At 41.1% G+C, this 72,089-nt stretch overlaps 2 pseudogenes; one reads left to right on the plus strand and one right to left on the minus strand.

The window, feature by feature from the left end:
- The first annotated feature begins 7 nt into the window (after positions 1–7).
- Positions 8–41,021, plus strand: LOC125344520 (annotated as a pseudogene).
- LOC125344519 lies at positions 35,090–36,086 on the minus strand (annotated as a pseudogene).
- Positions 41,022–72,089: the final 31,068 nt, after the last annotated feature.

A 72,089-nucleotide genomic window follows, 5' to 3' on the forward strand; every position in this document is an offset into this window, starting at 1 on the left:
CAACAGCACAGGAAATAGCCATAGTTATACCAACAGTTCCCTCAATGCACTTCAAGCCCTCAGTGAGGGTCATGGGGTCTCATTAGGGTCATCGTTGGCTTCACCGGACCTAAAAAGGGCAATTTGCAAAACTCCCCAGTTAATATGAATCCTCCCCCACTCAGCAAGATGGGAAGCTTGGACTCCAAAGACTGTTTTGGACTTTATGGGGAGCCATCAGAAGGTACAACTGGACAAGCGGAGAACAGCTGCCACCCTGGAGAGCAAAAGGAAACAAGTGATTCCAGCATGCCCCAGGCTGTGAGTGGGGACAGAGCTGAGGGACAGAACCGGTTACATGACAGCAAAGGGCAGACCAAACTCCTGCAACTGCTGACCACCAAGTCTGACCAAATGGAGCCTTCACCCCTGCCCAGCTCTTTGTCAGACACAAACAAGGACCCCACAGGTAGCTTATCTGGGCCTGGCTCCACACATGGGACCTCGCTCAAGGAGAAGCATAAAATTTTGCACAGACTCTTGCAGGACAGCAGTTCCCCTGTGGACTTGGCCAAGCTAACAGCAGAAGCTACAGGCAAAGAGCTGAGCCAGGAGTCCAGTAGCACAGCTCCTGGGTCTGAAGTGACTATTAAACAAGAGCCAGTGAGCCCCAAGAAGAAAGAGAATGCACTACTTCGCTATTTGCTAGATAAAGATGATACTAAAGATATTGGTTTACCCGAAATTACCCCAAAACTTGAGCGACTGGACAGTAAGACAGACCCTGCCAGTAATACAAAACTAATAGCTATGAAAACTGAGAAGGAGGAGATAAGCTTTGAGCCCAGTGACCAGGTAAGTTTTGTGATGTCTTTTCCTCAAGTATATTAATGTTTATCCATCAAAGATTTTCTCCACAGGTACAATTTGAGGCTTTAGGTGATCTGGTGAAAATGAGCCTTTTCCTTTTAGTTCTCACCTTGAAACAGAGTTAACTGGCATTGAAGATGTCAAACCCTCTGCCTAGTAAAAACTGACACCTTTATAGTCAGGTGGACAGCCTTAGCAGCCCATGTAGACTATGTCGTTACCATTCATTTCTTCCATTGTAATACAAAACAGGCGTAGACACAACGAAAAAAGCATGGCTATGCTTCAGTAAAATTTCACATATGGAATACACAGTTTTCATGGACACAGAATACTCTGAATTTTCTTCCTTTCAGTAACTACTAAAAAAGAACTGTTTTCTTAACTCATTAGTCATACAAAAAAAAAAAAAAAGATAGGTGAGCAGGATGAGCAACAGCCTAGCAGTAGATTACTGATCAGAGTTTAAATCAAGGTTCTGCTCCTTTTCTAATAAAGATCATTCTACGTTCTTCAGTCAACACTAGATCCTTGTTATAATACATAAAAGGAAATACATAGAAATGGAGAGGTAAAAAGGTGATGGAGTAGCAGTAATATACAAGTTCAAAACTAATATGAATAGCTTATACTGTCCCTTATGCTTGTCTGAATAATTAATGCCTTGAAAAAATCCAGGGCATCCAAGGGATCCAAGGTGAAGTTCAAAATCATTCTCTTTTTTTAATTGACAAATAAAAACCACATATATTTATGATACATAATACAATGTTTTGAAACATGCCTACCTCATGAATGGCTTAGCTTATTAACAAAATTATGTATTGCCCCATATACTACCAATTTTTGTAGTGCAAATGCTTAAAATCTGCTCTTCCTGATTTTCAAGTGTATAATACATTTGTTATTAGCTATTGCTTCCATGTTATACAGTAGATTTTATATCCTTTCAAACATCTCAAGCCCTCCCCCTTGAAATCATTCTTTTTTGGAAGCAGGCTGTTGGTTTGTTGGGAGGTTGGAGGAGAATGCCAGTACTGGAACTTGAATTCAAGGCCAATGCACTCTCCTTTAACTTTTTTAAGCTCAAAGGCAGCTCCACCATCACTTGAGCCACAGCTCCACTTCCAGATTTTTGCTGGTTAATCAGAAATGCAGTCTTACGGACTTTCCTGCCTAGACTGCCTTTGAACTGTGGCCATCAGATCTCAGCCTCCTGAGTATCAAGGATTATAGATGTGAGTCACCAGCACCCATCTCAAAATTATTCTTGATAGCATTCTTAGATAATAATGGCATCACAGGGGAAAAAAAAAAAAATAGATGGATTCCTATAGCCATAATGGTTTGACATTATGGTTTGAAATTTCCTGGGGAATTGCAGTAATTGCGAATTAGTCATTCCAAACTTCACCCTGGACTATCAACTCTTCTTTAATCCCTAAACATGTCCTGCATGGTGAACCTTTTCTTTGCTCATGATGATTAAGAAGTGAAGAAGCTGCAAAGCCTCCCTATTTAAACAATGGCTCATAACGTTCTTGAAATTTGTTTTGCAACTGGATATATTATGTGTTGCCATCTTAAGGGAAAGAACGGATGGGAGGAGGAAAGCTGCAGAGCTTCATAGTCTTTGCTGGGTCAGAGGCAGACTAGATGCCTGCTGGGAACCAAGGGTAGCCATAAGAACCAAGGAGAGCAAAGCTTATCCTGGCCAGTTCCCCTTCCTTGCAAGTTCCCTTTGTTTCTTTTATTTGATGTTTTGACAACTGCTACCATCCTTGAGGACAGATAAAATTGTTAAAAACTTACATACCCATCACAAGGTCAACTTCCTTAAGATCATTGGTAATTCCTTCCTTAGACTAAGTTAATGCAAGGTTCTTGTAACAGCTATCTGGTAATATAAAGTCATGAGTTTGGGGGTACCAGGGCTTCAGCAGAAAGTTAGTAGCAATGTCTTGACATCTGCCAGTATTTTCACCTTTTGAGGTTTCCTAGATTAGACTATATGGTGACAGGCCAAAGTGACAGACACAGTGATTCAGTTGTCCTGAACATGCTAGAAAATAAGATTGTGGCTCATGAGGTCCACTTTAGCTTGGTATGTAACAAGGGCCCGCCCCTTCCTCCATAAAGAGAATTTGTTTCTGCTTTGGCCTGAGACCCTAGGTACTTAAAGGATCACGGGGATCATGGAAAGGGGCCAGTGCTTGGCATTTCCATATATTATTCCACTACAGTCAAGAAAAGTTTGGTGATGTTACAGGCATAGTTTCTAATCATTATTTAGGAGAAACAGTTTCTAATTAAAATTGTCTCATTTAGGAAACCTCAATCTGAAGATGTAATCAGCACAGGTCTGTTATTTTGGGTAGATCAATAAGCAATGTTCAAAGAGTGTCAAATGGAGACTATTTCAAGAGGAGAAAAAAATTGGAAGAAGAAAGGACATGAGTAGAGGGTGATGGAGAGGATAGTTATAATTAAAATGCTTTACATACATGTATGAAAATATAATTATAAGACCTGTTAAAATTGGTTAAAAAGCATGTCCTTGGAGCACAAGGAAGAGCAATGGAGAAGGTGAACTTGATCGAAGTAAGTTATATGCTCTATGGAAATGTCACAGTGAAACAAATGCAGGTAAATTCATGAACATACAATAAGTCTATTTTTTGTAATGAAATCCAGTTTCTAGTCTCTCCTTCCCTTCACACCCTCTTAAAACTACATAAAAAATGCAAAGCAACAGTAACATCAAAAAACATTGCGACATGAAGTTACTACAGGAAGTGTGTTACCTAAATTTAGATCAGAAAAAGAGGAAAGAAAACAATCATCTTTCACGGTGCCCTCCTTCCCCACTCATCAATATAGAGTAGTTGCATGTTTTATCCCTGCTACATGGAGTTATTGAAGATTTTTCTTTCATTCCAGTGTATACAATAAGTTATATAGTAAGATTAAACAGCCTGAGTTGCAATTAACTGTCCTGTTATTTTTTAACTTAGAAGAAAAGTCATTCATTGTTCAACTTACTACTAACTTACTAAAGATAGGAAGTACTTGGTAGTACCTGTACTATTATATCAAAAATAGCATTTTTTTAAACTGGGTAGAGTATTTAAGCATGATATGTTTCTATGGCATTTCCTAACCAACAGGAACAGAAACAGTGACAGAAAAATTTCCAGTATATTTACTGAGTTAAATCCTGTGCTTATTTATACAATGGTTCATGGTTGACTCCTAACCAAATGAAACTTTTAGATTCTTTCAAATGCTACTAAAAGAGTGAGGCTTTGGAAATTGTCTCTTGGCATTTTTAACTCCTTTAGAAAGGCAGACCACACTTTAATTTCCTGAAAATTTCCCTTCAAGTGTAGTAGACTTGTGTTTTTCTTCCTTACTTTAGATAGTTAGACAGTTGTACTGCAATTATACCTTTTATTTAATGTATTCCGAAAAGATACTTTGTAACTTGTTATAATACTTAACATTATTAAAATGCATGTTTTCTTTATCTACTTTCCCTTGGAGAACAAATTGACTTACACATAAAAAATCATGAAAGTAGAAAAATGAAATCAAGTCTTTTTCATTTTGTAGAACTTTTATAAAAATCTGACTCATTTTCTGCCTGAAATAGTTTAAGCTAAGTACTCAAATTGATGTGGCTAATTTGAGCATTCAAATAGATGCCTAAGCAAAACTTTGAAGTATCTTGGCAAAGCATTTTAAAGGAAGGCATTAATCTTTCTGTCTTGCAAAGAAATTGTGCCTAACAAAGTAGGTAGGGACTAGAAGAACTTGTGATGGGAATTAAAACTTAACAAAAGTATAGAAGAAATTTTATCAGAAACTACAAATTCATCTCTTCCAGAACTTAGATGAATATAGAAAATAGTGCTATAGTCATTAAATTTTATTGTTAACCAGTCTAAAAAGTGTAGATATTCTGAATTTTTATCTCTAAAGAATATTTAAACCTGCAGCTGGGTTTGGTATGACAGGCCTGTAAACATACATTAGTAAATATGTGACAGTGTTAAATGTATATGCCAAAAATTGACAGTTTAAGTAAGAATAGGCATAATTTTGTTTTTAAAAGAGCTAATGCTGAGATTATAGGTCATTTTAGTGTGCTTAAGAGACTCAGGTTTAATATCCATACCATAAGAACAAATAAAATTGATTGATGAAAATAGTGGATTTTTAAACACTTTAATTATTTAAAATAAATTTATTTAAATCACTCAAATATATGTTAACACATGTATGCATAAAAGTTATGCTTATGTATTCACATTTCAAAGGACACTCGTGTGGAACACCACTTATGAATAGCATGTTACATATGTACATTGTTTTAGACACAGAATTCGATTACAATGGAAGTTCTGGGAATCTCCTCATCAGAATTCTTTGACACTGTGATATCATTGTTGTACTGAGGTGGTTTGCAGTATTCTTCTCTTCATGGGAAAGACAGTAAAAATAAAAGATGAAACTATAGACCTAGACTGTGTGTAGTTTATAATATAAAACTTTTTCTTGGGGCTGGGAATATGGCCTAGTGGTAGAGTGCTTGCCATGCATACATGAAGCCCTGGGTTGCATTCCTCAGCACCACATATATAGAAAAGGCAGAAGAAGTGGCGCTGTGACTGAAGTGGTAGAGTGCTGCTAGCCTTGAGCAAAAATAAGCCAGGGATAGTACTCAGGCCCTGAGTTCAAACCCCAGGACTGGCAAAAAAAAAAAAAAAAAAAAAAAAACACCTTTTTATTTTTAGATATTTCAGGGATGGGAACAAATATAACTTTACCTACTAAGAAAAATAACATAATTTACTTATATGCTTGTTTATTGTGCTTGCTTATTTTGGATATTTCTCACTAAAGGCAATCTGCAAAGCTTTTGCAAGAGGTAGTTTATTACTTATTACTGTCTGCTTTCCTCCCTCTGCACCCACTGAACTTTTTTTTTTTTGCCAGTCCTGGGGCTTGAATTCAGGGCCTGAGCACCGTCCCTGAGCTTCTTTTGCTCAAGGCTAGCACTCTACCACTTGAGCCACAGTGCCACTTCTGGCTTTTTCTGTTTATGTGGTCCTGAAGAATCGAACTCAGGGATTCATGCTTGCTAGGCAAGCACTCTATCACTAGACTATGTTCCTAGCCCCCCCGCCCCCACTGAGCTTTTTTTTTACCAGTCCTGGGGCTTGAACTCAGGGCCTGAGCACTGTCCCTGGCTTCTTTTTGCTCAAGGCTAGCACTCTGCCACTTGCCACAGCGCCACTTCTGGCCTTTTCTATATATGTAGTGCTGAGGAATCGAACCCAGGGCTTCATGTATACAAGGCGAGCACTCTTGCCACTAGGCCATATTCCCAGCCTGCCCCCCTCCCAACTGAACTTTAAGATCCTTTTTTTTTTTTTAATTCTCCACACAATACAACATTGTAGAGAAAATTGGCTTCATAGAACAGAAAAATACTTCCCAGCTTATCAGAACCCATTTCTAGTCTCTTATTATTATGAAAAAATTATAGATATTTACATATACATTTGTGGAACATTTTCCTGAAAAAAATCAATGGAAATTGCAGGAATTTCTATAAGAAACTTATTTAGTGGATCATATAGGAAAAAACTTTTCAACTATGTGTTAATATGATTAAGGAAATTAATATTGTTGATTGAGTACCTATAACTATTGCAAAAACTACCCTTGGAGTACAAAATGTTTATATTGACTTAGACATGTATTCCTCAAAACTTGGTAAAGATAGTTTTATGATGAATTCCCTATACATGTACACTTAAGGTATACAAAAGTCAGTTTATGCATTTAGAAAAAAATGTGGTCATAAATGGTTGTTGAAGTAGTATCCCTTTTGCTCACAAGTCAGCTCAGTAAGTTATATATGCCATAGTAGCCTGAGAGTGGCATGAATGATGTGAATTTGCCTGTCTTTAGTTTTCTGTGGCCGTAACAATGTGTAAAAACATAAATATAGGCTTTTAAGTGGAGCATACTCCTACCTGAGCTATCTTGTTTAGAACTGTGGTCAAAGAAGCCAGAATACCTGGAAGAGGTTGAAGTACAAGACCCTCTTAAGGTGCTTTAAGGATTGTTTTACCTATACTTTAGGATACTAACCTTGGAACTTAATCCTTATCTAGATAAAACTATTCCATAGAGATAACTCATTCTTCTGATGGTGATGTATGACAAGAAAGTGGCCTTATAAATTTCTCTAACAGTATGTTAGGAATTCCTTGGAAATGGTTTTCTGATACATTTACTACCAAGCTATCTAAGTAATAAAATGTTGTTTGAGTCAGAACTTTCTAACTTGAACTATATCTAATCAGAAGATATCCTAAAGCAGCTGTTGTGTTTTACGTTTATAATCCTGGCACTTGACAGATTGAGGCAAAGAGTTCAAATCTAGCCAGAGCTCTATCGTGGTATCCTGACTTAAAAAGACAGGCAGGGGGTGGGGGGGCATCCTATATGGAATACTACCTACTACCTATACTATTTTTACTACATATTGCAAACATCTTAGCAAATCCAGCCTGCATGTGGAATGTAGGATTTATGCAGAGGGTGATAAGAGTAAGCCAGTAAGTGGAACTCGTTATTTTATGTATGGCCTCTATTTCATTTGATTTACCAGTGTAGAGAAAGGAACCACACTTTTCTTGACTCATGGTCAAGGTTTCAAAGCCTATTCAGTGACCTTGAAGAAACTGCCTAATTTATATTTTCCTTGCTATTTTCTTCACTGCAAAGTCATCCCAGCATTTAGCTCAGCCACTTTCTTCGGTGATTGAAATATCTAATTTTAAAAACTGGCACATAAATTAGATTCCACTTAAGAGAATATCTATGAAACCAGTTTAGCTTTGTGGAAGAAGAAAAGTCTTAGATATAAAATAGTAGAGATAGATACCTTATCATATTAATATTATTAATTTACATTGAATTTAAAGGGAAAGAGAGAACCCTAAGAAATAGTTGTGGCTTCTATAAATGAAGTTACATTCTGTGTGGGGACCTAATAGCTTTTATCCTGCTTTCCTGTATTTTGTTACCTAAACTAATGATGACTAAGAAAGCCATTGTCATTTGACACTGAGAGCGTAAGCAGAAAGAAAAACTAAAAAGCCACTCACATTGAAAAGGCAATGCTTAACGAGTTCTTGGTTACTTCAGGTTCATTTTGCACCCATCCCCACTCCCACTATCCTGCTTTCATGGAGGAAACATGAAGGAAATGCACACCGGCTATTTGGATCACACTTCATACTACATTTTGTGTTATCACTGTTTCTCAGGGAAACTTAACAAAACCTAGACTTGAACTGTAAGTCATACTCCACTCAAATTGATTGGAAATATGCATGTGCATAATTATTTGAGTGATTGGCATAATAAAGAGTTTATAAATTGCCAGTGAATGAAAATGTAAGAAGAGCTTTCTTCCTACTTTTGCCATCTCTTCTAGATGAGGGAATTCAGGACCAAGATTAAATTACTTCCCCTTTGTCATTTTAACTTTTTTATTATTAATTTATTTATTGTTAAAGTGATGTACAGAGGGGTTACAGTTTCATATGTAAGGCAATGAGTACATTTCTTATCCAACTTGTTACCTCCTCCCACATTTTTCTCCCACCTTTCTCTCCTCCCCAATTCCTCCCCCCTCCCAGTTGTACAGTTGGTTTACAGATATTGTCTTGTAAGTATTGCTGTTGCACTGGTTCACCTTTTCCCCTTTGTCTCTCCATTTTGATGTTCCCCTTCCCTTCCTTCCTAGTTCCTATAAACATACATACAATACCAAGGATACTAAAATCAGTTACAGTGACATTGAAAATAACAACAGTGGTATACCAGTTATTTCCATAACTTGGAGTTCATTTTGCTTAGCATCATCTTATGTACATGGCTATTGAGCTATTGTGATCTTCTGCTAGACTATCCTAGACATGTACTAACTATTACCAGTGAGGGAAACCATAGCGTCTATGTTTATTTAAGTCTGGCTCACTTCACTTACTATGATTTTTTTCCATATCCTTCCATTTCCTTATGAATGGGGCAATGCCGTTCTTTCTGATAGAAGCATAGAATTCCATTGTGTATTTGTACCACAAACTACCAGCACAACTATGTTCATTCAGCACAATTTGCCATCACTGAAATGTGGAACCAACCCAGATGCCCCTCAGTTAATGAATGTCAGTTTAACTTTTTTAAGATGATCAGTCAGCTGTTCAGCCTCACATTTGTGTGCATTTTTTGTTTGTGGTGCCTCAGGTAGGTGTGTAATTGCTAATGGGCCTGGGAACCCACTCCTGGAGTGTGCAAAAATGAACTCTTCTGTTTTTTTCACTACAGCCTGGCAGTGAGCTAGACAACTTGGAGGAGATTTTGGATGATTTACAGAATAGTCAGTTACCACAGCTTTTCCCAGACACGAGGCCTGGCGCCCCTGCTGGATCAGTTGACAAGCAAGCCATCATCAATGACCTCATGCAACTCACAGCTGAAAACAGCCCTGTTACACCCGTTGGAACCCAGAAAACAGCATTGCGAATTTCACAGAGCAGTGAGTATGAGATGTTGCTGGGCTTGCCAAGAAATTCCTATGTCATCACTATTCAATGTTAAAGTCTGGTACAGACAGCTTAGTCACATCAAGGGTTTTGTGATCAATAGCACCATCTACTGTCTCAAGTTTTCCAGAAACTGTTCAGAACATATTAAGGTAAACATGGCTCCCTGATGTTTCCTTGAGGATAGTGTGATCCAGGTTGCACATGCAGCAAGCCTGACCTACTGATGAAGTTCCTCAGCTGATTGTCACAGCTCCCTTCATTTCAGCTACTGCCTTCTACTGGCAGCTTTAAAATGGATTTTAATTAAGACAGAGACAGAAGGATTATAAATTTGAGACCAGCTGTGCTGCAAGACCAAGAAAAACAGTCGCAAAAACTAAAATCAAGATGGAGGAGAGGGAGAGGGGAAAATGCTTCTCAACATATGTTTATATAGAATTTTGTCATATAGTTTCTTTAAGTTTAATTTTATAAAATACATTTTATCATTTATTTAAAACCTTTAAAGGCAGTGATTAAAAACTATTCACTTAGATAAAACCTTGATATTTCCTAATGTCTGACAGTTTTGAATGGGGAGAAAAATGTTTTTCTGTAGCAGGACAGTAATTGATAGAAAGATAACCTCTAGTGTTGGTGGTTTGGCCACCTATAATCCTAACTATGCAAGAGACTGAGATCTGAGTAGTTCAAAGCAGAAAAGTTCGTGAGATTCTAATCTCCATTTAACCAGCAGAAAGCCAGACATGGATGTGTGGCTCAAGCGGTAAGATTTCCATCCTTGAGCAAAAGAGCCAAGTAAGAGTTCAAGTTCCTGAGTTTAAGCCCTGTATGGGGTGTGTGTGTGTGTGTGTGTGTGTGTGTGTGTGTGTGTGTGTGTGTGTGTACATACACGCATATTTTTGGCTGAGGCCTAGTATTTGTTCTCAAACCATCAACCAAGAATTGCTACATATTTTCTCAAATAATTCCTGACCATTCTGAAAAGGGGGGAAGAAAAAAGGTTTTTTTTTTGTTGTTGTCTCTCAAACTTACCTACCTGGGGAGTGGATAATCAAGTATGGATCAGTGACATTACCAAGTCAAAGAAGTGAGAAGTAAAACAGAAACACATTGGATAGTTTCTGCTATGAAGAGACAATGAAGAGCTAGATGGAGGCTCATAACTCTCCTCTACCTGTATCTCCTAATGGAATTCAGAATGTCACGGAATGCATATATAATTTCCATTGGCAGCCTTAGTTCTTCCAAATATTTTCTCTCCCCTCCGGGTTAGGAAGAAATTACTTTTCCTTAGAATTTTTTTACTGTGTTTATATAATCTAGAAAAAATAAAATACCTGATATTTTTAATGAATTGGGTCTGAAAATTAAAATATAAGAGCCATCACCTTACAGATTGTGTATGTGAAATTAGTATGGTGTTTAGTACACAAGAAACTTTTATGAACTAGCTATAAAAATTATTTCCCATCTAAGTTTGTCCAAAATTTAAAGAAGCTATACTTAAAATAATAACTTTCAGATTAATACTGCTTTAGATAACACAGTTTATACTTAAAGATTTTTATCTTCCAATGAGAATATCCTCTTTTAATTCTAATCCTAGCAAAGTCACATTGGGAAATTATACTCTAACGTGGTTTACTGGTATACTGGTGGTTTACGCCGGTAATTCTGGCTACTCAAGAGGTTGAGCTCTGAGTTCAACGCCAGGCCAGGAAGGAATGTTCATGAGAGACTTGCTTCCAATTAACCACTAAAAAAGCTGGAACTAGAGCTGTGGTTCAAATGGTAGAGTCCTGGTCTTGAGCAAAAAAGCTCAGGTACAGCACCCAGGCCTTGATTTCAAACCCCAGTACTAGCACCAAGAAAAGAAAATATATTCTAACCCAGTAGATTAAGGAGGATTGTTAAATTTGAGACTAGCCTGATTGACATAATGAGATGCCATCTTCACACTGTACCCCTCAAAAAAGCAATACTGCTAGGTTTGAATAAAGTATAACATAGCATGGGGAAAAAGCATATTAATGATTTTCTTAAGCAGTTCAATATTAAAACTTAAAATTGGAAAAAATATGTATAAATAATACACATGTGCTTTTTGTTTTTATATTTACAAGATCATCGAGAATTAGAGAAGTGATAAGATCACGTTTTGTTACTGTATATATTTGTGAAACTTGTCTTTTGTGTAGATAGTCGGTCCCTAGTATGCATATCTTTGTTATTTTGCAGGTAACATTTTCCCTAAACAGTACTACTGTTAATACTCTTTTCCTATTATCCTATATTAACTTTCAATTCTCATTTGTTTTCTCCTTAGCTTTTAATAACCCACGACCAGGGCAACTGGGCAGGTTATTGCCAAACCAGAATTTACCACTTGACATCACATTGCAAAGCCCAACTGGTGCTGGACCTTTCCCACCAATCAGAAACAATAGTCCTTACTCAGTGATACCTCAGCCAGGAATGATGGGTAGCCAAGGGATGATGGGAAACCAAGGAAACTTAGGGAACAGTATCACAGGTAAGGGTTAAATGCACTGTTAACCTATTGGTGGGTTATTAACTGAATGATATTTTTATCCACATCAAACTAGTAGAGTTTTGCCAGCAAACTGTTTAGACACTAACAAGTAAAAGTAAAAATAAATAAATAAATTCTGCAGATTCTCAGAGTGAAAGTAGAAACGATTCTAGTAAGTTAACCATTCCATTCTGTGATTGTTACTGTAATGTGGTTTCTGAAGTGATCCTCCAGCCTAGGTTTATTTTACTTCTAATACTCTGGTTAGATGTCTGTAAAATCAGTTGGTGATTACTCGCTTCCACTTATAATCTGTTGATACCCAAAAATCTTTACATCATCAATTTGTGTTTGGAAGAATAAAAGCTTAAAATTGAACAGATCTTTCATACTTCTAAGTGATCAAGTTCTCATTCAGAAAAAAAAATTTAAGGTAAAGAACTTTAGCCAGGTTTGCTAGTACACATCTACAGTCCCCACCACTGAAGAGGCTGAGGCAGAAAGATCACTTGAACTGTAAGGTTAAGGCAAATCCGGGCATCAGAGCAAGATTTGACCTGGAGGAAATAAAGAACCTTAAATAATCATTTCCCTAGCCTAATAATAACTTTCAGACCCAGAGCTTCAGTTCTGAAGTTGCTTCCTAGGAAGCGTCCTGTTGTCTGATTTGGATCTTAACCTACTGTAATTTTCAGGAGTCTGCTAAATTGCCCAGCCCCATTTCTAAGTAATAGTCACTGTGGTGGCAGATGTCATCCTCCCAGAGTGCCTTCTGATCCAGGCCCGAGACCATGGCACAGCACTGGCGGTGGCTGCCATGACCTCCCGCCCTCTCCAACACCTGCTGTGGATATGGGAGGTGACTGGCGTTTCTTCTTAAGACCAGCTCACAATCTGTGCCCTGCTTCCTTTGTCTCAATGGGATGCTCAACACAAAGACATAGAAAGAAATCAGAACTGTAAAAAGAACTTAATCGTTGTGGATATTTTCATTCTTGATATTTTAGTTTAGTCTGTAATCCCTATACGTTGCCATTTACTTAGCTGAATATGAGTTTCATTTAAGGGAAGGTGATGGGCTTTTTGTTTTCTTTTTTTTTTTTTTTTTTTTTAAGCCAGTCCTGGGCCTTGGACTCAGGGCCTGAGCACTGTCCCTGGCTTCTTCTTGCTCAAGGCTAGCACTCTGCCACTTGAGCCACAGCGCCACTTCTGGCCATTTTCTGTATATGTGGTGCTGGGGAATCGAACCCAGGGCCTCATGTATACAAGGCAAGCACTCTTGCCACTAGGCCATATCCCCAGCCCTGTTTTCAATTTTTAGTTAAAACAATTCATGGGAAGCATGAACTGTGCTACCTTAAAAGATTTCATCGGGCTGGGGATATGGCCAGAAGTGGCGCTGTGGCTCAAGTGGCAGAGTGCTTGCCTTGAGCAAGAAGAAGCCAGGGACAGTGCTCAGGCCCTGAGTCCAAGCCCCAGTAATGGCCAAAAAAAAAAAAAAATGATTTCATCAACAGATGTTTACTGATTGCCTTAGATATGTTCCAAGCACTGACTACTTCATTAATTTGTGTATTTATAGAAACGATCATATTTACTTTGCTGTTTTCTTTTTAATTTCTTTATTTAAATAGTTGTACAAAGGGGTTTCAGTTTAACATAGTACATTGCACTTTGCTGATATAATAAATGAAATACTGATTTAAATAGAACATTGATTGAAAAATTTGTCAAAGGAGACCATATTTTATCGAGTGTTTTTTTTTAAATTAACAGAATGCAAACAGTTTTGAGTTGCATAAATCTTACAAAGGAATTGGGTAATATACCTATATTAAAATCTGGTCAGTCCAGAAATTAGTGGTGGCCAGGCTCCCTCAAGTGTTTGCTACAGATGAAAATAGAACTACCCAAGTTATCTATGACTGAATTATGAGTAATCTTCCCTTACACGTTCTAGTATTTCTGTTATCTTGGTTTTATATAGGTAGGTTTTTTTAAAAAATAAAACATATCTATGTAAAGTTCAAACCTTAGAATGGCTTTTAAATATTTATTAATACTGTTCCACATTTTACGTCTAATGTCTCTTTTTATATATATATTTTTTATTATCAAACTGAATTACAGAGAGGTTACAGTTTCATATTGGATACATTTGTGGTACTGTTACCTCATCCCTCATTCCCCCTAATGTCTCTTTTACCTTATAATCCTCAGCACGTTTCTTATTTCACAAGTGAAGTAACATCGTCAATCCATATTCTCGCCACTTGTTAAACATACCCAAGTTTTAGTTGTTCGTCATCTTAAAGTACATGACAGCAGGCCATGAATTTGAAAGCAAAGATTTTTCAACCCCCACAATTAAACATTTCAAAATAAGAGCTTCACTATTGGTGGGTTTCCCCTTCAGAAGTTCAAATCCTGCCTACTCTTGGGCCATTGGCAGCATCCTAGCACCAGGCCAGGACCCTACCTGGCAGTGTTTTGCGCACATTGCTGTCTGTGTGTGGTCACCTAACTGTTAAAATCTCAGGTGTAAACAGATTTTTATAAGTCTGTCCTGATGCAGCCAGATCTGTCCTGTCAGTAATGTAGTGTGCTCTGGGATACTGAATAGTAAAAGTTTCTTTGTCTTGACTGAGGAAGACCTATAGTAAAAAGCAGAAAGGTCCTTTGATTTCTTCATTACTTAGAGGCTATGCTGAGCAAATTTTGAAGTGTACTGAATTCTAATACTCTGAAAAGGTCGTGAAGATTTAGAAGCCTTTTATAGGCTTTATGAAATGTTCTCTGTGATTTGGGTTTGTAATCAGGGTATTGATTATCAGTTTTTACCTTGTTCCTCTTAGCCCCACCTCCCTTTCGGAAAGCAAAGCACTGATGTATGTAGCTGCTAATGTGATTCACTTCCTGAGGAAGGAAGTTGGGGTTATCCACCTGCCACAGCACCTGTCTCTTAAGTACATATAGGAACAATTTTAACAGCTTTTCCAAACTATAGAGAGTGGCAGGCCCATGTTGTGAAAACTTTGTAGTAATTGCCACTTCTTATTTCGTAGCTGAGGGCCCGTGTCTGCAGCAGTAGGGGTGTTAGCTATTGGGCTGTGGCTTACAAAATGATTGTCTTGTAAAGAGTAAGATTATCTGCTGTCTATACTAATATGTTTTCAGCATATGTCTATGTGTTTCTCAGCTTCCTTTGGCTTGCATGCAGGAATGATTGGTAGCAACGCTTCCCGGCCCACCATGCCATCTGGGGAATGGGCACCTCAGAGTTCACCTGTGAGAGTCACTTGTGCTGCTACTGCCAGTGCTATGAACCGGCCAATCCAAGGAGGTATGATTCGGAACCCAACAGCCAGCATCCCCATGAGACCCAACAACCAGCCTGGCCAAAGACAGATGCTTCAGTCTCAGGTCATGAATATAGGTAAGGTAGTGCAGTGCTCCCTGCCTTCTGATTTATTCTTTTTTTTTCTTTCTTTCTTTTTTTTCTTTTTAATTTTTATGATTTATTCTTTCCTAGAGAGAGGCTTTGGCTCTCAAGATTTTTCAGACATACTCCTGGATTACAGTTCAAGTTGTCTTCCCTGTGAAGCAGCCATAAGTGGGATTTTGCTAGAATTAGATGTAGAATCATAAGACTTTCACATTTTCTATATGTATAAGAATGCTAAGTACCTCTGTGTTGTCTCATTTTTATTAATTCACCTAATTTTAACTTTGAGGAGTGGATTAGAATGTCACACAATGTATGCTATATGCATATGATTTTCATTGAATAGTATAGCCAATTTCTAACTGCATGATCATCAGAAACCTCTCAGGAACTCAAATGAGAGTTCCAGGAATGCCACTTGGGCTGCTAAGTCACACCTCTCAGGTCCTCATTGAAGGAACAGGGGCCCATAAACATTGCACATAACATTGGAATTACTGGTGATATTAAAATTAATGGTCTGATATATTTCATAGCACCATTAATGTGAAGTATCCAGCCTAGACAAACACTGAAAATACAGTTTGGTTACCTAGGGCTAAGGATTGGGTGGCAAAGGGGTTCTTTGTTTTGTTTTGTTTTGTGTTAGAATGAAAGTACTCTAAAATTAGTTATAATGATAGTCAAACAACACTGAACATACCAAAACCCCTGAAAGGTGTAGCATGTGAATTATCTCAATAAAGTTGCTATGCTAAAATTAACAGACTGTGCAGCTCCTACTTAAAATTAATTTATCACTGACATATTTACCATCCTGTTATACATTAGCATAATTCAGGTAAGTCAATGTTTATATATTTTTTCATATACTTAGATGCTGTATATACTTAGATAAGTAAGAGCTAAATCATTCACAGAAACATACCAAGCTTATTTTGACAACAGAATTTTCATCTGGTCATCAGGGTTTTTTAAAATCTAGTTACATAATTACTCAGCATAGTTTGGTTTATTGTTTCTGGAAGATAACATTTGTGTTGCCCTTATATATTGAATATACTCAAATTAATTAGTGTTCCCCAAATTTAAATTTGTATTATATAAGAGTTGCATAAAATGTGCTAAAAATAGCCAGATACCTATGCAAAATTAAACAGATGCTTTTAAAAATACTTACCAAAAGACTTTCCTAGGCTTAGTGGTCGAGTACCTGCCTAGCATACATAAAGCCCTGGGTTCAATTCCTCAGTACCATATAAACAGAAAAAGCCAGAAGTGGCACTGTGGCTCAAGTGGTAGAGTGCTAGCCTTGAGCAAAAGAAGCACCTGAGTTCAAGTCTCAGGACTGGCAATTAACAAAAAAGAAAAAGTAAGTTGCCAAAGGTCATAGTAAAAAGTCCCTTGTATCCATAAATTTAATTTATTCTATCTTTACTGAACAGCATGTGCCTTTTCTGTATAGTTGGATTTCTCTGATTTTTAATGAGCTCAAAAAAGACATGAACTTAACAGAAAATTGCTGTTAAAATTGTAGGAGGGAGGTCTTCAGGTAATGATAATATAATTTAAAAGCTTTTATTAGCCAGATGTGGTCACTCATACTCCTGGCACTTGGGACATAGAACTATCACAAATTCTATGTTAGCTGGGCTACATAATGAGGTCCTGCCCCATATTTTAGAAGAAAAAATTCTTTAGCCATAAAGCCCCCAAGAGAACTTCTGAGGATGTCTGAGTTGTCTTGCCCCTATCTCCTCCTTAGCAAAAGTTTAGGCACAGATAGTCTAGAAAAGCACAGCACCCAGTGCCTTTCATAGTATCTTCATCATAATACTCAGATACTGTGTGCCTTGTATGCTTTTCTGTTTTTTCAAGTATCCACTGGAGTTTCCCAGAAGTTCCATGCTGGTGACTGTTAGCACAGCCAATAGTATGGAAGCGAGTATATTAACATTTAGTGAGTTTATTTTTATGACTTTTTAAAATAACTTAGTACTTTTTTCCTGTTTTCCAGCTTCAATTTCCAGTTCAGTAAATTACTGAGAGATACAGTAAGATACAACACACATGGACAGAAACTTTAAAAGTATAGAGGATTCTGTTGTTACTATTAATCTAGTAATTAATCTAGTAATTAATCTAGTATCAGACAGACCAGAATTTTATCTTCTTACTTTCACCTAGATAATGCTTGCTTCTATATTTTCCATTTTCTATATATCAGATATTTCTCTTTCTGTTATATCACAGCAGAAATAGAGACTGTCTTGATTATAAGATGTAAGGTTTGAGGTGGGTTTTTTTCCCCCTTTCCCATTAGGTCCATCTGAGTTAGAGATGAACATGGGCGGAGCTCAGTATAGCCAACAACAAGCTCCTCCGAATCAGACTGCCCCGTGGCCTGAGAGCATCCTGCCTATAGACCAGGCATCTTTCGCCAGCCAGAACAGGTGAGTCCTGCACACCAGGAGAGCCAAAACAGAACAGCACTTGTGAGTTCTATACGTCTCATCATAGTTATGCTTGAAGTGAATTCCTTCTGATTAGTTGGTGCCTGGCAAGTGTTCGTGCATTCAGACTAGGTCATATAAAAGAAAGTCTAAAAGACAGAGCCATGCTTTTTAGACAACCTATAGTTAAATTGGAAAATAAGATCTGTGTGTTTCAAAAGCTCATCCATGTATGATGATGAAAGAAGGTGACAGAAAAAAAATACAATCTTAGAGGCAGAGATGATAGGCCAGTGAATGTCAGTAACAGGGCCAGTAAAATTGGCAAAGTAGCATTGCCAGGCCCCAGAGGTTATAGAAGCAACACAGTGTGTTTAGAGTAATAGGATATCATTGTTTTATATTACCTGTATTTTACCACAATGAAACAATAAAAGACAGAATAATAAGGTTTACTGGTATATTGGTAGTAGATTTATGGAAGATCTTAAATACCAGTTTCTGAAAAATAGAGGGTTTTTTTTCATTAACCTTTTGAAAAAGATTTTGGAAAGGGAAGATAGTATATGATCAAATTTGGTTGAGTTTTTGTTCTCGTTTTCTAATAGCATGCTTGTTTCTTTTCTAATTGTTTTTCACTTTTTTTTTTTCTTGAAGATACTTGGGTTTAAACTCAGGATCACTATCCACACTCAGTACTCAGCCGTTTTTCAAATAGAGCCTCATGGTTTTTGCCTGGGGCTATCCTCAGACCATGGTCCCTCTGCCTTTCTTATGCCTACCACATAGCTGGTTTGACAAGTATTTGCCGTCATGGCCAATTTGTTTATTAACATGGGAATCCTGTTAACTTTTTTCACTGAGTAGTCTCAAACCATGATTTTCTAGACATCCATTACTGTGATCAGCTTTTCATTGATTTTGAAATACCTTTTGGCTTTGCTGCATTCTATAACTTCACTGCAGGTATAGGAATGGAATCATGTATGCATCTTCCTTTGTATTTGATGTACGTTTGAATTTCTCTATAGATTCATGGAGATGTTTTTGTTTTTGTTTTGCTGGTAGTAGGGTTTGAAGTCAAAGCTTTGTGCTTGCTGTGCAGGCATTCTACCACTTCAGCCATGCCGCTAACTGGTTTGGCTTTAGTTACCTTCACTCACTGTGCTCAGGCCAGCCATTCCAAGTAGCTGGAACCACAGGCATGCACCAGTACACACAGAACAACTGGGGATGCTAGCACTGCTGGCTCTAGCCTTGAATGAAAAAGATAAGTAATAGTGCCCCGGCCCTGAATCCAAGCCCAAGTACTGGCACAAAGAAAAAGAAAATACAAGTTTCTACTGAGCAGAGTACAGCAGTTGAGCATGGGAAAAACCTAGGATCCAGCTTTAGCACCAAAAATACACAGAAAGTATATATATATATACTGGGAAATAGACAGACAGACAGATATAGATGTGTGGATGTAGGTACACATTGTTGCAGCTGATGAATAGCTTCTCCTTCCTTACTGCTAAGTGCCTCCTGGGGCATATGTGTGTGTTTCCCATCTTCCCTCCAAGTTTGTCTTCACTAATGGTGTATTTATCTGTTAGATGCCACCTTGGTTATAACTATATTTCTAATTACACAAAAGAAAGAAAATTTATTCTCTCTATTAGTTTTACTAAGTTTACACAAGAAGTCCTGTTCCAGGTTTTTTCCTCATAAGTTATTCTTTTTGTTTGTTCCTTTTGCCAGTCCTGGAACTTGGACTCAGGGCCTGAGCACTGTCCTTGGCTTCTTTTTGCTCAAGGCTAGCACCCTGCCACTTGAGCCACAGCACTGCTTCTGGCTTTTTCTATATATGTGGTGCTGAGGAATCGAACCCAGGGCTTCATATATATGAGGCAAGCACTCTTGCCACTAGGTCATATTCCCAGCCCCTGCTGTAAGTTATTCTTACTCCAGTGTCTCTAACGGAGGCAGTATAATTTATGTTATCCTCAAATATCTAATACCAAGCCATGATGCAGTATATTTTTCTTGATATAAAAGTTGTGCCTCAAACCTATAATCCTAGCCACTCAGAGGCTGAAATCTGAGAATTGAGGTTGCAAGCCAGCCCCAGGCAGACAAATCTGCAAGATTCTTATCTCCAAATAGCCATCAGTTTCAATTTATAAAAACAAAACAAAAAACCTAAAGGGAGACCAAACCCTAGTATTAGCATCAGGAAAAACAGGTGTGTGTGTGTGTGTGTGTGTGTGTGTGTGTGTGTGTGTGTGTGTTTGTGTTCAGCAGACAGCTTCATTCCTTGGCTAACCTATTCACACTTAAGAATGAGTTTGCAGCTGGGCACAGTGGCTCACACTTGTAATCCTAGTTACTCAATGAGGTTGAGACCTGAGGATCATGGTTCAAAACCAGTCTGGGCAGGAAGTGGAGCACTGGCTCAAGTGGTAGAGCACTAGCCTTAAACTAAAGAGCTCAGGGATAGCACCAGGTGCAGAGTTGAAGTCCCATGACAAAGAAAAAAAAAGCATGAAAAAAAGGTCAAGAGCAGTGCTCAGGCACTGAGTTCAAGCCCCAGGACCAGCATTTAAAAAAAAAAGAAAAAGAGTTTGTTTTTCATTAAATGTTTATTTCCCTCAGAGTGTTATATATAGTATCAAAAGCGTATAAAATAGATCATTGGCAAAACACAAGTATCATTTTCTCTTTCAGAATTAAAGTGACTGAAACTTTTGGAAAGTCCCTCTGGGCCTGGGGCCATGGCTCAAGTGATAGAATTATGCCTATCAAATAGTGCATGGCTCTGAATTCAAACCCTAGTACTGCAATAAATAAATACCGTAAAAAATAAATAGCTCCTATAGTTTGTACATTGTTTTAAATTATGGGAGTTTTGCAAGCATTTTTTTTTTAAAACAGGGTCTCTGTATACAACCCAGACTAGCTTGAAACATGTGATCCCCCTGCCCTTACCTCCTGAACACTGGAATTACAAGTGTACACTACCTTGCTCAGCTAAGAGGGGTTTGTTTTGTGTGCCAATCCTGGGGCTTTAACTCAAGGCCTAGGTGCTATCCTGAGCTTTTTTGCTCACGGCTAGTGCTCTGCCACTTGAGACAGAGCTCCACTTCTGGCTTTTTGTATGGTTAGTTAGAGATGAGCATTTCACAGACTTTCCTGCCCAGGCTGGCTTCAAACCACAGTCCATAAATCTCAGCCTCTGAAATATCTAGGATTACAGGCCTGAGCCACTGGTAGTGGTGTTATGATTTTATGGCTTATTATCTTATAAGCGCACTTCTCATATGTGTCTTTGTGATCAACCTTGAGGGTCTTTGATAAATATTTGTAAGTTCTGTGTATGCATGACTAGGAAATTTCCTTAGTCATTTCAGATTTCATCTAGCTACAGCTAAGTTCAAGAAAATAAGTGTAGCCTTCATGCCAGAGAAAGTCTGTTCTTTCCAGATGGACATCATAGCCTCCTGTAGAAAAATCCTGTGAAGTCAGTCAGCGTGCTCCTTCATTGTTCATTAAATAGATGTTCACTTAAGTGGGTAAGCAGATTATTGTACCAGGACTCACACTGACCCATACTTGCACCCCAGCTTTTCGGAGTTTCCTTCAGAATCTCCAGCAGATGCTGGATGTAAATTCGGGTTGGCGGAAAAAACAATCATGCCTCTAGTGCCTACATTTGTGTCTGGCCTATCAGAGGCACTGAATAAAGTGGATATTTAGATGTATTTTTTATTTTAGATTGGCATTTTGTTCTCCATGGCCTGGTGTGGCTGTTTGTTACAGAGACCCTGGAAGCTGACTAGCTTATCCATCAACTCAAGATGAAGTTTGTCTCCTTGTAGGCAGCCATTTGGCAGCTCTCCAGATGATTTGTTGTGTCCGCATCCTGCAGCTGAGTCACCAAGTGATGAGGGAGCCCTCCTGGACCAGCTTTACCTGGCCTTGAGGAACTTCGATGGCCTTGAGGAGATCGATAGAGCTCTGGGAATACCAGAACTGGTCAGCCAGGTAGGCACCAAGATCAGCAAGGTGTCCATACTCTCCGGCAGCCACAAAGGCTACCCTTTCCTTTCTTTGCATGAATCCTCTAGTTGGTTTTACAGTATACTTTTTGTCTCCCAACAGGCTGACCCTGTTTATTCAATCTCCCCTCTATCCTTTTACTCTAAAATAAACTTTTCTCCAGGAAGGAAAAAAATGAGAATAAACTTTCCCTAGGATTTGGGTTATTGGGCAGAAGGGCAGAAACTCAAGCACAGCTCACCTCACATTCACTCTTGCCAGCAGGGAGGGACCTACAGTGAGCAGAGAACTGGAAATACCAGGGTCCTAGCGGCCCCATGACCTAGGCCCTTCACCTACAAGGGAAGCTGGAATGAGCGTTGGCATTCCAGTTACTGTCACGAGTAGGCAGGTATAGGCAGCTGTTGGTGGTAAAGAAATCCTTTACAGATAGTTTAGCAGAAGTTAGACGTAACTGCAACTTATTAATCATTTTCTGTTTTGTTTTGTTTTTTGCTAGTTTGTTTTTTCCTGGGGCTTGGACTCAGGGCCTGAGTGCTGTTCCTGGCTTCTTTTTGCTCAAGGCTAGCACTCTACCATTTGACCCATAGCACCACTTCCGGCTTTTTCTCTATATTTGGTGATGAGGAATCGAACCCAGGGCTTCATGTAGATGAGATGAGCACTTTACCACTAGGCCATAGTACCAGCCCCTTACTAATCATTTTGATCTTTATGTAAATGGGGTCCATAATAACGGGGATATTTAAACAAATTGGGGACTTAAAAAGTTACCCAGTCTTAGCTTATTTTCCTTTCCTTCTCCTGGTAATTAGTTTGTTACTTTTAAAAGCCATTCCTCTGCTTTGAGAGAACTTGGTAGCAATGGCATAAATAACTTACAGTCTCAGAACATGCACAGTGCTGTCTGAAGCTTGCCACACATACCCATGTTATGTGAAACAGCACTTCCTGGTTGGCTGCAGGTTGAGTGACCTGGAAAACCCATCCCGCTCTTGCTACTTCCTCCTCTTGACTCAGCATGAGTCATCTTTATTTATTTTGCTATAAAGTACTATACAAGGTCCAGTATACATCTTAGATGTCTGGCATGTCACTGTGTCTGTGAGGAAGGTTTTATAGACTCCTTTGGATCATTAAAAATAGTCTTGTCATAATTCCCACCCTTTAACAGACTAAGTGGGAGTTCAGACTTGCCAATTCATACTGAAAACAGCATAATGGAAAGGTCTGACCAAAGGTTACATGGGTAACTTGAAGTAAATTAAAAAAGGAAAATGGAGGTTAACTGCTTCCTGTATGGCTAATTGGCTTTGACTTTAGTATCTGTTAGATTTAATATTCTGCACACTTATCCTTGTTTGTCTAAGGAAAATTTTAAAATGTTCTTGGGAGTAGTTGAGCACTGGTGACTCATGCCTATAATCCTAGCTACTGAGGAGGCTGAGATCTAAGGATTGCCATTCAAAGCCAGTTCTGGCAAGAAAGTCTGTGACTCTTATCACCACTTAGCCACCAAAAAGACAGAAGTAGCGCTATGGCTTCAAGGATAGAGCACTAGCTTATTTGAGCAAAAAAGCTCAGGGACAGTGCCTAGGTCCTAATAAGTTCAAGCCCCAAGAGGAGCACACAAACATACACACTGACACACACACACACACTTACCACTTTTAGATGTTATCTGAACCTGATGTCTGTGACTAGCTTTGTCTGTGACTGGGCTGAGTAGAAGCATCCTGTAGTTATGACCCATTTCTCCCCTTCACTTAGGAGTAGTACTACTGATAGTCAGGCTCTTCTTTCCCCTGCTCCTTTCTTTATAAATGGACCTTCCAAACAAATACTATAACACAGAAGAAAATGTGGAGTAAAGCCAATGATACTTTTATGTAAATACATAATACAGGTAAATAGCTTCAAATAAATACTATCATATAGACAGAAATGTGGAGTCCAGTCCAGCTAATGATATTTTTATGTAGTAATAAGTACAGGTAAGTAGCTTCAAATATATGAGCAAGATGCACAATTCACAATAGCCAAAATATGGAAGCAACCCAGATGCCCCACTATAGATGAATACATCTAAAGAATGTAGTGCCTGTACACAATGGAATACTACATAGCAATTAGAAGTGATAAAACATTGGTATTCGCAGGGAAATGGTCAGAGCTTGAACAAATAATGTTGAGCGAGACAAGCCTAGAACACAGAGAACAAAGGCTCATTGTCTCCTTGATATATGACTGTTGGGGGCAGAGGGAAGGACAGTAGAGACCAGGTCTACAAAATAACAAACTTCTTTTCAAATGGTATTTCCACATGTTTGGGTCAGTGACTTTACATTATGTATCCAAAACCAAACAACTACTAAACAAACATGAAAAGGTCTAGGATAGACCTATCAGAGGATCACAGTAGCTCAACAACTATGTACACATGATTATATAAGATGAGGATAAGCAAAAAGAACTCTGAGAGAACAGAGGAGGATTCTATTGTTGTCATTACGTTTAATGGTGAATTTCCTTTGGCGTACCCCACATAGTTACTGTATATGAATTTGGTACACTGGGTATTGTATATATGCTTACCTGAACTAAGGAAGAGAAAGAAAAATAAGGGAGGGTGTAACAAATATGGCAAGAAATGTACTGACTACCTTATTATGTAACTGTACCTCTCTGCACATTACCTTGTCAATAAAATTTAATTAAAATATATATATGAGCAAGAGAAGACACCCTTGTACTTACTGTGCTGGTTTTAGTGGCCTTATTTTTCTGTTTTTGTTTTTGTTTCTTTTGCCAGTCCTGGGGTTTGGACTCAGGACCTGAGCACTGTCCCTGGCTCAAGGCTTGAGCCATAGCGCCACTTCTGGCTTTTTCTATATATGTGATGCTCAGGAATCTAACCCAGGGCTTCATGTATGCAAGGCAAGCACCCTACCACTAAGCCATATTCCAAGCCCTCCCCCTTGTTTATTTTTCATATATGATTTTCTTATTATTGATAAGGTATTATACAGAAGGTTGCCATTTCATAAGTCAAGTAATAAATACATTTCTTTATTGGACAGTGTCACCCCTTTCTTTGCTTTCCCCAAGTCTGCTCCCCAGCCCCCAGCCCTGCCCACATTGTTCATTTACTTACTATTTATTTCTCATTTGGGGCTTTCTCCTCAGAGCCAAGCAGTAGATCCAGAACAGTTCTCAAGTCAGGAGTCCAACCTCATGCTGGAGCAGAAGGCCCCTGTTTTCCCACAGCAGTATGCATCTCAGGCCCAGATGGCGCAGAGCAGCTATACTCCCATGCAAGATGCAAATTTCCACACCATGGGACAGAGGCCTAGTTACGCTGCACTCCGGATGCAGCCCAGACCAGGCCTCAGGCCCACAGGCCTAGTGCAGAACCAGCCAAATCAACTGAGACTACAGCTTCAGCACCGCCTCCAAGCACAGCAGGTTTGTTCTGTGAGATCTTCAGTGTTGGGGTGGTGGTGGGAACCCAGGAAGATTAGTGGTATATACAACAGTATGCTGGTACTGGGTCGGCCAGGGAAGTTACTGGAAAAAGTGGATGTAAAGTAAAATATTTTCTGTTTAAAAAAGATATTGATTCCTATGCGTCTTGTGTTTAGAATCGCCAGCCACTTATGAATCAAATCAGCAATGTTTCAAATGTGAACTTAACTCTGAGGCCTGGGGTACCAACACAGGTAAGAGAGCAATCCAGCCATCTGCTTCACTATGTCCAGTTAGCTTCTGTTGTCATTTCTTCCTCACTCATATGAGTCAGGTTAGGGGCTAGAATGGCCATACAAACCACATCAACATACTGGTTCTACACTGTATGTGTTGATACTGTCAACTTTTTTAATTTCTTCTAGGTATAGCTATTTTTATTGCCGGGTACAGTAGATTCTTAGCATTCAAGTAACTTTATGTAATATGAATACATAAGGTTGCTGCCAGCACTAAGTGAGAGAGTGCTAAGCCATTGCTCTGGGAGGAGCACAGGCTTTGGATCCTGCAAAACTATGGCCACATTGCCCTATTGTGCTTAGTGACCACTTAAACGGTAAAATCACCAATAGAAAGGCATTGCCTCATTCAACCTTATCGGGCAATGTACACATTGGGCATCTGAAATTCTTTGCCAATGTTCTTGGGCCCATGCATGACTATAATGGAGCCATAAGCTCTGATTTCAGGGTTACAATTGAATTTTATTGAGCAAGTATCCTTATAAAAGTCACAAATGACAAAGGTTTAACTATGTCCTCCTAGGACACATAAACAGGTACATCCCTCTTACTAGTACTTTCCCTTCATCCATTCATGTGTGCCTCCTCTCCTTCTTTCTTACTCTTATCCTGTCTGTCTTCTTGTGCTTCTGTTCTTTATACCCCCTAAAGCCTTTCCGAGAGTATCATTTCACCTTTTGGCACAAAGACTTTAACAAGACTCTAAACTACCAGTCTTCTGATGGGCATGATGGCATACTCTATAATCACAGCACCTAAGCGTTGGGAGACAGGAGTTTTGCAACTTTTGAGACTAGGCTACATAACAAGACCTTGTCCCCCCCCCAAAAAAAAACCAAAATCTTCCTGTAAAAAATACTGTGGGGCTTAGTGGTAGAGCGCTTGCCTTGCATGCACAAAGACCTGGGTTTGATTCCTCAGTAACACATAAACCAAAAAGGCCGGAAATGGCTCTGTTGCTTAAGTGAGGTAGAGTGCTGGCCTTGAGCAAAAGAAGCTCAGGGACGGTTCTGAGGCGCTCAGTTTAAGCCCAAAGACTGGCAAAAAGAGAGAGTGGGAAAGAGGGAGGAAGGGAGGGAGGAAGGGAAAGAAGGAAGGAAGGAAGGAAGGAAGGTTGGTTCTTTTGAAATCCTTTAGTTACCTGTGCCCTCACAATATGAGTAAATGGATATTATCAGGACTTCAGAATCATTGTATATATAGAAATTAGCTCATGTACTTAATCAGCAGTTTTTCAATTCTACAGTCTCTCCTTCCTATGGAATTTTATTTTCTAAGTAATTATAGATGAGACAGTGTCATTTGTTTCTTTTTTAATCTGTGTCTACTCCATTGTTTTTCTCTGTGTATTAACCTTGATTTAGGCACCTATTAATGCACAGATGCTGGCCCAGAGACAGAGGGAAATCCTGAACCAGCATCTTCGACAGAGACAAATGCATCAGCAACAGCAGGTTCAGCAACGAACTTTGATGATGAGAGGACAAGGGTTGAATATGACACCAAACATGGTGGCTCCTAGTGGTCTACCAGCAACCATGAGCAATCCCCGGCTTCCCCAGGCAAATGCCCAGCAGTTTCCATTTCCTCCAAACTACGGTACTGGATTCACATCCCCACCACCTTTCACCAGTCCTTTCTCCCCAGTGTCCCCCAGTCATGGGTCACAGCTCCTCTCGCACAGCTCTTTGCATGGCTCCCAGATGAATCTGGCTAACCAGGGAATGATAGGAAACCTGGGAGGACAGTTGGGGCCTGGCAGGAGTCCCCAAGTCCAGCACAGTACCTTCCAGGCTCTCAGCTCAGGTACCTCCTTTTCTCTGAGTGCAGGTCTTACTTTAAGAATGACCGAAGTAAGTGTGTATGTGTAGGGTGTATGTGTCTGTCTGTCAGGCGTGTGAATGTGTATGAGTGTATCTGTTCTTGTCAATGCCTGTGAACACAGTGTACCTATATTTCCATTTATATTTGAATGCCTCTGAGACTGACTCAAACAAATCAATAGATAAAATACAAAATGTTGAACAACATAATAAACTTACATATAATAGCTAATCTAAAGCTTTTGAAAAATTAGATTTTAAGGATTATATTATCAAGAGATAATTCTTGAGAAATACTATATGGAATCCATAATGAGAGACCTCTTAGTTTTCTTCATATTGATTTGTTCTTTAGTGTCAGTCTTAAGAAATATAATGTCATGAATGAACATTAAGATTTGTATACATGTGGCGTTCACTTAATAATTGAATTTTGATAGATGTAAATGCTTACATTAATATTAGTATTCAAAATGTCTTTCCCTAACCATTGTTGGAATTATCTATATCTATATATAGCCAGTAATGACTTTATGTTGCCTAAATTCTAGTCTCCTAATTCTTTAAAGAAACAAAGGTAATGTATAGCATATAATAGTAGTGTATGGGCCTTAATCTTCTATAAAGAATTTAAGTATTAATTACACATGTGAGTTTTACAAATCTTAAACAAAAATGAACTTAATGTACATCTCTGAAATACTCAGAAGATGTTGCCTGCCTTCCCAATTTTCTTTTGGGATTTTTTTTTTTTTTTGGTGCGAGTAACTGGAGCTTATGGAGGGCCTCAAGCACATGGCGCAGGACTCTGCTACTTGAGCCATGCCTCCAGTTCTAGATTTTTGCTGGCTAATTGAGGATAGGAGTCTTGAGAACTTTTCTGCCTCAGCTGAGTCTGTACCTTGGTCCTCAGATCTCAGCTTCCTGAGTAGCTAGAATTGTAGGTGTGAGCCCCCAGCATACAGCCTATTTTTGATGACAGTAAATTCTGCTGAAAGTCCTTCCTTTCCATTTAATATAAATTCCATTTTCTTTGAGAATGAACAAGAAACATACTGTACTTTTTTTACCCTTTATTGCTAACCTTGGGTAGTGCTAACAGTGCCATAGAGTTGAAACAAGCCAAACATGGGTACAATTACTTTTTTTTAATGCTTCCATCATATCATGAAATGACTTAATTTAAATTAAAAACTATTTGTGTGTTGATTTTATTTTTTGGCCATCCTAGGGTTTGAACTCAGCTCCACAGGCACTCTGTGCTTGAATCATATCCCAAGTCCCATATGTTCACTATTGATGTATAGTGGAATATTAATTTAACTCGATCTAATCAATACAGTTGAAGTAACTTAAGGACTGATTATTGGGTTTAAGGAAGGAATACTATTTTCTTTCTGTAACTCTGGCCATGACTCTACAGGACCCTCAAACTGTGGAGGTATGGAGTACGAAAATGTTTTCACAAAGTAGGGAGACCTTTTTTTCTTTGTGCATTTTGATCAGAGCTCAAGATCATTTTCAAAATGTACATAATTAATCAGCATACGATTATGTATTTGAAAGTTTCTTTGTGTAATTTGGAATGCTCTCTTTTTCCCCCCGCTAGTCTCCACAATGAAACTAATGATCTCTGGGTTTCTGTTGTGTTTTTTTAAGGAATAAGTCAGCAACCTGACCCTGGCTTCACTGGGGCCACGACTCCCCAGAGTCCTCTAATGTCACCCAGAATGGCACATACCCAGAGCCCCATGATGCAGCAGTCTCAGGCCAACCCCGCCTATCAGGCCCCCTCAGACATGAATCGATGGGCACAAGGGAACATGAGTGGAAACAGGTAACACCGTCTCGTTATGTCCTTCAGATACAAAGGATAAGGAAACCTTCTATAGATTACCCTCTCGTTTTATCTGCATTTTTAAAAAATATACCTGCTCAAGAAGGGTAATACCAAATGAACTGCTATATAAGTCAGTTTACTCTTCTGAGAAGAAAGTACCAGAGAGTTACAAAAACTGCTTTAGCAAAGCACTTCTCCTTTAGGAGTAAAAGTTGCAATCTAAACAGATGCTCCCACACCCATTTATCATAGAACTGCTGTAGAAGGCAAGTGGCCTAGACATCCCTTATCAGGACCATGATTAAGACAAGCACAAGGTCCCTCTGATGCTACCAGGACAGTGGGTAATATACATGGACTATCTAGTGATGTAGGAGCTAGATAGTTTGACTCCCTTGCAGCCTTCTGGAGCACTACCTCTCCTGTTATAGACCTCACCACCCCCACCATCTGTTGCATGCCCCCTAAATGCCCTCCCCCCCCCAGTTCATTTAACTCACTGTAGATACATCCCTGAGAAATAAGTGCTCAGAGATGGCTGCCTCTGTTTGCTGCCAGCTGCTAACATTTTATTTCATCTTTCTGCTCTGTTCTAGCATGTTTTCACAACAGTCCCCACCACACTTCGGGCAGCAAGCAAACACCAGCATGTACAATAACAATATGAACATCAATGTCTCCATGGCGACCAACACAGGTGGCATGAGCAACATGAACCAGATGACAGGACAGATCAGCATGACCTCAGTGACCTCCGTGCCTACGTCAGGGCTGTCCTCCATGGGTCCCGAGCAGGTGAGCACCAGGGAGAAGTAGCTAGGTGTCTACTAACCGTAGCTATCTGTTTCTGCACTAGCTGTATTTTCACACATTCCTAGTGTCTGCCCTCAACTCCCACTTATGCTTTGAAGGTTTTTTCACCATATTTTTACCTTTGTTTAATGAGGTTAATAGAAATACTTTATTTTATTTTTTTGTCAGTCATGGGGCTTGAACTCTGGGCCGGGGTGCTATCCCTGAGCTCTTTTGCTCAAGGCTAGTGCTCTGCCACTTGAGCCACAGCACCACTTCTGGTTTTCTGGTAGTTAATTGGAGATGTGAGTCTCACAGACTTTCCTACCTGAGCTGGCTTTGAACCATGATCCTCAGATCTCAGCCTCCTGAGTAGCCAGGATTATAGGCATGACCCACAAGCACCTGGCAGAAATAGTTACTAACAGTGAGATAAGTATGGCAGAATCCCTGTCAGACAATTTTTTGATGTTTCTTTTACATCATATACATTTTTCTTTTATTTAAGGAATTTAACTATATTAAATGAATCTCTAAAACTGAGGAATTTATATTTCTATGGATTTGGGGGGGGTATAGATTAAGAACTGACATTTTTCTTTTTCATTTTTAAATGTAAAACCAGATTTTAAAAAAAAGCAAAACTATCTGCTTCCGACTACTGGCTTAAAATGAGAATGACACTAATCATCCAAAAACTATTCCTTTTGAGGTCAAGGGATACAATACAATGGTACAATACTTTCCTGGCATGTACAAGGTTCCTGGACAATCTCTACCCAAAGATAAAAAGTTCTTTTTACTAATAGAAGTAATTCTGTCCCTAAGCATGCACCAGCTTCACTAGGTAACAAAGAGATAGTAAGTTAACAGGCTACAATTTAAACACTGGCTGGCTCAGAGGTAAAGCTATATAGATTAGTAATTTTAACATGGTATTACAGAAGATTCTTGGAAGGACTCAAAAATACTGATAGGTGACTGCTCAACCTCAGTAGTTTCTTCAAAGTAAAAATGGTGGTAAGGATCCTGAATCTTGTTTCTTACTTGGGAGAAACTGAGACACGAGAAGTTTAAATGACACCAGTAAGTTTTTGGCATCCCCATGAATTTCAGTTTAGAATGTGATTTTGAGAATGGACAATTGAGATTTGAGTAGTTATGTAATTCTAATATTAGTAAACCCTAGTTTTGTGAAAAGTTTCTAACTGCTACAGTGTTTTTTCTTGTTCTATAAAATGATTATTTTGCAAGGTTTTATGGGAAAATTAAAGCTCTTTACTATAAGACTGTGTGCTTATAGTAATAACTGTATGTCTGTTGTAAGTCATTGGTCTAATTTGAATCAGCCAAAAAGTTATCAGGTTATACCATGAATATGTTTACGTTATCTCTGAATTTGTTTTCTGTACAGATGCAAATAAAATACTTTTGAAGGCAGCTAGTATATTTATTTTCATGTTCTCTATACTCTCCCCAAAATACATACATGGGAGAATAGGGTAAAGCCATTTTTGTGTGGTCTCTTTTCCTCAGTATTATACCTCAAATAGGTATAAAACAAAGAGGAAGGCTGGGAATATGGCCTAGTGGTAGAGTGCTTGCCTCATATACATGAAGCTCCAGGTTCAGTTCCTCAGCACCACATATATAGAAAAGGCCAGAAGTAGCGCTGTGGCTCAAGAGGTGGAGTGCTAGCCTTGAGCAAAAAGAAGCCAAGGACATTGCTCTGACTGAGTCCCAAGCTCAGGGACTGGCAAAAAAAACAACAAAAAAAAAAAAAAAAAGAGGAGGCAGGTCAGTGGTCAGCTTTTTTTTTTTTTTTTTTTTTTTGCCAATCCCTTTAGGGCTTGGACTCAGGGCCTGAGCACTGTCCCTGGCTTCTTTTTGCTCAAGGCTAACACTCTAACACTTGAGCCACAGTGCCACTTCTGGCCTTTTCTGTATATGTGGTTCTGAGGCATCAAACCCACAGCTTCATGTATGCAAGGCAAGCACTTTACCACTAGGCCATACTCCCAGCCCTAGTGGTCAGCTTTTTTTATGTATACTTTGGATGCCCTACTGTCCTGTCTTTTTGCCCTCAGGTTAATGATCCTGCTCTGAGGGGAGGCAGCCTTTTCCCAAACCAGCTGCCTGGAATGGATATGATTAAGCAGGAAGGAGATGCATCACGGGTAAGCAACTGCCGATGAGCAGGTGAACAGAGACATGAAAATAAGGGGGGTTTTGTTGGGGTTTTTGTTTGGATTTTTTTTTTCCATAGCTGAGGACTGAACTCGGGGCCTTGCACTTGCCAGGCAAGTACTCTTCCACTGAGCCAAATCTCCAACTCCAAAAATGAGTATTTTATAGGCTGAAATTGGCATAGGTATGTTATCAACTAGTAAGGTAGAGGCAATTAGAAAATTGCTTCTGATTTCATTTAGCATACAATGCTCTGGTATGAATATTTTAATTGAGCCTATGGTAGTGTATAAACTTAGTTTTGCACTGAAATGATTGTATAACCAAATGATAAAATAGCAAGAATTAGTCATTTAGGACAAAATTTTAGTTAGTATTTCCTTTTCTGAATGATAATAAATGTTTAGGAAGATAAAGAATTAAGCAAATTTATTTGCTCCCTCTTAATTCTTAGTGTTTTTGTTTCATTGTGTTTCACCAGCAATCTTGTGTCTTGCTTATATCATTTGCTTATTACACTTGAAACATTTCAAGAAGAGTTATATTTCCATGGTCAAAGCATGTGTCCGAATTGTAGGAGAATGAGTAACTAGTACCTGCCTGAAGCGTGTGCCTGGCACAGATGTTCAAGCAGCTCAGCACACAAGTAACTGGGCCTACACAGTCCACTTTAGAGAAGCGATCAAACCCTCAGCAGTAGAGAACACTCTTAGAACTCTATCCAAAGTAAAACAAACCTGGACAGGGTAGAGGCACCAGCAGAGAGAGGAGGGAAGGCTAAAGGAAGAATGTGAATGGGGATGAATATGATCGATGTAGTTTGTTTCCGTGCATGAAAATAGTAGAGAATTGAGAAAATGACAGATAGATGGGGTAGTTAATAATGATACATTGTTTAAATGAGTGGAAATGTCACAATGAAATACTGAAGTCCTCCTTATACAACTAATGTGTTAATTTTTTTTAAGCCAGACACCTGTGGCACACACTTGTAATTCTAGCTATTCCAGAGGCTGAAATCTGGAGATTTGCAGTTTGAAGACCGGTCAGGCAGAAAAGTCCATGCGATTCTTTTTTTTTTTTTGCCAGTCCTGGGGTTTGGGACTCGGGGCCTAAGCACTGTCCCTGGCTTCTTTTGCTCAAGGCTAGCACTCTACCACTTGAGCCACAGAGCCACTTCTGGCTTTTTCTGTTTATGTAGTGCTGAGGAATCAAACCCAGGGCTTCATATGCTAGGCAAGCACTCGACCACTAAGCCACATTCCCAGCCCCATCCATGAGATTCTTTATCTCCAGCTAATTACCCTAAAAAGGCTAGAAGTAGAGCTGTGGGTTAATTGGTAGGACACTAGCCTTGCAGAAGCTCATGGAAGTATCCAAGCCCTGAGTTCAAGCCACAAGACTGGTGCCAAAATATATATATATTTAAATAAATAAACTTATCCAATGGAGAAACATAAAGTTGATATTGAATTGCCTCAAAAAAAGTGTCTCTTAGATGGTCTTATTAGTAATACTAGCAGTCACACTTAGAAAGTCAATGTAAATTTGATCCATATTTTAATATAATTTTCTCCATGCGGCTTCATGTGGTTCTTAATTTTTTATTAACATATTTTACCAAACAATAAGTTTCATTGTGACATTTTCCTTCATGTATACCATGTACATTGATGAGATTTCACCCCTCTACTCCCTGATATTGCCCCTTTGTCACTAGTCCTTTTCTTTTCCCCCAAATAGTCGTGTGTGTCTGTATGTAAAATGTATATACATATTTAAATCTAGATTCCAATATGAGAGAAAACATTCATCTTCCTGAGTTATACCTGTTCTGCAGTTTTCCGTTCTATCCATTTTTCTACAGTGATGATGATCTTATAATTCTTGGAATAAAACCCCATTGTATATAGACTCCACATTTTCTTATCTGTTGATAGGCGCATAGGTTAATTCTGTAACTTGGGTATTGTCAGTAGTATTGCAGTAAACACAGTTGTACATTCACCTTTCATATTTCGATTTTTTATATACCAGTGTGTGATATTTCTGTTTTTAGTTTTTGAGGAAATTCTGTGATGATTTCCGTTGTGATTGCACTAGTTTTTATTCCCAGAAACAGTATATAAGGGTTTCTTTTCTTCATATCCTTGCCACCATTTGTTGTTTGCAGGGGAGGGGTTGATGGCCATTCTGCCTGAGGTGAGAGGGAATCTCAATATCTTTTTTATTTGTGTTTCCCTAATGGCTAAGATATGGAACATTTATTTGTCTTTTTTTTAATATAGAAGACCTAGATTTATTTGTTGAACTATTACAAAGACAAAACAATTACCATGGGAAGGACTTTGAGGACATCATCGCAGTTCATTTGATCTGTTATAGAACCTAAGAGAGTGGAAATTCAAGGCTATAACCTAAGAGGCCAGAGCAGAGCAGATGGTAAAACAGGGCAGAAGCTAGCCACTGTGTCAGTGGTGGGATTCAGTTGGGGTTTTCCAGAGATACCAGCAAGGCCTGAATTCATTCATCTGGGCTTGGAATTAGTAAGACTCATGTCCATGTGGAACACAACAGAGGCTAATTCCTCTGTGGTCTTGGCCTTGTCTCTTAAGGGTAAATCCTTACGTCCCAGAGAGGCATTTCAGCTTCAGACACTCTCTTGCAAACCCCACCCTTGACTACTCACACCCCAAGCTCCAGTGGGTTTCATCAGCGTCCCGCTAGTGGTCAGAGAAGGGCAGCAAAGGCAGGAAGTAGTGGCCTACTCAGGTAAGACCAGACACAGAAAGTTTGGGGTAAGTGATAAACTACAAGCAACCCCTTGGTTAAGTTAATTCACCTTTGTTAATAAAGGTCATAATTTCTTCTGCTGGTGACAACCTGCTGCCTGCCTCAGTATCATTGTCTTGAGAAAGAACTGGTTCAAGTGAATTTTGAAGGAAAGAAAGCTTTTCACCAGCCCCACTCCACAGTGGAAGAGGTACCGAGTTCCCTCCTACAGTTCCAAGGAGAATCTTAAAGAAGATTAAAGCCCTTTCAGTGATCAACATCTGCACCCTCAAACTGTCCAGCAACTATTGGTGTGGTATCCACCTCCATGCCATCTTCATAATCTCTTATTGAATCTTCTGTCCAGACTCCAGCCATGTTATACTGACTGCTCACAGACTAAGAGAGCATTCCTTCTAATGGGATAATCCTTCTTCATAGGTATAAAATGTAGGGATATCCCCCTGTCCTTGTTCGTGTGCCTCCACATCATACGCTTCTTCGTCATAAGCATCCGAGTCAGCATCCGAGTCTTCATCCTCACAGTCAGGGTGCAGGGCTTGGCACTCACACATCGTCGTGAACAGCTCCTCCAATGCTGATTTAGCACTAGGCACAAATCTAAATTCAGTCATAGGTTCCACATCATCATCACTATCTTATTCATCAGAAAGAGATTCTCATGATTCTTCTTCCCATTTGGCATTCACCATAACATACAAGTGTTCTTGAGGATAGGCATTTAGATCCCTGGAGACCACATGTAAGCTAATGGTGGGGTATTCCAGTGAGAATCCTAATCCAGAACCATCTAACCAAGACAGGCAGCTCTTGGCGATGTAGAGGGTGTCGGTGCCCAGGCCCTTGCTGTTCAGCATGGCCTCGGTGTCTGGCTGCTGCTGCTGGGGGCTCTGGCGGCGGGAAGCTTTTGAGGAAGCTCATGGCGGCCGGGAGCGCACACACACCTTACTTGTCTTTTTACTGGTCACTTGTACTACTTCTTTTGAAGTAGTCTGAACTATCCAATTCATTTGCTTGTTTATTGGTTGGGTTATTGGGGGCAGGGTTGATTTTTTAATTTGGTGTGTCATTTGTCAATTCTTGCTCATTTCCTGAGCTTGTGGAATCTATATCTTGAAGTGTTTCCCCCTATTATTTCCTGCTGGTTTTCTAGTAGTCAAAATTTCAGATCCTACATTAAGATCTTTGGTCTATTTTTAATTGATTTTTGTGCAGTGTGAGAGATAGGGCTCTAAGGCCACTCTTCTACATGTGGTTATGGAATTTTTCCAGTACATTTTTCAATACCTTTTCTCCAGTATATTTTCAGCACCTTTGTTGGGAATTGGATAGTGTTAGCTGCATGAATTTATTTCTTTGTCCTCTGTTCTATTTTACTGGCCTATATGTGTGTTTTTGTTACGACTGTGCTATTTTTGTTCCTATAGCTCTGTAGTATAATTTAAATAAGATATTGTAATACCTTCAGCACTGCCCTTTTGATCGAATTTCTTTGACTTTTTAGAGTTCTTTGTGTTTCCGTATAAATTTTAGGAACTTTTTTTGTTCTATTTCTCTAAAGAATTCCATTGGAATTTTGATGGGAAATAGCAGTGAATCTATAGGTTGCTTCCTGTAATATAGCCATTTTCACACTATGAATTCGTACCGGAATATGAGCAGTTCTTCCACCTTCTAATGACTTTTTCTTTGATGTTCATAATTCTTGTAGTTAGATAGCTCTTAACTCCCTGGTTAGGTATATTCCTAGGCCCTTTTGTTTTCCTTATTTATTGTCAAAGTGATGTATGGAGAGGTTACAGTTTCATACGTTAGGCCTTGGGTACATTTCTTGTACTGTTTGTTACCTCCTCCTTCAATCCCCCTTCTCCCCTCCCCCTTTCCCTCTCCCCCCATGAGTTGTTCAGTTGGTTTACACCAGTTTTACAAGTATTGCTTTTGTGGTCGTTTGTCTTTTTATCCTTTGTCATTCGATTTTTATTCCCTTTCACTTTCCTAGTTCTAATACCAGTATATACAGTTTCCAATCTACTCAGATAAGATACAGTGATGGTACTGGTACAGGAAGGGGGATATAAGAGGATCATCAACAATAGAAGCTACAATTTCACATGGCATGTTGAAAGTAATTACAACAGTGATATAACAGTTGTTTCCATAACATGGAGTTTATTTCACTTAGCATTATCTTATGCATTCATAAGGGCATAGCTATTAGGCTCTTATGATCCTCTGCTGTGAGTAGCCTAAACCTGTGCTAATTATTATTATTATTATTATTATTATTATTATGAGGGAGACTTCACTTAGTATAATTTTTTCCAAGTCCTTCCATTTCCTCATGAATGGGGCAATGTCATTCTGATAGTGGCATAAAATTCCATTGTGTATATGTACCACATTTTCCTGATCCATTTGTCTACTAAGGGACATCTGGGTTGGTTCCATATTTTACCTATGACAAATTGTGCTGCAATGAACATTATTTTACTGGTGGCTTTAGTGTGTTCTTGTTTGTGGTCTTTTGGGTAGATCCTAGGCACTTTTTTAAAGCTATTATGAATGGTACTATTTTCCTGATTTCTTTCTCTGTTCACTACTTGTATCTTAAAAAGCTACTAATTCATACATGTTAGTTGTATATTCTGCTATTTTGCCAAAGATACTTAATCAGATTTGAGATCGCAGGTGGAGATTATAGTCATTTAAGTATAGGACCATCTCTGCAAATAGGGATAACTTGGACAAACTTTGTTTCTCTATTATTATTCTTGCCTTACTGCTCTGGCTGAGAATTGAACATTTTATTGACTAAGAATAGAGTCAGGTGAATTTCTTATGGGCAGCAAATAATTAAAATTTGGTGGTGTTGATGATGTTTTGGTGGTAATATTGGGGCTTGAACTCAGGGTCTGGGTGCTGTCCTTGAGCTTATTTCTCTCAAAGCAGCTCCACTCCTTAAGACACTCGTTCACTTCTAGTTTTTTGCTGGCTAACCGGAGATAAGAGTCTCTTGGATTTATCTGTCCAAGATGGCTTCTGGACCATTGGATCTTAATCTCCTGAATATCTAAGATTACAGTATTAGCAACTGGTCTCTGGCTTGATCTTGTTTCTTTAAAACCACTCACCTATTCATCTTTTAATTAGAGATTTCAGACTTTTAAGCCTGTAGTCCTAGCTACTCTGGATGCTGAGATCTAAGGGTCTGCCCAGGCAGACAGCACCTCCCTAAGACTTTTTTTTTAATTTATCTTATTGTCAAGTTGATATACAGAGGGGGTACAGTTACCCATGTAAAGTAGTGAGTACATTTCTTGTCAAACTTGTTACCTCCTCCATCATTTTTCTTCTATTTGTCTTCCCTCCTCCCCATCCTCCTCCTGAGTTGTATAGTTAATTTCCAACATAATGTCTTGTGAGTATTGATGTTGCATTGGTTCGCCTTTTATCCTTTGTCTCACCATTTTGATGTTCCCCTTCCCTTCCCTAATTCAGATAAATGTATATATAATACCCAGGGTAGAAATATCAAATACAGTGACAAAAGGGGATAAACTGTGGGGAAGAAAAAAGAAATAATTTCTTATAGCACATTAAAAATAATATCAGTGAAAAACCTTGTTGCCAAATCTTGAAGAAATGCTCAACATCTCTGGCCATAAAAGAAATGCAAGTCAAAACAACATTGAGATTCCACCTCACCCTAGTAAGAATGGCCATTATCAAGAACACTAACAACAACAAATGCTGGCAAGGATGTGGCCAAAAAGGAACCCTACTATGCTGGCTTAGTTAGTCATAAATTACTTTTGATTATGCCTATCATGGAAGGTTTTTCTTCAATTTAAAGAATAACTTCTGGGGCCGGGATTCTGGCTTAGTGGTAGAGTGCTTGCCTTGCATGCATGAAGCCCTGGGTTCGATTCCTCAGTAACCACATACACAGAAAAAGCTGGAAGTGGCTCTGTGGCTCAAGTGGTAGAGCCCTAGACTTGAGCAAAAGAAGCTTGGGGTCAGTGTGCAGGCCTTGAGTTTAAGGCCCAGGACTGGCAAAAATAAACAAAGAATAACTTTTCTGAATATAGTAATCTTGGTTGGCAGTAGTTTTGTTGTTGTTGTTGTTCTTGGGGATTTCTTTCCAGGGTTTGAATTATATCATTTCTACCTTTGTGACTCTTGTTAAATTTGTCTTTGAACATAACTTGGCACATAACCAGCACCAGTCTTGAGCATTCTTTATTATTTTGTTATAATAACACATGGAGTTGTTCTTTTCTGATCACGCATGTTTGGAGTCCATATTCTCCTTAGATTTCACATTTCAACAATTTTATTATCTTTGGATTTGGTTATTGAGAAGTCATCAACTCTTGGAAATGTCATGTTGCCTTGCTTTTTTCAGTTGTTTGTGTATTTCTAAGTTGTGATTTGTGCTTCTGTTTAGGGTGGATATCTTCTAGTTTTATTGGGGGGTTTCTAGGTGAGCAACCTCCTTTTGAGGATGCAACCAATCAAGTTTTATATTGGTTAGCTAGGCCTCACAAACTTTTTGCCCAGGCTGGCCTTGAACTGTGATCCTCTGAGCTAACATTACAGGTTACATGGCTTTTTGGTTGTTTTGGTTTAGAGACAGAGCCTCCCTCAGCTCAGATCCTCTTGCCTCAGCCTTGAGAGCTGAGATTGTAATATGCACCACCATGCCTGGCTCAAGAGGGGGCATTTTATAGGCAATAGATCTGTATATGTTTGGGGATAGATTAGGAAATAGCAGCTCTCCTGGGTTATATGCTGCAAAAAAAAAAAAGGGCATTTAGCAACTGTGTTCAGTCATATTTGTGCAAAAAATGAAATTTGATAAGGCTATGCTTGGTATGATAGCATGACTCAATACAACAGACTGGTAGTCCTTTTGCAGATTGTGTCCTGCAAGAGATTGCACAGGATCTGTTGTACTGTCCTCATCCCTCTGTGAGAACAGCACCTCTGCTTCCCTATGTCAGTCATGTAAACTCAGACGAGGCCTTTCTGACTAGCATTGTGGGACACACCTGGAAGTCAACTAGCTGGCCCCACCTGTTCTCAGTCTTGGGGCCACATGTGGCTAAGATGGCGGCGCCTCACAACAACGCGCAGCTGCTACAAGTGTCTTTGGTTATAACCTGGAGGCGGTTCTGTGGGCTGTGACACCCTGGCTCTTCCGCCCTTGATGGACAGCTCATGCCTCCCCTTCCTGCCAATCTTAGACCTGATTGGCTCCTGTGCCTTATATTAGTGGCATGTACTTCCCCGATAAACGAGATCTTGCACCGACTTGACTCCCAGGCCGTCTGATTGTCCTCAGGTGAGGGAGGGCTGGGTGCGGGCGGCCTCCTGACCCTTTCCTTGCTTGGCTCGTCCGGTCGGGGCGTGCCTTCCCCATCTCTCCCGTGGGCCGGGGAAGCGCGGGGGTCTAAAGACCCCTAACAAGCATTATTTAGAACAACTGGGTCGTCAGATGTTTCTGTGCTGAGCTTTGTGATGCTTTCATCAGAAACTCAGATATTAGAATTAGAGGCATGCCTCAAGTGGTAGAGCTCCAGCCACACAAATGTGAGACCCCGAGTTCATATCCTAATACCAAAAAACAAACAAACAAAAACCCACTGTTTACAACTTTCTATGTATGTTTTCCTACAGAAATACTGCTGACCCTGAAGGTAGCTGGTTGATTCTTTCTTCAGCTGACCAGGCTCACTTGCTCAAAACACTTACCAGTCTGGAGAGCTGTGTCTCTTTGTTTTGACCCACCTGGCCTGTGGCCAGTTCTCCCAGAGCTTGATCAGCGGACAGCTGGGCCTCAGCACCAGCATGGAGCATACTCTGGCTGCCACCATTGGAGAAGCCGCCTCTTCTCCTGACAGCCCGAAGTCGCGTCCAGACCGTCTCTCAGTCTGTTCACTGCATTCACCTTAGTGCAACTTAGATCTCTCCTGCAAAGTAAATGTTGACAAGCAAACTTCATCCTCATGTCAGATTGAATGTATTTATTGTATGTATTTAAGGAGAACCATGCTCTTGTTCTGTTCCTGTTCAGTTCCAGACACTGGTTTCTTGCTTTGTTTTCCCTGGCTAATCAAATTAGTCTAGTTCAGAATATTACAGTTTCATCTGGGGAAAAGAAAAGAATTCTTGCAAATAAAGTGAAAGGTCTCTGATTCTTAAGCCTGCATTTGGGAAGGCAGCAGAACAGACACATGGACAGCACTGGAGGTACAGAGTGCTCAATAAGAGAAAAACCAAGAGTCACAGTTGCACCTTTGCAGAAAGCTCTAAAGACCACATCACAGTTTCCACTTGCTGAACAGATGAAAAGGAGCCTACAAGAGGCTGCTGATATTAACAAGTATCTGTTCCATTGTTCTCATTGTTCAAAGCAAACTAGAGTTCCCTTTGAAATGATCTGACAGCTTTCCCTTTCCCTCATCCTGACCCTTCCCCTCTGCCTTCCCCGGCCCCCTACTTTCCATTTTTCAACATCATCTAAGCTACAGAAGCCAGGTAAGCCCTTTACTTCCGTAAATGTTTTGCTAGCTACTCATAAGTTGCTAACTATTGAATTTCAGAAAAAGCATTTACTGGCAAGGAGAGCAGCGAAATTAAGCCTTGGTTCCAATCAAGCTAAGGACACCTGCTTTGGAACCATGATTATTCTGTTCCCAGCAGCTCTGGCCTCCAGAATGGGAGAAATTTCTTGTTTTTTGAAATTGACAGCAGATATCACAACAGATTCCACCTCTGGCATGTGTTTTTTATTTTGCTTTTTAGCAGTGCTGACTAAGCCGAAGTTTTGTAAGGTACACAAAATCCAATTTATATGTAAACAAGCAATAATTTAAGTTCTGAACTTAAGTGTTTTAATTGTATAATTTTTGTGAGGTATACATATTGTGGAATTGACTCAAAAATGAGGTACTTCAGTATTAAATTAGATACCTTCATAGCGATGTCTCCTAAAGGTGTTTTGTAAAGGATATCAATGCCTTGATTAGACCTAATTTGTAGATTTAAGACTTTTTATTTTCTAAACCTTGTGATTCTGCTCATAAATCATTTATCTAATCTATATGATATGCAGCCGCTGTAGGAACAAAATCTTGATTTTTGTATGTTTATATTCTTTCTTAATGAACCTTAGAAAGACTCCATGTGACTAAGCAGGCCACTTTTATGGTTGTTTTCTTGCCACTCCGCAGGGGATAGTCTTTTCTTACAGAGCTCAGTTTCAGACAACCATAATACTAAGAAACTGGTGACCTTTTTGAGCTATTGTCTCTGTAACCCTAGTAGACATACTTTCTTACCTAAATTTCACAACGATATCTTTTTGATGTCTAAAAAGCAGAGCATTTTATATTATCACATTAGCCAGGCTTTTTAGGAACAAACAGGTTTTTTTTTTTCCTTGAAATTTGTTTATTTGTGGCAGGGTAAAAAATATGTTCAAACTACCCCACTTATTTGTATTTATATCTCTATCTTCAAATTATGGCACTATGGGAAGAGATACAGCCCAGAGAGAAATGGTAAGTAGACAGTCAGAAAGTGTTGTTCCATATTTAAAAAAATTCTAAAACTTTGCATTTCGATAATTTTTTCACTTTGAGAGGGACCTTGGAACTGGGAGGTAGCCTAAGAACATCCCTGGCTCACTTGTCCCTTAAAAGGCTCTACTTTCCTTCACTGAACTGTTGGGTTGCCCAGCTGAGACGGCAAGACAAGCAGGTGTGGGCCCCAAATCCAGGCCTCCTCCAAGCCATGAGGCTCGCCTGGTCCACAAGGAACCGTGATTAGTTTATATGTTGTTAGAAATATATGTGAGTTAGGGTGACTTTTAACTTCACTCAGCACAAAAGAGAAAATGGAATTTAAACCACTTACATTGAATTTTGAGTCTTAAGCTCCTTTTCTCTGTAATTCACCCCAAAATATCCATATACCCCTCATTATTTATCCAGTGACCCTGTGTTGTAAAGTCCACCCCCTATCAGACAAACCTGACATACAGTTTAGAACAATTCATGATCATATGTCTTGAAAGGGAAAGAGGATATAAATTCTCTATGGTTCAGATCAAGTAATGGATTTTTCGTTTTACATCTAATTAGGAAAAAAAAATCAGTGAAGTAATCCTCTGATCATATTGATCACTGTAGAACCAAAAGCCAAATCAATTCCCTTGGTTATCAGTATTTCTCATGCTATACACAAGAAATTTGTTAGACTTGGTTTTTGTTTAATAGAAGAAATAATCAGTGTTTTACTTAATATTACTAAATGTGAAAACATAACGTGAAAGCATACACACATTAACTAGTTTATAAAATCCATTTAAGTGTTCATGTAGTGTAGTAAGGTTAAACAGTGAAGTGGGCGGTTTTACTACAATGAATTTGGCTGACTGGAAGATAAAAAGCCCCCTCCACCCACACACACGTGTATCTCTTATGGCCTGTACTAATTGAAAGCAATGTTTTTGCAGTTTATATAATGCAATTTTTAATCTCTGTTTAAAAATGGAGTTCATATAGGCTTAACACATGAACTGGGTGGCACAGATCCACTTGCAGAACCCAAAGATACACAATCAATTTTGAAATGCAACTTAAGCCATTAATTGTTGGTGTGAATTTAAAATTTTTCTAGTGTTTGTATGGTAGTATACTGCCTAAGAGCAAAGCATTCTCTGAACAAAAGAAAATTACTGTAGTGGCTTCAATTTTAATTAGAATTTTCTCCCTGGTGTTTCTTTATAGACTAAAACAAAATCTTTTAAGTTTCTTACTACAGGTAAAAGCTATGTGCAAGAACCTCAAAATGCTAAAATCTAGCATAATGCCTTAGATCTGTTTTTCAGTCTTGTATATTCCTACATAGCTGTCCGATGTATTATATTTGTATAGTGAATTGTGTACAATTTTTGAATACGTGCATCATCACTTACTTCATGTTCCTGAGTAGTGATGATGGTACATTTCTGCAAACATTTAACTGTCTTTTTTTTCCTTTGTCATTTGTGGGTTTTATTTGTACAGTTCCTCATGAAGTTGCATCTGAGATGTGTGTATATGAAAAGATTATACAAGGGTAAAATTAAGCAATATATTAACTATGGTTCTTCAGGAGAAAGCGTACAGTGTTCAGGTTGTGATTTATTTTCAAAACGGAGTTAACTCTGAACATCACCTTGTTCACCTGCATTGATGTTTGTATTTCTAGTGTGTCCCTAGGTGAAATACTAACAATATTCCTATTTTCAACATTCTGTTATTCTTCCCCAAATCTATGAAAACATGAACATTGACTAACTTCTTAGGGCATAAAAGGTTAGTAGATTGATCTGGTGAACATTGCAAATATAATTCCTAAAATCAGGTCATAAACTCTGAAATATTAGAAAAGGCAACCTGCAGTTATGCTTTTGTCCTTTTTTCTCAGAAGTATGAGTGTTTTGTGCTGTTACAGATGGCAGCCTCAAGAGGACAGACCTGCACAAGCTCTGCTGTGGTGCAGCAAGAAGTAGCAATTGCACATATTTCTGGAGTTACATTTTCCAATGATACCAAAACCAGATTAGAAAAAGCTACCAGTGCCAACAGATTAAAAGAAGTATCAAATAGCGCTGGAAGCATGGCTTTCTGCCTCTAACAAGTGTGAGACCCTGAAAAAACATTTCTTTAAGCCCACAGTGAAATTAAGTACTAACACTAGAAATGGAAAAGAGAAAATGCCCAGACCTGAAAGAACCAGTTGACTAGCTCTTGGAATGGTGGAAATTGTCCAGTCAGGTGGCTAGAATATTCAAAATCAATACTGTCTACCACACTGATAAATAATGTTTTTAATTTATTTAGCTGACCCATAAAATTGTAAATATTTATGGAGTGCCATGTGAGATGTCTACATGTATAATTGTATGTATTTATGGAGTACTATGTAATGCACAATACATTATACACTGTAATTTTTTCTTTTCTTATTTTATTGTGTGATGTTTAAATCTGGGTTAAACATACCTCTTCAAATATTTGTTTATAGAAAAAATTCAGAATGATTTCTTCTAGCTTTCTTGGTTTGTTTTGTTTTTGGGTTTGTTTTATTTTGTTTTGTTGGGTTTTTTTTTGCCAGTCTAGGGACTGAACTCAGGTGCTCTACCACTTGAGCCACAGCTCCCCTTTCATCTTTTGGTGGTTAATTGGAGATAAGAATCTCATGGACTTTCCCGCCCAACTAGCTTCAAACTGTGATCCTCAAATCTCAGCCTTCTAGGTAGCTAAGATTATACACATGAGCCACTGGCTCCCATCTTTTTGAAACAGAGAGTGCACTATCCTTTTCTTGTACTATATCATGACCTATACTTGAAGTCACACACCCGAACTTACTTCTCTGTCAGTACCCAGTGACATCTCCCCATCCCTTGCCCCTAGTAACTAGTTTATAAATGTATTCCTATACCCTTAAGAAAATAGCTGAAGCCATGCCACGAACCCACAAAGACCCAGGCCTCAGAATCATTACAATTCCATCAGCATCCAAAAGAAAGTGTGACTGGAAAGTACACATAAGTGAGAAAGGGATATAGAAATTGCAACAAGACAATGTATTGGTTAAAGGATAACCACATTAGAGCAGAGTTCAAGATAGACTGCAGCATAAATATAAGTATGCTATAGATAATCAAGACTCATTCCTAATCCATATGAATCATTGTAAAAGAAAGGTGCTAACATAGTCTGTTAGTATTTGGGTCGGAAATGCCAAATCACTGGGTATCCTACTATGGTAGCATACCAAATAGATCAGCCAGGCTAAACAATAGGAATTAGGACATGTTTATATAGCTAGAAATGTAAAGGTCCTTTGTAGTCAAGGTTGCCTTCAAATCTGCAGTCCTGCTTTAGATTCCTGAGTGCTGGGATAACAGGCATGAATTTTCATGCCGAATAAGGGAAAGCATTCTTTAAAATGCCCAAAGGCTTGAGGGCAGGTTCAAGTGGTAGATAACGTTCTGAGTTCAGGCTCTATTATCACCAAAGTTATTAGAATACATAAAAAATATTCTACAAAAAAGTGTTCAGCAAAATAAAATGAACATAATAAAAACAAATGGTGAAAGTGAAAGATGGCTGATAAATACTAGAAATTTCCTGCCAGGCGCCAGTGGCTCACACGTGTAATGCCAGCTCCTCAGGAGGCTGAGATGTGAGATCACCATTCAGAGCCAGCCTGAGCAGGAAAGTCTATGAGACTCTTATTACCAGTTAGCCACCAGAAAACCAGAAGTTGCGCTGTGGCTTAAAGTGGTAGTACTAATCTTAAGTGAAAATGCTCAGGACAGTGCCCAGGCTGAGTTCAAGCCTCACAACCAATAGAAAGTTTAGCATCACAAGGTGTCAGGATGCAAACAAAATGTGAGACATTTTTATCCATCTATTTGGAAAAATTAAGAGTTTAAGCTGGGCACCTGTGGCTCACACATAATCCTAGCTACACAGGGAGAGTAAGAGCTAAAGGTCACAGTTTAAACCCATCCTGGCCAGGGAAGTTCATGAGACTTACCTTTCTGCACCAAAACTCTGGAAGTAGAGCAGGGGCTCAAGTGGTCGAATACCAATCTTGAGCAAAAAAAGCTCAGGGACAGTGCCAGTTCCCTGAGTTCAAGCCCCATGACCAATAGGAAGAAAAAAAAATTTTTGTTGTCACAAAGATAACCATAGGCATGGTGAGAATAGGAATGCTTTGGTATTTGGTACATAGTAGGTATTGGGGCAAGCTTGGTAGACTCTACCTGGCATCCAGTCAATCTCCCCTTCGTATAATCCTACGTAAGTGCATTTGATTTTTTTTTTTTTGGTTCCCTAGTTGCACTTGGCCTTGGCTCTTCCTAGTATATATAACTTGTTTTTTCTAACTTCTTGAAACTGTTGAGGTATTTCATTTCCAACCCTATTCTCTTCTAATTTATTAACCTCAAGACTATGAATTTTCTACTTGCTGCTTTAAACAGTATCCCATACATTCTATCTGCTTATCCCATGAATTACAATCTCCCATTCTAAGAGCTGGAGGGTGGAGGGCAATGGTAGAGCTTGCCTAAAATGCACAAGTGCCAGGTTCGATTCCCAGCACTTCCAACACACACACACACACACACACACACACACACACACACACACAATTACAACTTGTGGTTCTTAGTTTTGTCACGTTTTACTTCTAGGTATCCATTAGAAGCTGCATATCTGTTTAGAATGGCTCATCATAGTCATAATGGATAATCCCCATTTTCTTTGTTTCATGCATGGAAGGTTACTAAACCTAGGTAAATTCTGTATGTTATATCATTATCTCTTAACTTTCAACATAGTAAGCAGCAGAAAAGTGATTATTGATTTTCATCTGGTTTTTCTCAGATTTAAGAAGTCTCTCCATTCAATTATATTGCTTTGTTCTTGTATTTTGAAACAGCATTAGACACATAGACACGCATGATAGTTATGTGTGTTCATAAGCTGACCCTTCAGTCATTCTGGCTTTTTGTAAATTAATTTGAGTCAGACTTGTCTGCCTGGGCTGGTTTCAAACCTCAGTCCTCAGATCTCAGCCTACTGAGTAGTTAAAATTACAGGTTCGAGCTACCAGTGCACAGTAACAAAGGCCTTTTTAGGAAGCCATAAACACACAAAGACAAGGACCATCCAGGCATAACAGCAAAACCTGAACCTGGAGGACAGGTCAAAAGGGTGGTAGCTGGTTTTGTAAGCCTGAGGAAATAGTGCCATGGCAATGGGGAGAGGCACAGAAGCAAGCTCGGCAGGAGAGACAGGTCCAGGCCCATATGTGGCACATCTGCTCTTAGGCCCAGAAGACAAGTTCCCTTGCTTGAGCAGAGGAAATGAAGGCCTCTTCTCTACAAAGGTTTAATAGGGGCAGGGGTGGAAACAGGCCTCATCTGAAATGGCAGCTATAGTCAGAATGGGGGTCCCCCTTCACCCACCAACTCTCTCCAGTCTGAATGTCTCCACAAATGAGAGCATCCCAGAGAACTCCCAGCCAATAGGTAGTGTCTATGGCTCCCAATCGCAATGCCCAGATCACCTTACAGTGAAGGCCACCACTCACAGCCCCTTCCCCACAAAGGACAAACTGCTGTCTCCTGAATCTCCTCCCACAGCACTGATGCAGCCCCTTAGGCTCAAGAGAGCGCATCCTCCATTCTCAGGACCACCATTCAAGGCCTTCCACACAGAGGAAGGTAATTCCAGTCTCTCCAGCAGATGGCACAAGAGGGTCTTCATCTACAGAGGAGGAAAGGCTTGGGCAACAGGCCCAGGCCACTGCAGAGGGTCCTGCAATCTAATTTTCAGAGCCTGTGGAAGAAGCAGTCAGCAGTTGGAAAGGGAGCAAAGTGAATCCTAATGGAAGGATCAGATCACAGACTCTTAATGTCATTTACAGCAGAGAATGAATAGTTGGCTCTTGTTAGTGGGGGGGGGGGCGGTCAATTTACTCTGTCCCTTCTATAAATGATACAGTGCTCACTTTGTCGGGCTTTTTAGCCCCCCACGCTCCCCCGACCTGCAGGAGAGATGGGGAAGGCACATCCCGACCAGACGAGCCAAGAAAGGAAAGAGTCGACAGACCGCCCGCACCCAGCCCTCCCTCACTAGAGGACAATCAGACGCGTCTGGGAGTCAAGTCGGGGCAAGATCTCGTTTATTGAGGAAGTACGTGCAACTAATATAAGGCACAGGAGCCAATCAGGTCTAAGATCGGCAGGAAGGGGAGGGTTGTGCACCTATCTAGGGACTGTAAGGGGAGGCATGAGCTGTCAGTCAAGGGGAGGAAGGGCCGGAGACCAACCCTAGAGGCGGCCTGATTTTTCACACCCCACAGAACCACCTCCAGGTTCACTGCCAGGCAGCATCTTAGCCACACGTGGCTCCAGGGCTGGAAAACAGGTGGGGCCAGCTAGTTCCAGGCGTGTCCCACATCTCCCCTTTTTGTTTAATTAGCAGGTGGCTGCCTTACTCGAGAGTGTGCCTGTCTTAGATTGTCCCCCTCTGAGGATCTTACCTGTCATTGACTACCACTCTAGCTCTTCAGGCAGTCCTACCTGCAGAGCCTGCCAGCCCAGTACTTGGGGGGAGGGATTGACACTGGAGAGGAAGCCCTGTCATTTTCACCTCACACCTGTCCTGTCAGGGGCTGTGGCCAGCCTTATAGGGTTCCCAGTCAGCCTCTTGTAAGGCAGCATATTGTTGTTGTATTAACTGAACAGCTCTGGCTCCTTAAGTGGAAAGGGTAGGGGTGGATACCCCTGAATGAGGTGGTAGGGCTGGGCAACTGGAAAGAAGGGAGGAAGGCAGAACGATCCCTCTTTTAGGCACAGCCAACAACCGTCTGCTAAGGTAGGACTGGTTTTGTTGAGCAAGTCTGGCTGCCTCCATTGTTGCCCACATTGCTGATACACACAAGCAATTTTCCCATATTTCCAGGAAGGATCAGAAAAAAATCCACCACGGTCCTTTCATTCCTAGAGAGAAACAAACAAGGAATCATACCTCAACAGGGGGTGCTCTTGAGTAGTTATTCTGGTGAACAATTGGGAAAACACATCCAAAGCCCCTTCCCATGCTAATAAGCAGGTCAGGACCTTGCCATAATCCAGTGAGAGGGTCCTTCCATCGGACTTCCACCTTTAAATAAGGTGTCTGATTTGACCAATGCTTCTGAAAAGCCGTCAGAGGTTGGTCTTTGGAAAAATTTAAAATATTTAATGTAAGCATGGCTGTCCTTAACTGGTCATGGGGGTTGCTTCCCCTTTGTTGTTTTATTAATTGGTCCTTTGGGGTCTTATTATGCCTCTAGATTATGGCTTGACCCCTTGGATTGTATGGTATTCCAGTGGTGTGTTTAATATTCCATATTTGAAAAAATGTTTATAATGATTTGCTTATAAAGCAAGGCCCATTGTCTGTCTTAACCTGTAAGGGTAGCCCCAGGATGGCAAAACATTGTAGGAAATGGCATTCAGTGTGTCTGGCCCTTTCACCTGAATGAGCAGTTGCCCAACAAGCATGTGAGTAGGTGTCTATGGACATGAATATCCAAAGGGAGCATAGTGGGTTACATCAGTTTGCCAGATTTAAGGCCTCTGGGGTTAACCCCAGGAGATTTTTTAAGTCCTTTATAGGAACCAAAGGGAATCTTTGAGGTAACCCTCTCCAATTTAAATGTGTAAGCTCGTGAAGTCCTTGAGCCATTTGGAGGTTTTGATCAGTGGCTATAATGGTTTCATTAGTAGACAGTTGATCAGCCATATGCTTTCCTCGTGTAAAAATTTCAGGCAACTCCTGGTGTCCTCTGACATGCTGTGAAAAGATGGGGTCAGCCGGTTCCTTTAGTAAAGACCAGACTTGGATCATTAAGGGAATAATTGGAGTTTTATCTAGTTTAATATATGATGACACTAGAGTTAGTAACAAATTGACTACATACAAACTATCAGAAAACAGGTTCATCGCTTTTTGAACATGGGTTAGTGCCAGGGCAAGTGCATATAGCTCCTTAAACTGTGTAGACCCTGTAACTGGCTCAAAGTAGCAGGTGCCTTCTTCTCTATTGGCAGGGGAAGAGGCGGAGTATATCACCATGGCAGATCCCACTTTTTCCCCGTCAGTAAAAACATGTACAGCCTTAATAAGGGGTTTAGTAGAGAAAAGTACAGGGTCCGGGAGTCCATTGTAACCTCGAAAATGAGGTTACCCACCTTGAAGTTCCATAATGACAGTCCAGCTTCCCCATGAAACCCTCCAAGGCATTGGACACCCGATTATGGTTTCTTTTGACCCACTCAAAATCTCACAGCTGGTAGGGAATTACTAGCACATCAGGATCCTGCCCATAATGTCTCAGGGAAATATCCCTGCCCTTAATTACCAGGTCAGCTAGCTGGTCTAGCTGGGAGTAAACCCTGGGAACCCCTCCCACCGATGCATGCACCCATTGGAGAGGCTCACCCAACTGGGTAATGGCAGCTGAGGAAAGCTCTGAGCCAGGAAGGATCTAAAGACAAAGGGGGCGTTGGGGCCTATAGTGAGCCAATTGTGCTGTATTCAAGGCCGTCTGAATTTTTTTTTTTTTTTTTTTTTTTTTTTTTTTTTTTTTTTTGGGCTAGTCCTGGGCCTTGGACTCAGGGCCTGAGCACTGTCCCTGGCTTCTTCCCGCTCAAGGCTAGCACTCTGCCACTTGAGCCACAGCGCCGCTTCTGGCCATTTTCTGTATATGTGGTGCTGGGGAATCGAACCTAGGGCCTCGTGTATCCGAGGCAGGCACTCTTGCCACTAGGCTATATCCCCAGCCCCCGTCTGAATTTTTTGAAATATTACTTGATGTGATGGAGTTATTGTAATAATATCAGTGGGGGCTTTATCCCTTAAAAAGTAAAAAAGCGGAAGCAGATCTTCTGTAGGCAGGTGAAGCCAAGGCTGTAATCAGTTAATCTCACCTAACAGCCTTTGTAACTCCACCAAAGTATAGGACGACTGGAAGGATAATTGAGACTTAATGGGGCAAACAGAGTCTAGCCTGAGTTCAGCCCCCAGAATCTTAAAGGGAGGTAAGGTCTGAACCTTGTCATTGGATATGTGCAATCCTTCCCTTTGTGGGAGTGTCTGTAGCCTCCTATAGGCAGCGCCCAACACTTGGGCGTCCGCCGCCCCCAATAATGATGTCATCCATATAGACATATAAAATAATACCTGATTGGCTCTGAAGGGGTTACACGACTTGTGACACATAATGCTGACAGAAGGCTGGACTGTTAGCCATGCCCTGAGGTAGTACCGCCCTCTCATATCTTTGGTCTGGCCCCTGGTAGTTAACCCAGGGGATGGCGAAGGCAAACTTCTCACAGTCCTGCTGGTCAAGAGGAATGGAAAAGAAACAATCCTTGATGTCTATTACAATAAGAATCAGGTCCCAAGGAATGGAGGGGATCCACGGCAGTCCTCGCAAAGGGGTGCCTGTGGAAATCATCTGCTCATTAATTTTTCTTAGGTCCTGTAACATTCTCCGTTTACCTGTAGCCTTTTGTATAACAAATACAGGACTGTTCCAATGACTCAACGAGGGTCTGATATGTCCTAGGGTCAATTGTTCTGATATTATTTCTTTTAATTTTTGTAGTTTCTCTAGGGGGAGTGGCCACACTGTTCCACCCACACCGGAGGACCCAGGAGCCATCAAATGGCAGGGACGGTAGGAACAGTGGCCTCTAGGATTGGGGGTGAGGCCTCATATGGGGGACAGGAACCTTCTGCCTCGAGGCCTCAAAAGGAGGATCTCCCCAATAGTTGCTAATGTTACCTGACAGGCCAAATTGTTGTTGGTTGCTCCCCACATTGCCCATCTGCCACGTGTTCTGGGGCAGGGGTGCTTGGCTTGGAATCTAGGGGCTTAGACCAAGGCTCAAAAGGGTCTATGGGCCCATCATCGCAGTGAGGCCTTAAGCCTTTCTCCTCCTGGGCAGCGGGAGGGCTGTCTCCCCCCCATCCAAGACGTTCCACAGCAGATACTTCCCAGGCCGAATCGCTCCCCCTTGGGGGGCCTGGGGAAAAGCAAGCCTTAAGGGCAGAGAGGGTTGGGCAGACTCCGAGAGGGGGGGGTCATCTCCCAAGTTCCCTCTTCCTCACCACTTGTTCTACGCGGTCCCAAGTAGCCCAGTTGAAGGAGGGAGGAGGCCACGCGCGCATGCGGACGCCATGCGTCACACCGTGCCGGCGGGATTGGGGGGCGGGGGGAGAGGATGGGCTGGCCATGGGGGTGGGCCCAAGCAGAGAGGGTCCGCTCCTCCTGGGGGCCCGCGGGTCCCCATGGGAGACCACCCCCCTCGCCCTGCCGCGCTCGTGGGAGCCCGGCAGTGGCTGAGCCCGTCCCCACCACCTACCCATTGGCGGCCACCAACCGAGCTTTGTTGGCCTAGGGGTCTGAGATAAACCTCAGCTTTTGAGCATGAATCTCAGCGCCTTAAGCGCTGGATGATCATGCTGAGTGTGAGATTGCCCCATCTTTTCGGGGATACCTTACCTTGAAACTCACTTGGCTTGACTCACTGATAATTTCACTTTTGGTGGACGCCTTTGGGCGGCAGTTGTCGGAGTTTTTAGCCCCCCAAGCTCCCCTGACCTGCAAGAGAGATGGGGAAGCACTCTCTGACCAGACAAGCCAAGAAAGAAAAGGGTTGACAGACCGCCCGCACCAGCCCTTCTTCACTGGAGGACAATCAGACGGCCTGGGAGTCAAGTCGGGGCAAGATCTCGTTTATTGAGGAAGTACTGCAACTAATATAAGGCACAGGAGCCAATCAGGTCTAAGATCGGCAGGAAGGGGAGGGTTGTGCACCTATCTAGGGACTGTAAGGGGAGGCATGAGCTGTCAGTCAAGGGGACGAAGGGCCGGAGACCAACCCTAGAGGCGGCCTGATTTTTCACAGCCCACAGAACCGCCTCTGGGTTCACTGCCAGGTGCCATTTTAGCCACACGTGGCTCCAGGGCTGGAAAACAGGTGGGGCCAGCTAGTTCCGGGCATGTCCCACACACTTGAAGTCTTCCTGTAGACTTTCAACCATCTCTGCATTATATACAATTGTTGATACACTGTAAATTGTATGTCAACAGTTCTTACATTGGTTTTTGTTTTTGTTGGCTGGCACTGTACCACTTCAGCCACAGGTACTCTTCCAGCTTTTTGGTGGCTAATTGGAGATAAAACTCCAGTGGAATTTCCCAGCAGAGCTGCCTTTGAACCATCGTCTTCAGATTTCAGCCTTCTGAGTAGCTAATATTATGGTATAGCCATAGGACACCAACACCTGGCTCTTATGTTGAGAGGACAATGACAAGCAAAAATGTTCTGTATGTTCAGTGCTCACACCAGTCTTCTTTTTTTCCCAAATTTTGTTATAAAGTAGTTGTCAAATAAGTTACGATTTCATAATTGAGGTTGTAAGTACAGTGCTTCTTGGCCACCCCTTTCTTTGTTCTCCCCATTTTCCTCCTCCTATCCCTATACTCAAACTATGCAATTCCTTTTTTACATAACATACACTGGATATACAAATTGCATTTGCTTACCCTTTCTCCCCCAATTACCTGTGCCCCTCCCTTAACCACCCACAAAATGTATTTCCATTTCCTGACATTCGTTTTGAGAATTTTTCGGTTATTCAGAGGAGTTGCATCTTGGGACCCCCCCTCCCTCAAGGATACCATCCTTTTTGGGGGGAGGGGTCCAAGACTAGGACTCAAACTCAATACATTATACTTTCACTCATTGACTAGTATCTACCAACTGAGCCACACCTCCAACCCAACATGTTTGTATTTTAGACCTAACATTCACCCATGAAAGAAAACATGCACCATTTATCTCTAAGCCTGGCTTACTTCACTTAACATAATTTTTTCTAGTTCCATCCATTTCCCTATAAATGACACATTATTCTTTCTAATAGATGAGTAAAATTCTACTGAACATATATGTCATATTTTCTTGATCCACTCCTCTGTTGTTGGACAGCTGAACTGTTTCCATAACTTGGCTACCATGAATAGTTGACACCATTTCTTTCTTTCTTTTTTTTCTATTTTCCTTTTTTTGTCAGGTGTGGGGCTTGAGCTCAGGGCCTGGGTGCTGTCCCTGAGTGTTTCACTCAAGGCTAGCACTCTACCACCTTGAGCCACAGTGCCACTTCTGGTGTTCTGGTTGTTAATTGGAGATAACAGTCTCACTGACTTTCCTGCTGGACTGGCCTTGAACCATGATTCTTAGATCTCAACCTCCTGGGTGGCTAGAATTACAGGCATGAGCCACCAGCACCCAGCTTCAAGTATTTTCAATACATAATTGATTGTGTCTGTAGATACAGAGGGACAATTCTCTATGCCCTCTAAGGAACAGCCCCTAGCATCTTACTGTGTGGGACATCTTAGAGGACACCAGGAGCTGCCTGGAAATTTGGCACAAGGGAACCAAATGGCTGATCAATTGGCTACCAAATGGGACTATTATAGCCATAGCCACTGCACAGCCTCAAAATTTTCAAATGGCTCAAGGACTTCACGAGCTTACGCACTTAAATTGGAGAGGGTTACATCAAAGATTCCCCTCGGTTCCTATAAAGGACTTTAAAAAGATCATAAGGACACGCAAATCATGTATGCCATTTCTGCTGGTCCCGCCTCTGCAATCTCCTGGAGTTAACCCCAGAGGCCTTAAGCCTAATGTTATCTGGCAAACTGATGTAACCCACTATGCTCCCTTTGGAAAATTAAAAAATATATTTATGTCCATGAACACCCACTCACATGCTGGTTGGGCAACTGCCAACTCAGGTGAAAGGGCCCAGCATGTTGAAAGCCATTTCCTACAATGTTTTGCCATCCTGGGGCTGCCCCCACAGGTAAAGACAGACAGTGGGCCTTGCTTTATAAGCAAACCATTGCAAACAGTTTTTCAAATATGGAATATTAAACACACCACTGGAATACCATACAATCCAAGGGGTCAAGCCATGATCGAGAGGCATAATAAGACCCTAAAGGACCAATGATTGAAACAAAAAGGGGGAAGCAGCCCCCATGACCAGTTAAGGACAGCCATGCTTACATTAAATATTTTAAATTTTTCCAAAGACCAACCTCTGACGGCTTTTCAGAGGCATTGGTCAAATCAGACACCTTATTTAAAGGTGGAAGTCCGATGGAAGGACCCCCTTACTGGATCATGGCAAGGTCCCGACCTGTTTATTAGCATGGGAAGGGGCTTTGGATGCGTTTTCCCGATTGGGGAACCAAGCCCAATTTGGATACCTGCTAGAGACCTAAAATACTGCTCACCAGAATAACTACCCAAGAGCACCCCCTCTTGAGGTATGCTTCCTGTTCTCTCTAGGAATGAAAAAGACCATGGTGGATTTCTTCCTGCTCCTTCCTAGAAATATGGGAAACCTGCCTGCATCAGCAATCGTGGACAATGGAGGCAGCCAGCCTCCCTTCCAGTGCCCGGCCCTGCTTGCTTCTTGGACTTTACCTCGACATCTTTTATGGCGCAATGTTTCTCTTTAGTGATGTATCGCCTACAGCTTTGCCAAAGAACTGAAATGGAGTTTGCACTGTTATTTCCTTTTTGCCTTTCCCCTGTTGCTGAGCTTAGGGGTTCCCATTGAGGGGGGAATAGGCGTTGAAGGTTTTGGCACCTTGCTTCATGTTTATGATAAACTGTTTACTAACGACATGCGTTAAGTTGCTAGCACCTTGACTGCCATGGACCTCCAGAATCGCCACGACTCTGCCTGCTTCTACCTCACCACCGGAGAAGGGGGACTCTGCCTGCGTTATCCTGTGCGGCGCCGAAATGGACTGAACTCCAATTTTCCCTAGACTGAGCTAAATGGGTGGCTCCCTTACCTTCTCCCCCTTGTGGGGTAGATCCCCCATGATCCTTGTGTTTACATTGGCCTCTGTGTTTACACTTGACCCTTGCATGTTTAATAGGATTCCCCTGTTTCTTAAGCAATGAGCCAGAGCTGTCCAGTTAATGGTGGCCTGACAACAATATGCTGCCTTTAGCCGATTGGGAACCCTATGAGGTTGGCCATGGCCCCTACCAGAATGTGCAGCCTACCAGGGGATACACGCATGAGGCAAAAATAACAGGGCATTCTCTTGAGTGTAAATTCCTCCCCCCTAGTTCTTCCACTGGGCTGGCTAGCCCTTCAGGTAGGTTTGCCTGAAGAGCTAGAGTGGTAGTCAATGATGGGTAAGATCTCCAGAGGGGGGTGAATTAAGACAGGTACACTCTCAAGTAGGGTGGCCTGGGCTGGGGATATGGCCTAGTGGCAAGAGTGCCTGCCTCATATACATGAGGCCCTGGGTTCGATTCCCCAGCATAGACAGAAAATGGCCAGGAGTGGGGCTGTGGCTCAAGTGGCAGAGTGCTAGCCTTGAGCAAAAAGAAGCTAGGGACAGTGCTCAGGCCCAGAGTCCAAGCCCCAGGACTGGCCAAAAAAAAACAAACAAACAACAATCAAGTAGGGTGGCCACCTGCTAATAAAAACAAAAGGGGGGAGATGTGGGGCGCATCTTGCATCATTAAGAGGCAACTAGTTGGCCCCACCTGTCTGTTTGCACCTCATGAGTAGCTGGGACAGGACCCTGGTAGGTGAGTAGTATGAAAACTGTCATACAGAATTTAAAGAGGGGATGGGACCTTGCTTAGCTATCAGGTGGAGCAGGGTTTTTCAATCTGTGTGGATCTCCTCTCAAAGCCCATTTCTTCCCATGACTCCAGACTGGTGCTCTGTAAATCTGGCCTCCGAATACAAACCATCCCCAGAAAGGTCCAGGGGAGCATGTGGTGTTTCTTGCCTACCCTTCCCTCAGGATCTCTGGAACAAACCTCTGAACAACTTATGGGCATGAGCCCTGACATCAGAGCCCAGATCCTCCTCTGTTTGTATTTCCTAATTGATATTACCACAGAAGTTGCTTTAGAAAGCAAGTCCAATGAGCTGGTTGGTAGGGGGAGGTGGGGGGAGGAGGAGGGAGGAGCCAAAATGCTTTTATTTTTATAATGAATTATTCTCAAAGACCTGGACATTGTGTGATGGCTCAGCCATGGGTGGATTAGGGAGCTGGCTGAAGGGAAGTGTTTGGGATGAGTTGACATGCTCCCTCCCCTCCCCCCACCACAGCTCCTGCTTTTTTTATGCTGACTACAGAATAGATTTACAGATGAACTCAGTCATGTATTTACAATTCAAGTAATATAGTGCAAAGTGTTTCCTCTTGATTGGATAGAAAAAGTTAATTTGATGAAAGGGATTAGAAGATAGCATGATTGGAAAAGCCATGTGGTAAAGATTGGACCGCTTGAAGCAAAGATGCTAATGGAAAAAGCTCCTGTCATTTCTTTAAGTGCAGTTGGTTTTAACCTTTTGGGGTCATTCACTTGGACACTCAACATGGGAGGGGGGACTGTGGTTTTTGGAGATACATAGACCATGATTGAGTCTAGCCATGGGCCAAAACACACCCATACTTTGTCTTTTTTGCTCATCTGCCAGTCTGGGATATCACCACCCATCTTAACAATGTTCTTGGGATACTGGAACAAGATGTCCCATGTGGGGTACCTTGCACAGAACCTGGCTTGTGTGATAGGTTCATAGTAGTTCACTTGGGAATAAGTAAAAGGCAAGATGGAACATCCGTGCCTCAGGCCTGGAAATCTTTTCTCAGAACAAGTGATTCACGCATTAGGCACAGTTCTAATGAGTCTATTCTTATTGGTTTTGCTGCTCTCCTGGTCTGTGGCTCCTGAGAAAATGTGCACTGGAGACAGGCAGAGGCATGTTGAGCAGACAGAGTCCATATAATCGGTAGGTCCCTAGCTGTGGGATGTATCTGTGGCTCTTCGGCTTGCTCTAATTGTCACATCATTGGTTTAGGAATTCTATTGCTGGAAAAAGCTCTTGCCTTAGTCAAGCCCAAAATCTACCATCTAGAATTCATTTGAGTACTCACTGAGTGCCAGAGACCATGCTAAGCATTCTGTAGGCATTCCCTGATTTAACTCCCATGACTGCCTCCAAGGAAGGTGTGGCTGTCTCCAGCCGAGGAAGCAAAGGTGGAAGGGAGGTAATGACTTCTCAGGTGCTCCATAGCAAGCAGGTGGCAGGACTAGGACAGACCTGGCTGTGATTCTTGGTCACAGGATTCTATTAGCTCTTTATCCAGTGGTTGTATTCAGTCCTCAGGACTTACCCCTTCTCCTGGCTTGTGACCCTGGTCCTGGGATGGCATCACGAGGCTCTCCCTAGGCCAGTTTGTGGTACCAAGGACACTGGCTGGGTGTGCTTCAGCCTGACAGAGCCATTACTCTTCCGAGGTTGGAGACTCTTTTAGACATTAGCACTTAAAAGTACACTCTCTGCACATCTTCAGAGAAGTAATGACAATAGTCTCTGAACATTTGAAAATTATGTTTTTAGATTGAAAAGACCAGTCTCTTTTTTAATGTATGTTGGGGTATAGGAATGGAAAGCACATGCCTTGATTTCTGTCACTGGTGCCCAGAATCGCAGGTAACAGCGAGTTTCACAGTAATCTGTTAACAGATTTCCTAAATAATTGTCCACGAGTCTAGCAGGTCTCCATAGATATTCATGGGCATTAGGCATTTCTGATGGAAAGGGGTTGGGTGGAATAAGCTTGTGGCTTAAATAGGTTAATGTCCTTTAACTGGATTATTAAAACTTTTGAATGGGATCATATGTACAGAATGAAAAATGTCAGTGAATCTGGCAATCCCATTAGAGATTCTTGACAAATATGAAGTCTAATCACTGACGAAGGAGCAAAGCTGCCAGCATTTTTTAGTTCAAGTGGTGTCCTGGAGGCTCCACACTTGTTCCAGGGACCTTGACACTATCAAATGTTTTAGGGTAGTTCCCCATGGGTTACTACCTTCAGACCCCTAATACACATTCTTTTCTGTTCTTCAGGGCACTTTGGCCCGCACAGCTCAGATCAGTGAAAATATGTGTGGGTAATTGCGTCAGCTATCAATTGGCACAGTGTTTCTGTAAAAGACACAATTCCCCAAACCTCATGGATGTCAACCATTGTTTAGCTTGACTTTGCAAGGGTTGAGCTGATGTGGGCTGGCCTTATGATGACATTGGCTGTCAGTGACCTTGGCTGAGGCCGCTCAGCTGTCTAGGGTGTGGCTGATAATGCTAGCCTAGGGTGGCCTCATCTGAGCTATCTGGGTGATTCAACTGTGTTTGATTTGTCTTTTGTACCCTAGTAGGGTAGTTGGGGCTTGCTCTTCTGGCAGAGACAGAGGCATCAAGAGAAAGGAACCTGTATGTAAGTTGATTTCAAGCTTGTATATTATTTTGCTAGCACCTCAATGGCCATAAAGAGTCACATGTTTTAAAGGATACAGGCAAAGATAAACAATTGTGACTTTTTTGTAATATACAATAGGGGTTTTGTGCCAAAGGCTGCTGTGAACTCAGAACCTTGTCAGTGGTTTTGTGGGTGGTTGGTGAAGTGCCCTGGACAAGCATCCCTTACATTGATTGTCCACAGGAGACAGCTCCAAATGATCCGTGAGCAATTGCAGCAGCTGCCAAAGATGGCTGTGCCTCTCAGGTGACTTCTTGGGAGGACAGTATCCTTTGGGACCAAGGGCTAAGATTCTCATCTTGGATTTGTTGTATAGAACTGATTTCCAGATGATAAAATGGTCATTGAGGCAGAAATTGCTTTTCATTTGATTTCACTGCAGCCAGGTCTTCAAACAATGAAGACCTCCCCGCATCCTGTTCCTCCCTTCCCCTTTTCAACCTCCTTCCCCTTTTCTCCCTCCTTCCCTTTCTTCCTTATTCTCTTCCTCTCTCCCTCCCTCCCCTTCTCTCTTCCTCCCTTCTCTTTTCCCTGCCTATCTTCCTTTCCCTTCCACTCTTTTTCTTTTATATTCATTTGGTATGCTAGAGCTTGAACACTTTTCTGCTCAGACTGGGTTCCAACCATGATCCTCAGATCCTCAGATCTCACCCTCCCAAGTAGCTAGAATTACATGTGTGAGACACCACCACCTAGTTCACTCTCGCTCTCTCTCTCACTATCTCTCCTCTCTATTCCTCTCTCTTCTCTCTCTCTATCCCTCTCGCTCCAGTGTCTCAATGCTAACTTCAGTCTAAATTTAAACTTGCCATTCTGGTTCTGTCCTCTGTTGCTGAGATTACAGGCATACAACACCATATCCACCTCGGATCTTTTCCAAGCACTCATTTCTTGGCTGCACTGGATAAACCAGACCCTTCTCCACTTTGCTGAATAATTGAACCTGCAAAGAGTGAGCAGAGTAAATAAAATGTATGATTGATATGATAATAAATAGAATGTATGATGGTCCAAGCCACATTTATTGTGCACCCTCCGTCCTTTGTTAGTCACTAGCATGCAGAGACAAACAGGAGGAGGAGGGACAGGGGATACAAGAACTTCATGGACTGTGATGATGAGGTTCTGTGAAACTGAGAAGAGCATTTACCAGAGCTCTCTGTACCGCAAGCCACACACACACACACACACACACACACATTCATGCCAGAAACAGGTAAGATGTAGACCCTGATTCACACACACAATCTGTTGTACTAGTGAATGCCAGAGTACAACAGAAGGACAAGTGTGAGTCATTGCAGTACAAGGGGTCAGAGGATGAGTATCTGCCCCTGACTTGGAAGGCTGTGAGGAGACATTCAAACTGCTCTTGGAGACCACAGGCTCACATGGAATTAGTGCACAGTAACAGGAGGTGGCAATGTGTGAGGGAGGGGATGAGGAAGTGGTAAGATGAAATGGACAGAGAAACAGGCTGTGAAGGGAACCCTGTGAAAGCTCAAAGACTTTTCCTAGACAATAGCACAAGGCCTGGAGAAAAGAGGGTTGGAAAGCAGAGGAGGCTGGAAAGGATCCTGAGGATAATAGAGTGAAAGTTCTGTCAAGTTGCTGGCTGGCTTTGGCTAACAAGGAAAAGCAAAGAAGCATATGTCCTGGTATTTTAACTTGGGATCCAGCATTAGGACTCATGAACTACATAGGCAGGAGACTTGTATTCTTGACCTGGGACGTGAACTCAGTCCTATGCATTGAACTTGAGGCCTGGGTTTGAACTGGGCCTTGAATTCACATCCTGGCCCTTGAACTCAGACCTGAATTTTGGGATGAGTATGACACTGCCTTCACAGAATGAGTTTGTGATAACTTCCTCTGCTTCTATTTCATGGAAGAGCTTGAGGAGTATGGGTATTAATTCTTCTTTAAGTGTCTTGTAGAATTCCATGTTGAGCCCATAAGGGCTTGGGCTTTTCCTTATTGGGAGCCTTTTGAGTGGTTCCTCTATCTCTGTATGTTATTGGCTTATTTATTTGATTTGTATCTTCTTGGTTAAGTTTGGGTAATTTGTAGTTCTCTGGAAATGCATCCACTTCTCCTAGGTTGTCCTTCTTCAGTGAGTATAGATTCTGAGAATAGTTCTTGATGATCATTTTGATGTCCTGTATATTGATGTACTTTGTCCCATGGCATCTCTAATCTTATTGAGTTTCTTCTCTCTCTCTCTCTCTCTCTCTCTCTCTCTCTCTCTCTCTCTCTCTCTCTGTCTGTCTGTCTCTGTCTTTTGGTTAATCTTATGAGAAGCCTGTCAATTAAAAAAAATCTTTTTGTTTCAGTAATTTTATTGTAGTCTTTTTCATTTCTATCTCATTGATTTCTGTTATCTCTCTTCATCTCTTAGCTTTAGGTTAAATTTTTTCCATTTTCTAACAGTTTTAATTGCATTTTAAGGTTATTGACTTGAACTACTTGTGATTTTTTTTTTTTTTTTTTTGCCAGTCCTGGGCCTTGGACTCAGGGCCTGAGCACCGTCCCTGGCTTCTTCCCGCTCAAGGCTAGCACTCTGCCACCAGAGCCACAGCGCCCCCTTCTGGCCATTCTCCATATATGTGATGCTGGGGAATCGAACCAAGAGCTTCATGTGTAGGAGGCAAGCACTCTTGCCACTAGGCCATGTTCCCAGCCCTACTTTTGTTTTCTTGATGTGTAAGTTTAGGGCTATGAATTTGCCCCTCAGTACTGCTTTTTCTGTGTCCCAGAGGTTCCTTTGTGTTGTATTTTCATTTTTGTTGAATTGTAGGAACTCTATAATTTCTTCTATAGTTTGTTTTATGACCCGTGTTGTTCAGTAGTGTGCTGTTTAGCCTCCATGTATTTGAGTCATTTCTGCTGTATGCTTTCTGGTTAAGCACCAGTTTGTTTCCACTGTGATCAGATAGCATGCAAGGGATGAGGTCAATACCCTTATATTTGCTTAAGTTCTTGGTGTGAACTATGATGTAGTCTATTTTGAAGAATGTTCCATGGGCTGCTGAGAACAATGTGTATTGGGTTATTGTTGGGTGCATGTCTCTTACTTCTGTTCAGGTTATGGTATTATTTAGGTGTGGACTTCTTTGCTTACCCTCTGTTTGGTTGACCTGTCTTTTGGTGAGAGTAACCTATGGAAGTCTCCCATGACTGTTGTATTTGGGTCTATCTTGCTTGTAGGTCTGAGAGTGTTGGTTTTGCATATTTAGGTGCTCCATTATTTGGTGAGTAGAAATTGATTATTATGATCATTTCTCCTTAGATTTTTCCTTGTATTAATATGAAGTGACCTTCTTTGTCTTTTTGAATGGATTTTATTGAGAAGTCTAGCTTATCAGAGATCAAAATGGCCTTTTTGATGGATGCATTTGCATGCAAGATATTTTTCTATCACTTGGAATTTGTTTCTATCTTTGGCTGTGAGATGGGTCTATTGAACACAGCAGATATATTGGTACTGTTTTCTGATACACTCCGATGATCTTTTTCTTTTTCTTGGAAATTTGAGTTCATTAGTGTTTATGGTTATTATAGAGAGATGTGCAGTGTTTCTGTCATTATTCCATCTTTCATTTCTTTCTTCCCTTTTTTCTGTTACCTGTGCTTACTAAATTGATCCCTTTGTGACTTCTATCTGGTGTGATCCCTTCTTGAACGTTTTCTTCTAGTTGTAGTGCTGCTCTTAATTTTTTTTTTTTCAGTGCTGGCTTCTTGCTCATGTATTCACTTTATTTTTTTTCCCCTGTGGAAAGTTTTGGTTTCTCCGTTAAACGTTAATTATAGCTTTGCTGGGTATATTAGTCTGGGTTGGCAGTTATTGATTTTCAGGACATGGATAGTTCTTTCCCAGGCTCTTCTTGTATTGATGATTTGTGTGGAAAGGTCCATATTAATTCTGATCTTTCCATCGTAGTTTAGCTCGGTCTCTGACCCATCTATAATTAGCACTTTACTATTGAGGTCTAACGTTTTTACTATGACATGTCTGCAGTGTTTTAGGTGTTCTGTATGCTTCTGTTATGTGGGTGAGATTTTCTTTTTTAAGACTGGGAAATTTTCTGCTACAATTTTATTAAGTAAGTAAGTGTTGCATTCCTCTGTAATGGAATTACTCCCTCTTAACCTATTGCACTTAGACATAGATTTCTTCGCTTGGCCTGTTACTGCTTGGACATCGCTTTGGCACATTTGGAGTGATTTTTCCATTTCTCCTTCTTTCTTTTCCATCCTCTCTGTTTATCTTTGTCTCCTGATGTTCTGTTTTCCAGCTCAGTCATTCTGTTATCCATGGATTACATTGTGGTCTGCCTTGTTGAAATGGAGCTTTCCATGTTATCTGTTTGGGTTTTCAAAGTTTTGAATTCACCTTTTAAGGAGAGAATTACCATGTCTATTTTGGTCTGTACTTCTTTTTTGAAGTCTTGATATTCTCTTAGATTTCTTTATGCTCTTGAAATTGTTTGGCCAATTTGGTTATCAAATCTTTAATTGTTCTTCCATCCCCCGTCTCTTTTTCACTCTCACTGCAGTTCTTTCCTGGATTTCTGCTGGTTTTTGGAATTGGGGTAGTGATTTGGCTGTTCATGAATCCTGTACTTTTCCATTGTGATCTATGCGTGTGGGGGTGGGGATCTTGAGGGATATGTCCCCAGTTCTGCCGGGTTGTTGGCTGGCTGGTTGCTGTTTTCATTCTATTCTGGGCTGTTTTGCACTGGGTCTTTGACTTGGTGGAGCCCCCTAGGTGGGTGATGTCTGTATGTGTGTTTGGTCTTTGCCTGTTTATTGCCCCCTGTACTTCCCAGCTGAAGCCGGGCCAGTAGTCCAGGCTGCTTGATTCCCACTTTGGGGATTGGAGCCTGTGGGGTGGGGGTGGGGGTGGGGGAGAGCAGGGCTCTGGCCTCTTTGTTCCCTATAGGTATAGAGTTCCTTCTTGGGTGGAAGTGGGTGGGAATGGGTCAGGCTCTGGGTCTCCTGCTAGTTTCCCCAGGCGGGGGAGGTTTCCCCATGGGATATTCACGGACCCTGGAACTGCCTGGGGCTCCCTGTCAGTGTTGTGGCACATCTCAGAGTTTATGCCCTTGCAGCCAGCTGCTCCAGCAGCGCTTGCTGGTTGCCTGGGTTCTCAGAACCCTCTTGTAGCTGCAGGCTATCTCTGGTCTGGATTTCTCTGAGCCTTCCTTCTGTTCTCAGTTACTTCTGCTCTGAAGTGGGTCTGTAGGATTACTTTGCATTTGGATTCAGAGGTCCGGAGGTCTCAGGGAGTCCCAGGCTTCTTTTATGTTCTTTTGTTTTGTTCCCTGCAGCAGCAGCAGTGGAGACAGCAGGCCCCAGGCAGGATTCCATGCCGGGTCCCCAGCCAGGTCCCAAGCCGGTTCCTGACACACCTTGCTCAGTCCTGCTGGGTCCTGCTGGGTCCAGAGCTGAGCAGCTGGATCATGATCCAAGTCACCAGGTAAGGGTCTGCATTGCCAGTCTGGAGCTGAGTCCCTGACCCCAGGCTTTGCTGCTGGTTCAGGAGTTTTTCTTCAGTGTGCAAGTTCTATGGTTTTCTTTCCTCCTCTTCTTTCCATTCCTGTAAAAGTCTGTTTTTCCCATTGCTGCTAATCTCTTAGGGGAAGTAGCTTGTTGGGCCCCGGACTCTCTATTTCATTGGAAGCAGCTAAAGTGTTTACTTTTGGTATTGGCGCCATATTCAATTCCTAGCCCGTATTTAACTTTTATTCTGTGATTTTTGTCAGAGTGGCACTGACCTTACTAATATGTTTCCAAGTCATGTTCCCCCTTTTGTTTCAGTTGCTGTGCTACCATAACCCAGACCTTTAAGCAAGGATTTCCCCAACTGTTACCAAGAATGAAAAGATTAAGAAGATTTCCACAATTGTGAGTACATCTGCTGCAGCATTTTCAAACTCAACTCATCAAATAATGTAGTCTAATCACCATTGTGCAAATAACAATTAATCGACCAAAGACATGCTATACTTGGCAAGAAACAGATTAAATGTGTTGTCAAATACTTACAATGTACCCGCAAATATGTTATGTGAGCATTAAAGTGGCATGCTAACAGCTATGGTTATTTTTTTCGTTATTTAAGAAAAGCACTGAAAGGTAAAATGTTTTACTTTTTTGAAATAGAAACTGTGGTACTTCGTCGCTCCTAGAGCAAGCACAGAATGAGTTTTGTACAGAGGACATGCTGTTAATACAATCAAAACTAAAACAAGAATAGAAAGAGAAAAAGCGGAAGTAGGAAACAGCATGAGATGTGTCAAACAAAGGTCTACATTAGGAACAGCAAGAAAGGCATAAATGAAAATAAATTCTAAGAACACAAATGCACACTACCTTCTTTAATGTTTTCTCAATTACATGACATTTCCCTGTAAAGTTAGGATACCTGAAGCAGATCCTCGGCAAATGGACACAAACAGGTTAAAACTCGAGTAAGTGTTGTTGCACACAGTGGTTCTTAACATTGTGTACATTTCTTCTCTTGGATACTTTCTTTGGCTCTACCATAGCTTGTCTCCTTGAACATGTTGTCTATTCCCAGTCTTTAGTAATGCTCAATTTCTTTGTCCAAATCAAATTTGTGACACTGCTTATTTGTCACACTTGCCTTCACTTTTCAGTACAATCTTCCTTTACTAATGTAATGTAGAATAGTGTTCACTAAAGGGATTCAAAACTGTTTATCTTACTACAAGCAATATCCCACTAGTTGTCCTATCAAGTATTAAATACCTTACCCTCTGTGTATTGTTCAATTATTGGTCATTTTCTCATTACAACTGGGAGGAATATTCTCACCCATACCTTCATAAAGTCTTTTCTTTTTCCTTTCCTACATGTGGGTTTGAACTCAATATTTCCTTGTATCTTCCAAAATGTCTTTGTCATTCTCCAATTGGGCTAACAAGCCATTCTTTGAAAGAATTTGCAGTCCAGCTACCACTTTACCTTTTCCTGTAGCATACAGTGCCACTGCTGCATGACAACCAGTTGTGCCAATTTTAAGACTCAACATAGTAGATATGTCATATTACGCACATTCCACTGTTGGAGAAAACATGGACACAAACTCTTATCCTTCCTCTTCATTAGCCTGAATCCAATCTGAATTTCCTCATGTATAGGAGGAGTCAAAATCACCAGGATTGGCGTAATTTGTTAATTTGGGAGGCGGGATGGCTTGAGATGAATTATGCAATAAATGATCGACTTTGGGTGGGGAGGGGGCTGGGATTTCTGCCTGGTGTCCTCCGGTAACCTCGGGGTACCTTGGTAGTTTCTGAGGTCCAGCACTCACTGGGATTCTCCCACTCCCACCCCATCCAAGGGGGATTGCCAAGTTGGAGGCCGTCCTAACTCAGCTCAACTGCAGTGCCACCTTTGTTCACTGCCCAAGGAAGGGAAGGAGGCCATGGGGAATTGGTTTGGTGTTTCACCAGGTTAGTCGATTCCAGATTACCCCTAGAATGCCCAGACCAGCACATTTCACAGAGGAGACTATATACAAATGCACATTCATACTGCACATGCATGTATACCCCTATAGCCATGGACCTGTGGAAGGAAACGGAAGGGGCGTATTTCTTACCCCAGTTTTTTTGGGGGGAGAGGGGTCGGGGGTGGGGATGGAAAACAATGTGCTTTAAAAACCTGTAATAAAATGTTTTAAACACTAAAGCAAGATGAGTTATACAGGTTCACCTATTAACTTACATCGGTCCACCTTTCTATTACTTTATACTCCCCCTCCCCCCCCCGCCACGCTTGCTGGTACAAGGGCTTGAGTCCACTCCCTGCACTTTCTTACTCGTGATTGGTGTTCTTCATCTTGAAGAATGCCTCCAGTTCTCTACTGAGGAACTGAATTATTTATTTAATTCATTAACTTGCTTGCTTCTTTTTTGTGCTTGGTGTTAAGTCCATGAACAAAGGAATGAGTCTAATAAAATGCAAAAGTTAAGTAAAGCTGTATTTTGCACCAATCACTAAGAAAGAACTGACCGGCCAGGGCTACTCCTGAACAGGGCACCCCATCTCGATCTTACAGGATGATTTTAAAGGGGAAAAACCACAAACCACAGGGGCTATGCCTGCCCTTTGATCACAATGAGCTCATACTAGGAGAATTTCACCATGATTCTGTCATTCTTACCTAGGTGATCATCAATTATTATTTTAAAACCACCAACTGTGACTCTGGTACTGGGAGCTAGCCCAGATGTCGTGAAACAATTGTCACTACCTTTTGGGCCATTCTGCATGCCTGATTTTCTGGTTTGTGCTAAAACTACTTCAGCCAGAGTCACTCTGAGTTCAATCTAAGTTGAGGTCAAAGTGGAGTCACCTGGGCTTTTAAACTAGCCCCTCATCCCCTCCTCTTTCTTTTTTTTAACTGATGTCGAATCTTTGACGTCTTAGGGAGCTCTGTTATTAATTTCTTTCTTTGAAGTACAGTGTCCTGCTGGGGTCTTTGACCCTAGTAAATTCCCTGACAAGAAAGCTCAAGTTCCTCCGGCTGCAAGGATTCATGTTGTGCTCTTAGGACCAACATCTTTATTGCCCCAACCCTTTTTTGAATGAAGGACAGTATAGCATTAATTATACAGGGCCCCACTACTAAAAGAATCAGTAAAAGTACATGGGGGTTTACCAAAGAGGTAATTAGGGATGTCATCCAGGGTGACCAACTAAGCAAGGATTCACAGCATCCTTCAGACCCCTATGCCATTTCTCATGTTCAACCAATCTCCTTTTTTTGGTCACAAGTCTGTCTTTAATGAGTCCAGTGTGATTTACCCAAAAGCAACCTTCTTCACCCAATGCCACCCATAGTCCACCTTTCTCCAGTAATAACAGATCGAATCCCCTCCTGTTTTGTAAATTCACTTCAGCTAAAGAACTGAGGGAGTCTGTGAGCCTGTCGATGGATTCATGCATGTCTTATCAGCTTGCATCCATAACCCTTCTGTTAAGGACTTGTACTCTGCTGCCCCCTCAATTAGGGCCTCTGCTCCCAAAGCTGAGGACCCAGCGATGCCTGTTATCAAGAAAAGAACCAGAAGAGGGATTGCCCTATTAGTTTTTCCTGCCTCTGGCAGAAAGTGTTGGAAGCCTTGTTTCCCCTCAAAATAGTCTACTCAAGGGGGGACATGAACTACTATGCATAGCTGTTGGACCCAGGTAACTGCATCTGAAAGTCAGGACATGTGGGTTGCATAGGCGAGTGAACCAAGGCACACTTTATTTTAGGATGGCCAGGGTTTATATAGGGTTAGAAATCAATTCACAACTTCAAGAGTAAAATTAATATAGAAAGATATCCATATCAATACAAAAGTTGCAGATGTCTCTACTACAAAGGATGTCAGTACAACAAAGGCGTCAACACTACAAGAAAGGAACAAACTAGTCAAGGCAAAACTCTATCACCTAGCTACTATTTTCTCAATTGACTTCCCTAATTTCTGTAAAAAGTTTTCACTGGAGCAGCTGGGCAAACAAGTCTCACCACGGACTCTCTATTCAGGGGAGGAGAGTCTCATGACAAAGTGACTTCCTTTGGCCAACAAACACAGGGTACTCTTTAATGGAGATGTTTCCCCATTGGCCCATTACCTTGCTAATAAGGCATCAGAATATCTGTGCCTAGGCTAAGTCCCCCGTGGTCAGAGAAATTATTCTCCCACACACAGCTCATTCCAGAATGAATTTTTAAACAAGGCTAAATTTAAAAGCAGGGAGTCAGTCCCAATGTGCATGTAAGCCAGATTCCTTTTGAGGCTACAAGGAATGAGGAGAATGCCTGAGGAGTGATGCTGTCCTCACCCAACTCCTGGTAATTGGAAGTAACCGTGGGCCAGCTGCAGCAGTTGACAGGGCACCAAGGAGTGTGAAGTTGGTGCAGGAGTGAGAGACACAGAGTCAAAAGTATGGTAGTCTTAGCCCAAATAGCTCAGAGGTCTTTATTTATACTATTTTAAGCAGCAAAATGGTTACATAAAAGCATTTATTTTTTTAAAGCAAGTTTCTTTCACAAGTCTCCAAGATTTTTTCTTTTCCAGTAAATTCTAACAAGCATATTGCTCAGCTGTCTATAGTTATTTTAACATATCCTGTCCCAATAGACATTCACAATAAACCTTCGTCAGAGGTGTGAAATATGTCTTTACCTTAAAGCTTGCAGTTTCTGCATTATTTTTATTTATCCTACCAAGCCAAGTAAATTAACCAAATATTTAAGATGGTAGTAATTATAAAATCCCAAAGGGCTTCTCTCTTTTTGTAATTGTGCTTTAAAATCCATTAGCCTTTTACTTTACTGTCAGGTTTGAGATAGGCATAAGTACACCTTTTTTGTAGATATTTTCATGCACACATTTCCTACTTTAAGCAGTATTGTAACTTTTTACCCATTATTCCTTTTTATGTTATCATTTGTGCACCATGCCTTTCCCAACTACCTTATTATCTCACAAATAGAAAGATTTGTGCATCTCACTGTTTTGCCATTAATCCTAACTTCCCTTTTTCCCTCATGGTCATAATATCCTGTTCAAAATATTTCCAGGCTAAGTGTGGTCAACAACCTTTCCCATTAACTGCTGCTCTTGTGGGGGCCATCCAAATCCTACTTTCTATCATATATCCTTCATAGAAAGGTCCCCCTATGGTAAGAATTAATGGTTTCTCTTTTGTGGACAGGATTGTAGGGCCCCAAATACCCAGTCCAAATTTTGGGATTTAAAATGGGTTTTCTAGCTTTTAAAGCTAGGGGCATGGGAGGCTTATTGGACTCTGGCTCTTTCTCATCATCGCTAATAGATTTCTAAGTTGCTCATACAGCTCTCTTGCAGGTTTTTCCCCTTGCAGCAATCCTGGGCTTTAAGAGCTGCCATTTCCCCCACTGGTGAGGAAGTAGTTATTTTTGTGTCAGTCACATAGTCATGCACTTTCTTCTCTACAATGCCCTTATCTCCAGGAAAATATGTTACAAATACAGATATACTAATTATAAAGCATTATCTTTTGCAATCCAAGGAGAAGTAGGAGAAGCAAATGCAGTTTCTGCACTGGGCCTTGCCTACGAGGCTTTTCACTCCCCCGGATCCATGTCAAATGAATGGAAGGTAATACGAGGCTCCTCTAGGAAGGTGCTTTTCCTTGTCGGGTGGCAAAACACTCCCTTCCATGGGATTTATTCCCACTGACAGGATTTTTAATTTTTTCATTTTTAATATCCGTGTCCTGATTCCCAATGGGGCAACTTGTTCAATTCCCAAAAAGTAAGGGGGGCTGGGATCTAGGCAAAGCCAGCCATCCTAGGTAATATTGGGGAGGGTTGTATTCAAGAAACTGAAAACAGAGTTGATCATATATGTAAGAGGCTTGTCTGCCACCTCCGGGTCTGGTTCTGATGGACCCCCTGAGTTCTGTTGGCCTGGCTGTGTTCACGTCGACCTTTTGAGTTGGGAAAGTTGGGGTCAGAGGGAAGGTCCTATTGGGTGAGGGGGGCCTTTTACTCTCACTTTCTGTAAGGTGAAACACCAGCTTGGTCTTGACCATTCTCATAATATCTCAATCCCCAGGTTCGGCCATAAAAGATCCCTTTGGTCTTTGATTTTGATGAAGACATGTGTGCATAGCCTTCTCTCATTGTCTATAAAATGATTGCCCCTGAGGAGGTCACTAGTCAGCCAACATGCACGCTTCCCCCAGGAGGGATGGGGATGCCTTTCAACCAGTATGAAGGGATCACGGTTGGTTTCCCAGTCAGGTGGCAATGGTTCACATCCCTATTTGGCACACTGAGGGTCATTAGTGTTTGGACACGTATAAAAGGGGCTGTAAGAATGGCAAGGGACCACAGGA

This window comes from Perognathus longimembris, unplaced genomic scaffold (genome assembly GCF_023159225.1).
Source record: "Perognathus longimembris pacificus isolate PPM17 unplaced genomic scaffold, ASM2315922v1 HiC_scaffold_139, whole genome shotgun sequence".
Taxonomy (NCBI): domain Eukaryota; kingdom Metazoa; phylum Chordata; class Mammalia; order Rodentia; family Heteromyidae; genus Perognathus; species Perognathus longimembris.